General features: G+C 40.7%; 1 protein-coding gene across 2 annotated transcripts; it reads left to right on the top strand.

Moving 5' to 3' along the window:
• The first annotated feature begins 16,242 nt into the window (after nt 1-16,242).
• On the top strand, nt 16,243-32,235 carry LOC143025427 (uncharacterized). Of its 2 annotated transcripts, XM_076185086.1 has the most exons (4): nt 16,243-16,426; nt 29,175-29,908; nt 30,036-30,071; nt 31,026-32,235. In XM_076185086.1, exons 1-4 carry the CDS (start codon nt 16,354-16,356, stop codon nt 31,113-31,115), a joined length of 933 nt encoding a protein of 310 aa, XP_076041201.1. In that variant the 5' UTR covers nt 16,243-16,353; the 3' UTR covers nt 31,116-32,235. The 2 variants fall into 2 exon arrangements, with proteins under 2 accessions (XP_076041201.1, XP_076041202.1); XM_076185087.1 differs by lacking the exon at nt 30,036-30,071.
• The last annotated feature ends 30,016 nt before the right edge of the window (nt 32,236-62,251 follow it).

Genomic DNA, 62,251 nt, shown 5'->3' with positions numbered 1-62,251 from the left:
TTTATCTTCCACCAGAAAATGATCTGATATTCCCCCACTCTCTCCCCTTAGAACATGTCCATCCATAACTCTTCCTACCATACTCCTGGTCACCACTATATAGTCCATTAACACTCTATCTGCTACCCTTCCATCCACCACGCTCTCCCATGTGTACTTATGCTTGACTTTCTTCCTAAACACTGTATTTGCTATCACCAACTCTCTTTCAAGACACCTCTCCACCATCAATTCTCTACTACGATTTTTATCTGGAACTCCATACTTCCTAATCACTCCATCTATTGGTTCATTTCCTACCCTAGCATTAAGGTCTCCCGATACAACTACATTGACATTTCTCCCTAATCCCTCTATGCACTCATTTATATCTACCCAAAAAGCCTCCCTTTCCTCTACGCTCTTCTCATTACCAGGCCCATACGCACTTACAAAAACCCACATCTCCCTTCCCAGCTTCACCCTCATCCACATCAACCTTGATGAAACCTCCTTCCACTTCACCATCCGCTTACTTATCTCTTCACTTACTAGTATAGCCACCCCTTCTCTCCCTCGCCCCTTCTTCACTCCTGAGTACCTCCCAGCTACACTCCCAAACTCACAGTTGCCCTTTCCTTTCATTTTAGTTTCACTCAAAGCCAGCACATCCATCTTTCCTCTCACAAACATACTGCCTATCTTTTTCCTTTTACTCTCATCTGTACCACATCCTCGCACATTAAAAGACCCAAACCTTAGAGTACTGGTTGGAAAACTCCCAGACCCTCTTATGCCTTTACTTCTTTTTTTAGGAATTTGTATATATATATATATATATGTATATAAATATATATATATATATATATATACAGTATATATATATATTATATGTATATATGTATATATACAGTATATATATAATGTATATATGTATATATATATATTATATATATATACTGTATATATATAATGTATATATTATATATATACAATACATATATAAGTTTTGTATAAAAATCCAAGGCCAAAATCATCCCAATATAATCTAATGTGACACAGCGTACGAGGAGCACCAGCACGATACAATACTGTATACAGCCGAGACCACCGGAAGCTGACACCAAGGAGCGTGTCGTGTCGTGGCGTGGCGTGTGCAGGACCCGTCATGTGATCGAGTATAATCATGACGTCACTGATCTGGACCTGAGTGCACAAAAATTTTACAACCTGGAGGGAGGGAGGGAGGGAAGGGCGGGGGGGCAGGTATTGACTATAATGGTAATAACAAATTCTGTTATTGAAATTTTTAGAGGTTTTCCACAGACTCTAGGTAGTGAGATATTCTTTATTGATTATAAATATAGCTTTCAGGGCGTTATTGACAATAATGGTAATAATGAATGCTTGTTGTTGATGTTTCTAGATGTCTTTCAGAGATATTTGGTACTGAAATAAAAAACAATACAATAAATACTTCTTGTTTAGTCTAGCGAGCTTTTTTCAGATATTATTACCGAGCCCGAACGTCATGTTGGTGAAAGATTTTGTTCTTTATTTTCATTCAACAGTTGGCCTGTAGCACTTCAAATAACAGCAATTTATTGATTTATTAATCTGCTTATTTACTTATTCTATTCATTTCCCTAGTTATTTGTTTATTTAAGTTATCTATACATATAATTTACTTATTTATATATCTGTTTTCGTGGGCGTTCTTTATATATTTCTCTAAATATATATATATACATATATATATATATATATGTATATATATATATATACGAGTATATATATATATATATATTTATACATATATATATTAATTTAACTTTAATTTATTTATTTTACTTTATATATATTATATATACATTTATATAAATTGAGGCATTTCTTCCTTTATATTGAGATCTTCAAATTCAACTGAACAAGGCGTAACAGTGAACAAGCTATTTACGAGACAAATGGTTGGGCCCAAATTGGTGTCAGTTGTATGTTTGTATTCTGCCTTTCGTCTGACGATTTTATTCAGATGATGAGGAAAAAAGAGCAGGTCCTCCTCCTCCTCCTCCAAATGGAGCGGGCCAATATGGGTTCGGTGACCGCAAGAAAAAGGGAAAATAGTAAAGAAGTCACTCACAACAAAATTCACATCTGCATAAACCCGAAGACCACGTGAGATCCTTCAGGGAATAAAATCACCTGGCGACAACTGGAACATTTGTGCAGGTGAGCGAGCGTCAGTGAAGGGATTAACCCATTCAACTCCGATGACAAGATGTCTTGTCATTTGGTCAAATAAAACAAAAAATCATAAAACACCAAAATGTTTGATCAAACACCAGAAAAATATGACGTCAGTCCTCGCTTCGCTCGCAGCGAAGCGAGGACTGACGTCATATTTTTCTGGTGTTTGATCAAACATTTTGGTGTTTTATGATTTTTTGTTTTATTTGACCAAATGACAAGACATCTTGTCATCGGAGTTGAATGGGTTAAAAGGGAGCAACACTCTACACCAGTGTTTCTTAACCTGGGTTCGATCGAACCCCAGGGGTTCGGTGAGTCAGTTTCCGGGATTTGGTGGTTTGGTTCACCCTTAGGTTCACATTGATTTGCAGTAAATATTCATTATGATTTTGTTTTACGTAAAATTCATGTTTTGTTGGTTTTGTTCTTTGAACACAGTGTGCAAATGATCCATGGTACAGTTACTGCACTAACACAGTATATAGTCCCTATGTTTTGAATTTGAAGAAAAAAAAACACACATTTTATTTTTCCAACTACGAAGGGTTCGATGAATGCATGAATGAAACTTGCGGGGTTCAGTACCTCCACCAAGGTTAACCCATTAAACTCCGATGACAAGATTCTTGTCATTTGGTCAAATAAAACAAAAAATCATAAAACACCAAAATGTTTGATCAAACACCAGAAAAATATGACGTCAATCCTCGCTTCGCTGCGAGCGAAGCGAGGATTGACGTCATATTTTTCTGGTGTTTGATCAAACATTTTGGTGTTTTATGATTTTTTGTTTTATTTGACCAAATGACAAGACATCTTGTCATCGGAGTTGAATGGGTTAAGAACCACTGCTCTACACTCAAATACCCACGACGGAAGTTCTTATTTAGATCTCCCACCACTACTACCCCTTCCCAGCCTCCATCTTTTTTTTTTTAAATCGATGAGATCACTGTTGTCCCAGTCAGAACACTTCGGTGATAGTGATACACTGAGAGAGAGAGAGAGAGAGAGAGAGAGAGAGAGAGAGAGAGAGAGAGAGAGAGAGAGGGAGAGAGAGAGAGAGAGAGAGAGAGAGAGAGAGAGAGAGAGAGAGAGAGAGAGAGAGAGAGAGAGAGGGAGAGAGAGGGAGGGAGGGGGAGAGAGAGAGAGAGAGAGAGAGAGAGAGAGAGAGAGAGAGAGAGAGAGAGAGAGAGAGAGAGAGAGAGAGGGAGAGAGAGGGAGGGAGGGGGGGAGAGAGAGAGAGAGAGAAAGGGGAGAGAGAGAGAGAGAGCGGGAGGGAGAGAAAGAGAGAGAGAGAGAGAGAGAGAGAGAAAGGGAGAGAGCGGGAGGGAGAGGGAGCGGGAGAGAGAGAGAGAGAGAGAGAGAGAGAGAGAGAGAGCGGGAGGGAGGGAGAGAGAGGGAGAGAGAGAGAGAGACGGAGAAAGAGAGAGAGAGAGAGAGAGAGAGAGAGAGGGAGGGAGATAATAGTAATAATAATAACATTAACTCCGTATAATCAAGGGGGTTGTGGTTTTATACTGTACTGGCTACCACCGGGTGATTTTAATCGGCCAAAGGATCCCCTCCCCCTTCCACCCACCCTAACCCATGCGTAGAGATAAAAAAAATAAGACGGCGTGTAATTTTTGCGTCCGCCCGTAATCATCAATTTAGTTAAAATTTCGCGGTAACTAGCAACTCCTGTTCAATCACATGTTAATAAAGTTATCTAACCGTGTTATGACCCACAAGTCCTTTGCAGCTGAATGAAATCGCCAGACGGCAGTCATAACAAAATATCGGAGTTATATGGGGTCCCGGTCTGTGAGGGCCTTCATTTCAAAACACGTTTATATCCTTCAGTAAAGACAGGCTTTATAATAGGAAGAAGGGACACCGTCTAGCCACCGGATACAAGAATCCACGCCCCAGATTATCTTCCTGAAAAAAAAAATGTGGTATGTTTGGAAGTGGCTACCCACTTCAAAGGGGGAAAAGGCCTCGTTCGCGTGTGTATTTTTGTTCAACCGATCTTGGACTTCCATATGTAGTGCTGTTCAGTTTTAACTCACACACATACACACACTCGTGGCGCAGTGGTTAGAGTTCCTAGCTGCCACTACGGCGGTCCAGGTTCGAATCCCGCCCCGGGCTGAAATAATTTCAGTATCACTTCGCTACGAGTTGTTTCTCCAACTCTCGTGGGCGGGGAGTTGGATGTGTGTGTGTGCGTGTAAGATCACAGCATTACCCATAGATCGGTCACATGAACTCCGAGCTCTCTTTCGAGAGGGAAATAGCTGTCGATCACCAATCCAACACGTGAACCAAGACCTTGGTGAATCTTACATACATACACGAACGCACGCACACACACACACATATATATATATATATATATATATATATATATATATATTTATATATATTATATATATATATATATATATATATATATATATATATATACGCAGGCTACATTTTGCAGGAACGTATAAAAATTCCATCCTTGTGCTAAATCGGGCAAAAAACAACGATATTACTCTTTTCAATTCACATTTCTTCATAGACAACTTTCTGGAAGGTAGGCACAGTGTCGCCTCTATCCTCTTGTGTGTGTGTGTGTGGCCACAAACCAGTCTGGGAAAGGAGGAAGGGGAGGGGTCGAGAGGCCACAATGAGATTGAATAACATAATATCACTACTACCACTACTACTACTACCACTATTTTTACTACTACTACTACTATCATTATTATTATTACTATTATTACTATTGTTGTTGTTATTATTATTATCATTACTATTGTTATTGCTATTATCAATATTATACTCGTAATATGACCACAATTTCTGAGTTCTGCATTGAAGCCATGCTTGATTTACAATCAATAAAATTATGTTGTACAATGTATTATATGATCTATTTCGTGATAGTTTACGCGTATATTGCAATTCAAAATCATATTTCTACAATTGAGTATTTTTTCGATATTATGGAAGGGGTTTTAATCTTATCTAAATGGCCGTTCAGTAGTCATGGTACTCATATCCATATAGATAAGAGGCTCCATTTCGTGATGTGCCTACGTTGATACCCTAAAGCAGTACGCCGTAAAGGTAGAGAAGTTGTTTTCTAAACAGAGCTTACAAGAGATGCGTCCCAGGACGATAGAAGTTGACCACGTGACCGCTACGTGATTCGTCATTGGTCGGCCGATGCTACTTCTCCCACCCCGCCACCCGTTACATACGGCGTTAGTCACCACGACTTGTCTTTCTCCCATCGCTTTTTTCTAATCAGTGTACCGATTCACCCCTTCGCTCTTGACCAAATCTTTCACCATAATTATATTTGTCATACTATAGGTATGTTTATTTTCTTCTCTTTATTCCAGAATTTGTTGTCTGACATGCATTTCTTGTGATTGATGACTGATGAAAACATAAATTCGTTGCAATAGCGTTTGAATTACGGTTGCATGACTATTATGTCCCTTGACCCTTTTCTTCTTATTAGGTAAAAATCCTTGTATGTGGTGCGTTAGCGTGATGGATTTCACTTCAACGGCTACACGCACTGAGTATAGAAAGATAACTAAACATGTAAATAAATAAATGAACGAATAAAACATTTACAAATTGCACATACCATGGTGTCCGACAATGACAGGATTAGCATATCCCATTCAATAATATTTCATCTTTCATAACACTGATCCTTTCACTGGTTTGTATGCGCAAATATCAATATACATAAAAGTTACCTCGATTAGAGTTTAAAGATGAAAATATAACAAGCGATTCTGTCCAAGGGTGAGATTTAATGAGGGATATATGAAATTAATAAGTATCTGCATTCTATTTTGAATGGAGACTAGTCTCCTGTTAGGGGGTGGTGTTAGTACCAACTTTTATATATAACCCCTTTAAAATATGGAGTTGATCAGTATGAAGAAGAAAATACCAATCATAAACAGATTAATCAATCCTAATCCCCCTGTACATATCCCTTGATGTTTGCACTTCCCAAAAAAGCGTTTTTGACCCAAAATTGTCTCACAATATTGGTAAAGACCTGAAATACAGTACGGAAACTCAATAATATTGACAATAGATTTAATAGAGACAAACAATAATGTACATCAAGCACAGCAAGACCAGAATGTGTGTCCATAGTGTTCAATTTGGGTGTCCATAGTATGTTAGTGTTCACCAACACTGTCAACAGATAGTCAGTGACCTAGGATAATGTCTATAGTCACCTCTCCATTGGAGGTAATGTTCTTCAGGTTCACTGCATAGGTGTTGATTGGAAGCTTCTTGTGGTCTTTCATGAGGCGAAATAGGTCGCTTGATTTCGGCAGGGGAAATGACGTATCTCGAACATAGCGAACCTCCAGGTACATGCACTGGTTGTCGTCAGTGTCTACCATATACTCATCTACTGCAGAAGCCGAGGTGAATGGTCCACCCATTCTTGTGTTCCATGCCAGCATGATTTCTGGTAGCTTTCCTCCTTTCCTGACCACACTGCCATAGGCCCTGAATGACCCTGATTGCCTTCTGTCGATAAGATCCGTCGACTTGGCTTTGACCTGTGCTGCTGATGCACTGCCAAGCTGCTTGGCACCTCTTCTTGACAGCTCGAAGTTAACAAATCCAACACTGTGCTCTGCATTCAGGTTGTGAATTGGTGCCTTCAACTTCTCTGGGTCCATCTGAGTGACAGCATTCTGCCTTTGAAAGTCCGTTGCCAACTTGGGAAGGATCATCTTCAGGAGCTTAATGACCTGGGGTTGGAATGAGGTTGCTACTTTGAGTATGGCATCACAGACGTCCTCATCATACTTTGTATGCTGGAACCTTTCCTGGGACACAAACTTGAAGGCTGGTTCCTGAACCTGCAGCAAGGTGGCCACATCTACCTCCTCCAGTTCCTGGTACAGCTGCTGAAATGATCTTGCTGTAGGTTGTTTCAGCTGACATCGTCAAAGACAGGTATGGCTCGACTAGATGAAGTCCAAGAAGGGCACCTGCACAGTACATCACCTTCAGGAAGTCCAAGTCCAAGAAGCACCTCACAATGCAAGGTAACTGATTGGTAATATGTTCATATTTCTGCAGAAAGGATGGTAGAGACTGATGGCGCAGATCAGTGTCAGGCGATTGAAGCGCTCGTGCTTGAGGCTGACAGAGTTGTTTGGTCGAGGCACTATATGGATATCAAATTCATATGACTGGTTCCATGGTTTGTGATCAAAGTCACGGTTATGAGTCGAGTCATACAACCGACAACTTGTTCAATCACACATGTTGCGATTGTTGTTGCATTGACAAGAAAGTTTGAGTAGCTTTTGTCTCTACCCAACGTGTTCTCTATTTCAGCCCTATGTTTGGTGATGACTTGATTAAACATCAGAGTTGGGTGTACATTGGGTGTGTTCAGAGTCCAGACTTTTTGCCAATAGCTCATCCACTTTCAAAATACGAGCTGTGTGGTCTGTAATTACAAAGTCTATCTTCTCGAACAGAGTTTTAGATGCGACACCACTTGCCGTCTCCATGATTTCAAGAACTGCCACCCTGAGAGCAGCCAAGTTATTCCTGGACTCAGAAACAATGTTCATGGTTGGTAGGGTACGGTATGTTCCATTGACAGTGATACCTTGAACGGAAAAAGAGCCAGCGCCCTACTTCTTTGAAACCGTCATCAGAATAAGTCACAACTACTTGTTCAACAGAGTTCATGATCTCCTGGTCGATTTCATCCAGCGCCATGACTTCAATGTTCTTGCCTGCATCCCTGACACCTTTGGTATCTGGCAGGGTGTCCAGATCAATAATTTCTGGCTCATCAGTTTCGCCCAAACATCTTGTTGCCGACTATGGTCACAGCTGATTTTACCTGCCACTCAGACATGTGGTAGCAGCTCTTCAGTTTCTCAAGTCTCGTAGAATTCTGGTCGGACTTTTCGTATACTTCACGAATGTGCTGATATCGTCGTGGCAATTCATCATGCTGCTGAGTGACTGTCGCCGCCCGCCACTTCTCAACACTTGGACCCTCACCTTTTTCACCAGAAATATGACTTTCAACATCAGAATCGGTGTTGTGTGTGTCCATGCCAGCATCTTCAGAATCAGACTGTTCGCTGTCCTCAAAGGATGCAACTGACACAGAGATTTCTTCTTTTCACACTCAGCTCTCATTCTCTCAAGATTCTGCATATCCTTGCTCCGACGCTCCATTGTTTTCATCCTTTTCCTGCCCACGAAGTCTTCACAATACATTTTCTTCTGGGTTCTTTGACCCTCAAAGAAGTCCCATTCCATTTAATTCATTTTCACCCCATGTTTCAGTTCCATCTTGCGTATTTCAGAGTCCTGGCAGAACACGTCTATCAACTGTTTCATCCTTTTATTAAATCCTGCTGCTCTCGCTTGAAAACGGCCACTTTGTCGCTGTTTCTGTGTCTGGATCAGGATGACAAATTCACCGTACAGCTTCAGGATGTGTTCCTCTATGTGCCTGGTGTGGATGGTGTACAAACAGCAGAATAGCCAGTGTTGCTGAACCAGCTTTGCCATTGGAGCGCTGAGCTTGACCTGCCCGCTTTGGCCGCAGCAAGTAGAGCATATTCTGCATGACATCTTTGCCAGTTGGGAGCATCCCATGCGGTAATTCTGCTCTCTCTATATAGTCCACACCACACAGAGTCTTCCTGGAGTGAGATCTCGTGTCTACGCTATAGTCAGCGCAAGGAGAAATGACCGATAAGGCGGGGCTAGGAGATTTCCCGGTGTTGCCACATGTGGGCATCCATGGCGAGAACGTGCATGTGGATGCAATGTTTTCTGAATGCAGTGTGAGGGGGGCGGGGCCAGAGATTAGATGTAGCGGCAACGTCGCTCTCTCATGCACATATGCCATATCTAGACTTAAAGAAACGAAACCTTTGTATAGAAAACATTGCTTTGATTTTTACCTCAGTGGTGGTGTGTGACAAAAAATTATAATATAATCATATGAGGCAACATTATAAAATTATAAAATAGAATTATAAAATAAAATGAAATTATAGAATAATTATATGTGGCACCACAGGGGAACTCCCAGTGCTCCGCCCTAACGGCCAGATCTCAGTGCAACGGGTATAGCCATTTCGATTCAACCTGCAAAAAGAGAAATCGTATTATGTTCCTGTAAACAATACTCTGTTCCACTCATTAGTTCACCTGAAAGCACAAAAAATCGATTATCATGCAAAATCATACAAACGTCATATTTTTGGTCGATTTTGAGGGTGACAACTTTCAGACATGTCCAGGGGGGTTATGATGATCCCATGGACCAAATGTTGGTATTTCCAGATTCAGATAAGCCTAGATCATAATATCAGGGGGAGTACCGCATCGAAAGGATGACTTTTGCAAAATAATACCACCCCCTACTTACTGTAAATGATGGGAGGGGGGGTCCGTGAGGAAGATGGTATATCGATTGATCTGTACAAAGATACAAGGACTGAAAGTCATCATAGACTGGTCCAAGTGAATCATTGTGTGATGGTATAGTGAAAATCTTACCTGCCTTACCATCGGCATCTGGAGTCCTAACAGTACGTGAGGAGGATCCTGCTATATCAAAGCACTAAAACGAACCGCCAGAGACTAAATCATTCAGGCCTAGCAGTTTAAACAAGACTGGGCCTAAGTTCTTCAGCAGTCTTCCATCGTGTCTGAGAAACATTTCAGTCAGCAAGGTACAAGTTTTCAAGAAACACCTGGACAATTTCCAGCAGAAGAACGAAGACATTCTCCTCTGCCCACATACCAGACCTGGTCTCACTGCAATAAACAGGATCAGCTCATACTGCTATACTTGTGACAAAATGGAGGCAGTACCGCTTAGGACAATAGTCCAAAATCTTCTCAAGGACCCTCAGGGATCTAAATAAAAATCAACTAAGAAATTAACTACACAGTAGTCACCAGCCGCAAACTAAGGCTGTGGAACCGGTATGTCTACTGGCGGCGTCACCTTTTGGCCTTATAGACGACTTCTGCAATCGACAGTACATTTCAAAACACTGATACCTTTTCCTTAGTCTCCCGTTTTGAAACTCACTTCAAAATGACCATAGCTCCAATACTACCCGATTTTACTAAGTAAGAATACCTGATGAAATTATATTATTATTATTATTATTATTATTATCATTATCAATAATAATAATAATAATAATAATAATAATAATAATACATACATACATACATATCCCCAGGCTTTTTCCCCCTTACAAGGGAGGTAGCCAAAAAACAAAGGCGTAAAAACCATTCCCACCTATTCCATCCCCAATACACTCCACTCCCCTCCACTCTCTACCTTCCCTCTTATCTTAGCACCTCCTGGATGACGGGTCATCCCTGCATCTTGTCCCCTGCCCTGGGTCAGAAGCAGTATCGCAAGACACAGCACATCCACAGCAAGGTCGCTTCATTAAATCGGTGACACCCCCCCTCTCTCCGTCCCCCCATTCAGAAAAGGAGAAGATGGGGAGAAATCCCTTTGGGCTGCGTCAAATTTTCCTCACACATACTTCCTCACCCCCCATCTCCCTGCCCATTCCACCTCATGCATCACAACATCATCCATATACAACCATTCTCCATTCACCCCTGTCTTCTGTCCTCTCCCGTCCTTCCTCAACAGACATTCCCCTCTTCCCCAAAGCCCCTTTTAACCCATCCATCCATCTCATCCTAGGTCGCCCCCTCATGTTTACTCCTTCCACATCTGCATTCCATACCTCTTTTACTTGTCATTCTTCACTCATTTTTTTCCATGTGTCCAAACAATTCCAATACTCTTTCATCCACCCTATCTCCCAACTCCCTTACCATCCTCGTACTCCTCCTCACATCCTCATTTCTCACTCTATCCAGCTTAGTAACCTCTATCATACTTCTCAGACATTTCATCTCAAACACATTCAAACTCCTTCTCTCTTATGTTCCATGTTTCTAACCCATACAGTGCTGTTGGCACAATCACTCCTTCATACAACCTCCTCTTAGCACCCATTCCCAAATGTCTATTCCTCGTTACACTTTTTAATTCACCAAGGCATTTACTCACTTCTCTCAATCTACATTCTACCTCCACCTTCACTCCTCCCTTTCCTGCCACATTCGCACCCGAGTATCTAAAACTATCCACTTCCTCCCGTCATTCTCCCTTAATGCTCACTTCCAGTCTGCTGCCACTTTCACCCCTTGTACATTTCATCACCTTACTTTTACCCACATTTATCTTCAACTTCCTTCTTTCACACACTCTCCCAAACTCTGTCATCAACTTCCTCAATCCCTCCTCTGATCCTGCCACAAGTGCAGTGTCGTCCGCAAACAACAGCTGGCTTACCTCCCACTTTTCTCCATTTTCTTTAACCATCTCCAATCCCTTACCCACCACCCTTGCATTCGCCTCTTGCACCACCCCATCTATGTATAAGTTGAACAGCCAGGGCGACATAACACATCCCTGATGAAGTCCCACCTTTACCTCGAACCACTCATGCTCTCCATTTCTAACCCTGAATCACGCTCTACTACTCTCGTAAAAACTCTTGACAAATCCTAAAAGCGTTCCTCCTATCCCGTAATAATAATAATAATAATAATAATAATAACAATATGAATAATAATAATAATAGTGATGACAGTAATAGTAGTACTAATAACAATATTAATAATAATAATTACTATCATATCGTTAACATTACGTATAACTACCGCAATTATTGTCAGCAATATTATCATCCTTATCATTAAACGATGCTTCTCAAACATTACCTCGTCCGTATAGAAGCGCCCTTTCTCGCTACCGTCTTTAATTTTTCTTCTCTTCCTCATGTGTTAACATGTTTGCTGCTTGTTCTAATTATGAACCCCTTCACTCCCAAAGGACCCACGCCACACATTCACTAAATCCACAATTTAAGGTAGCAGCACACTAACCATTTCTTGCTAGCATGCTACTTCCTTTTGCTACTTCGTTTGAGTAGAAACGACTTCAGTTACGATTTTTTCTTCAACTTTCCAAATTTTGAATAACTCTTGCGTCATTCAGTTGGAAGCTGAATGACGAACTAAGAGAGATTAAACCTATAAGGAAGTTGAGATCTTACGGAAGTCTAGAATATTGCAACCGAAGTCGTTTAATACTCAAACGAAGTAGCAAAATCAAGTAGCATACTAGCCTATTATGCCGCCACATTGTGTATTATTTCCATCTGCTACCAAATCTCTCCCCAATGTTGTCATATCGACTTGTTATGTTTTATGCAGCCATTATTCTAGGTAGGTTGGGACGACTTTTAGTGAACCCCTACGGACCATAGGCACGCTTCTTTCACATCTATGGATAGAAGCAGAGTTGGGTCCCAGTACATGTACCTCTATTTTAGTACAGATTTTCATGTACTTGTACTTGGAGTTTGAAGGTTCAATAATACTTGTACTCAGACCCAAAGTACTTGAGAAATATCAATTACATTAAAGTATAAGCATGTACATTGAATTTAATCAAAAGTTACATACGGTACAGATTCTAGCGAACTTTGTGATGATACTATTGGGTAAATACGTTTACTGAATGTTACTATATTGCAGTGTAATATAGAATAATGGACCATAATCATATAGTATTTTCTCAAATGGTAACACACTTCAATAAGCAAGGCCAGTACAGCAACTTAGTACTCAAGAGTGGATGATTGTATTCCTGTCACGTTCCACTATTCACACTGCACTTATGTTATTTTTACTTATAAACCTATATCATTAATAAAGAACAACGGACAAATTTTAATATCCTGATACCTATCCTTACACTCTGCATAAGATTTAGTTTTATTACTGGTATGATAAATATACAGTATGTATAGTCTTTTCCCTTTGCAGCACAGGGAATATTACTTATTCAAATTATTCATAAAGTATATGTTCTAGTTTTGCAATTCTGAGATAAAAGTAGTGATGTGCTGATATAAAGGTAGAATTTCCACTTATCTTTCTATATCGAATCCCAATTTATAAGTGTACGCTGTGTGTATATACGAAAAGTACAAACTTTCGTGCTTCTATATCCGTGACAGGATTTTTTATCACATAAAGTACTTGTACTTATGTACAATGACACGTGGACTTAGGTACACAACAAAATTATTGTACTTGTACTTGAAAAATATACAGGTTCTTGGACTTGGACATTCGCCTGTCCCTGGGCTAACCCTTGTTTTGGCCAATCTTCCTGCCATTTACCTAATTATGTTTCATGTGAAAAAATTCTTGTCCTGGTACAATTTACCTTTTTTTTCTAAGGCCCCCGTGTTTATTTACTAATTTGTTGATCTATTAAAAATATGTGTTCCTGTAATAGTATTATAGTTTATTGGCGGGTCCTGTAATCATCACTCAACTTATTCTGTTTACATGCATTGGTAACAGTCGGGTCCTGTTCATTTTTTTTTTTTTTATCAATGTTCTTATTGCTCAAGATAACAGATATCAAGAATGACGCTTGGATATTTTTAATTACCGTTCCAGGACCCTAAAGGACATGGCGAATATCCCCTCAAATACTTTCGCTTGGCGGTGTTCACTTCACACAGAATAACCATAACCGACTTTCTTCTAACACAACTTTCTGTTCCTTCTCCGATTCTTACGATAACTTGACGTTGTGGTTATTAATACAATTAACATGCCGTGATGATTTGTAACACTATGCCGAAGAATAAAGTTAGGTTAATGCAGTAGCCCCAGAGTAGATGTAAAGACTCGTCAGGAAAGAATTCTATTCCTACAAATGCATAAGTTGGCGCGACATCCGTTGAGAAAAGCTTCCCCAGTAATAAATAAATGACAGCCATATGGCAATTCCACTTTGCACGATACGAAACATCTAAAAAAAATTCTTTTCTATCTTAAATAAACATGAAGTATTGGATGATTTTGACACATTGAAGGTGAGTGGGAATTATGATTAGCACATTGTGTGAGATTGTCTATGTCGGTACCGAGACAAACGGGAGGAGAGGTCGACATCCATATGTCGACTTTTATTCCATTACATTAATCCGGAACATTCAATTCAATTCCAATTAATTGACAGCTAAACAAGACAACCAAATTATTTAAACTAATTAAGTGTTAATGTATACAATGGTTATTTTCTAAATACGACTGTGCGCATGTATGTTTTCTTTCTTATTCCCGCCATTCAGCGCCACTAACATTCGCGCGAATCAAAATAAACTTTGACTGCCGTTATAGTCAAATATAAGATAACTTTGCTATGGCCTTCTATTGCGACCAAATCCACAGAAATTAAGATACATATTCATGGTACGCATCAGCAAAATACTTCACCATTTCGTTTATTATAATGTACCCAATGGTAATCAAATCAAATCAGCATCAGTTTATATTAAAAAAAGCACGCGAATCGACAGTACAGGAATACTAATGAATGGCGTGATTGGAAATCAGTCAGCCAGGTTACATGGTACGGTGGGTGCTGATTTTAGCTGTCTACGTGGCTACAGGTGTACAGGAATGATCGTGACAACATGGTGCAGGTGGGGGAGTGCACAAGGGAGGGGTTGGCAGTCGCCTTGCCGCCTCCCTACTCCCTGTGGTGCGAGAGAGATGTAAGGCTTCTTGTTGATGTCACTTCCACGAGACACTACTCTTTTATTCCTGTTTGGTATTCCCACACACACGTGACTTATAGCATTTGGTCATTGCCTACTTAGTTAATTTAACACCAAATGCTTTCAATATGTAAACACGATTTCTCTAGTTATTCGCTTGATTTACATGCTTTTCTCTGGCGGCTAAAAATAGCGAAATCACACTTGCTTAGAAATATAATCAAATTATCACTCCAGTCTATTTAGAATTATATGAAATGATGGCTACCCTCAATAACATGAATTGTGTTTTATATTTACTATCCCTTCTATGTTTTTCTAGTGTATTTCAATTTGTTTATCTATAGAAACTGAATATAAATGAATCTTTCTTTGAGATTAAATATAAACAATAACTGAAATCACAGTATATCCTGTCATTTTTTGTATGCAATGGTGATTTCTAATTAGTAAGCTTTGACTACGCTATATGTATAATATATTGCAAATGAATAATTTCCCATTTTGGTAAATATAAGAATATAACTATTCGTCATTCAAAATATAAAAATACTTTATAAAAATATATAATCTGCGCATATTGCTCCATCGCTACATTTCACATTCTTGATGGTGTTTTAGGATATGATTGGACGTTGCTATTCCTTGCGTGGTCTCTAAGGCAAAATCGATATCGCCAGGACAGCGCCCTCGTTTCGACTTATTCTCTTTTGGGTTATATCATTAACTAAACTTATTTTCTATTGTAATGCGTCACAATACTACAGATCCTTCCACGAAGGGAGTTCCCGCTAGCAAGCGTGGGAATCTGACGTATATGTTAGCAGAACCATGTTCACCGTTTCTTTCCGTTGAAATCAACATCGCAAATACATTTTCCAAGATATCTCGTTTATTAAACTGAATAAGATTCAATGAAACACTCCTTCATTACGCATTTGTATGGGTTGAATTGTTCTACGTAGAATTTGAACTTTGACGACTGATCTACTTTGTGAAAAATGCAGTTCTTACACCAACAACTATCATAGTTTCATTGAATAGTTATTTCTTGATGGTAGAACAAAATTCAAGCTCTGTAAACGTATGGTAAGTGTAAATCTGAATTGTTATCCTGTAGAAACTATAAAGCATTAAGAAACCTTGTAAGCAAGTAGTGGACCAATGAAAATTCATTTTTATGGTTACTCATATTTCAGACCAATGATATCCGTTCTAGTAGCATGGGATATATATCTATCCAACCAGAATGAGCCTTTCATCGCGCTTGGGTTTTAGCTGACCAATCAGCGTCGAGTCTGGCCAAGGTGTATTCAGAGCTGCCTCTTGCCATGTTGGCTGGAAGAGATAGAGCCGAAGAACGGAAACATCAGGGAAGGGGATAACACCCAAAAACCACCCATTTTCCACCTAAAACATCATGGCCGACCCGGAGACACAACCACAGCCTGAAGAACAACCAAAGGCTCCTCCTGCAGATAAAGAAGTCCTGGGTAGGTGGATTATATTGGCCAAAATAGTGTAAATAAGTGAACGACAACCAACGAGGCGGCAGGATGCGTACCGGTAGATATGGCGAGCGTGGCCTGCACGTGGCGTAAGGCGGCAAACAGTACATAACTCGGATGCGACCTGTTTTATGTTGAAGTCCGATTAAGAAAAAATGACAAGACGCAAGGACAAAGTGCGATGGCTGTGGGCTTCATGTAGGACTTGCAAGCCACGTACGCTCTCAGCTCAGCTGACTTTTGTTTTGGAAGCGAACGTGGTGTTGTGGCATGAGGGTTGCAAGGTGCGTAGCAGTTTGATTATGCCTCTAAATGCGTACATAGTCTTATACACAAGTGATCATCCCGACAAAATTATAACTTCAAGTTATGGGAACATAGTAGTGGTTGTACGTATTTAAATGATTGTTTAGGACTGGGTGGTTTGTTGAAGCAAGTTGATATACACGGAAATTCTTGATTGATCCAGGAATAAATGGCGTAGGATTGTACCGTTATGTAGGGACATCTTGGAAACGAAGTAATACGATATAAATTGCAATTGTATGTGCAACTTGCAAGCGGTAGATACAATGTGGCACCATGCACATGTGGGTGAGCACTAGTTCCCAATGCACATTTTCTAGGATGCCGCATCTTTCATCTTGGTGCATATTGCAATGTTATTTATCGTTCGAAAACCAGGACAAGTATAGATACCTTGAAATAACCAGACAAGGAGACTTGTACATAAACATGATCCATACATCCTTGATAAAATTCATAATTTCAAAATTTATGCAGAGGAAGATTTTAATTTTTGTGTATCAAAGGGCAGTTAATTAGAATTTGCTACAATAACCTAAGGAATGGGGGGGGGTTTAACATTGACAACCCAGAGTGATGAAGTCAGCATGTCGATACATTGAAGACTTTTTTTTTTTAAATTCATGATTACTGTTTTATGGCCACCATATTGTAATTATGGTTTGGCTTCTTGGCCAAGAATCGGATTAAGCCTTTTTTTCCTGACAAGAATTCTTGGGCAATGTGGTTACTAAATATTTGTATTGGAAGTTCATTTAACACAAATGCTAGTGTATGTTTTTCACAAAAGTAAGGTACTTCATTGGCCAAGCTGCTGTAAATTTTCCTTGAATTTAGAAGTTTTGAAACAAGGTAGCTAAAACTTTAGCTAGATAGCTAAGCTGTGGTATAACTTACTTTGTGAACTATGCATTAATCATCAGCATAGGAAGAGTCTATATAACTAGATTGCTGATACCCATCCTATCCACGTCTTGCCTAACCTAACCAAACCAAAACTGATGACACTGGAAATGTTTGTCTTGGTAGTTACTAGTTACATGCAAAGGTCGGGCAATCATTTGGCTCTGCAGTCATGTTTGCATAGCAATTGTCCATCTTGGAATTTCCACTTGAACTATCCAATCTAATTTACGAAGGATGGCTCTACATCACCTTTTACACATGAGGGCTGCCTAAGACGTGGATAAATGTTGGAATGTTGATTGTAATTCAGCACTTTGTAATTGCAATTAGCTTGACCCCATCAGTCAAAAAAATTAATACTTTAATTTGTGGGTTGATAATGGCACTAGACTACTGATGCAAAAGTTCTTCATTAAAGATTTTTCAAAATTGATTGAATTAGGTTAAGATGAGAGGGTTTTAAAAATTGATGGCATCTTGATAGCAATAACTTTATCTTTTCAAGTGCACACCTATGCACTATAGCATTAGAAGATTGAATATTAATTTTGTAAATTATAATACATCGGTGTAAGAAATATTCTTCTTGGCGGAAATCGATACAAGAAAACGTTGAGAGCCTGTGCAGAAATGAATAAAGTCTCAGTGACTCCTTTAGACACCATCTTTGTTTTGAGAAATTCGGAGGTTGGAGATGACCTAGAATTACAGGAACTGCAATATTAAATGCAGGTTATATAAGTATAGACAAATTTATCATACTTAAATTTCTTTGGCCTCCGCCTCCACCAAAACAAATATGGTGTCTCAAGCAAATGAAGCAGCTGCATTTGTTTGTTTATAGCTCTTAGCAACTTTATCAATTTCGGCCAAGAATAACATATTACATTGATGTATTATAATTTACAAAATTAGGTGTGCACTTCTAAACTTTTGCCCATTATTTTCTTTAATATTATTCATGATTGTGTAGTGCCAAAACAAAATCTTCTTTAACCCAGAGCCTATCTCTGTACAGTTTCTGGCTGAAGAGTTTATGCCTGTTAGTAGACCAAATACATGGTGTGCCCAACTGTCCTGCGAGCCACCATATTACCTGCTAGTCATTTTAATTCTAAAATTGGTGTGTAACAAGAACAAAATTGAAATAACCCCATTTAGTAACTTAGTTTGGTACTGGAAGTACATTATAAAACATTGAGTATTAATAAAACATGTTTGAGTTTCACTAATTGAAACCCCATTTTGGGGGGCCTTTGAAATTTCTATGAAAGAAGGAACTTGTGTTATACTACAAGTGGGAGAGATGTTATTTGTTGCAAACGAGTTGAATAGTAAGTGGTGTCTGGCCGTCCGTTCCTCGTGAGATGGTGGCTGTAAGGTCAAAGTCAGAAGTTTGACTATATGTCTAGCCAGGAGACCCTTTGGGTTTAAGCAAAAAAAAAAAATGTACAAGGGTGTTGTGTTTTGAAGACATGGCAGTATCGTTCTTGCAGATTAATAAGGATGTTTTAGAAATGCAATGGTTGCCTGCCATGTACTGTCACTGCTAGGAGTGGTATTGTTATTTTTAAAGGTTGGGGTAAAGGCATATGTAGTGCCACCAGTCCAGTTGCCTGCACAAAATTTTTGGGACTTTTAGATATAATAAATGTAAGGGTCATCAAAACTGACCGTCTTGCAGGAGGACCCCCTAGGTGATAGGCATCAGCCCACAAGTCAATTGGTTGTATAGAATGGTAAGACAGTGTGGCATGGTGGTTGTATCCGTCTTAGGGAATCTGTAACCAGGCTAATACATTTTTATCATTGGGTCATTGACTCAAATTAAGTCATGTTGGGGTTACATGAATTGCCACTCCAGATTTTGACAGGATGATGGGTTCTTAAGGTGGGCTACCTTGTGGTGACGATTCTTCAGATGTAGAAGTTGATGACAATAGCCTGGTTAGGTTACATTCTTGTCTTCTATTCACTGTGGTCTGGGGTGATTCAGGTGGTGCAAATTGCCATCCGACATGGCAGTATTTGTGGCAAATAGGTAAGACAGCAGTGCAAAAGATTGGTGAACATCTTGGGCAGAAAGCAACCATTTGCTTGGGGTCAGAAAGGTGTACAATAGTTGCCCCCCCTACTATAATAAATTTACTAAATACTTCCCTGCAACCATACAATGAAGACAGTAACAGTACAGCAGCTATGTGATAGCAAAAGGGAACTGGCTGAGAATACTTCTCAGTTGTCAGTGATGCACACACACCCCCTCCCCCCCAAACACTGGTACAAGGATCAGTGCATCTAACAGATGGAAACATCTGCTGGACAAAGTACCTAAAATAGTCTCATTTTTATACATAACCTTCAGCTCGCACATCGCTTACCTGACAGTCAAAAAACATAGCTGTGAACAATAGAAAGTACAGTACTTGGGCAGCAGAAAGAATTGTTAATCACTATAAATATGGTGCTTGGCAATTACGAATATGGACATCCCATATATAACAAAACTGTAATTGGTTGCACTAACCCTGTTAGAACATATACACCCATAGACCATTACTTGAATGCATGTACTTCTTTATAGTAGCAATCAAACCCTGCCACAAGTACAGACCTGTGAATAAAAGGGAGGTTGACCCCATTGTTCTACCATCTACAATAACGTGACACAATCCTATGTACATACATATACCAAAGTCTTTTCCCCCTTGCAATCACCCATTCCATCCACCCCTCCCACTTATCTTGGCACCTCCTGGATGACTGATCATCCCTGCATCTCGCCCACTGCCCTGGGTCAGGAGCAGTATCACAAGACACAACAAGGCCACTTCATTAAATCTGGGGGGGGGGGAAGTGCAGAAATAGAGAAATCACTTCAGGCTGTCTATTTTTCATACATTGTCCCCCACCCATTCATCCTCGTTCATCACAGCACAACCATTCTCCATTGACCCCTATCTAGTCCTCTCCTGTCCTTCAACCGACATTCTCCCTTTCCCATTGACCATTTTACCCCCATCCATCCATCTCATCCTTGGTTGCCCCTTCACTCCTTCCTGTCTTCCATGCCCCTTTTACTAATCTTTCTTCACTCATTCCTTCCATGTGTCCAAACTATCCCAATGTTCTTTCATCAACATCTCCCCACTCCTTTTCCAACCTCATTCTCCTCGCCTCTTTTCTTCAGCCTAGTAACCCCTATCAAACTTTTCGGGCATCTCGTTTCAAACACCTAATTCTTACTGTATTCCATTTTTCTGCCCCATACAGTGCTGTCGGCACAATCGCTCATTCATACAATCTCCTCTTTATATCCATTCCCAAATGTCTATTTCTTGTTACAATTTTTAGTCTCCCAAGGCATTTGCTTTCTTTTCAATCTACATTCTACCTCCACCACTCCTCCCTTTCCCGCCACATTCGCACCCAAGTATCTAAAACTATCCGCTTCCTCTTGTCCCTCTCTCCCTTAATACTCCCAGTCTGCTGCCACTTTCTCCTCATGTACATCTCGTCACCTTACTTTTACCCATGTTTATCTTCAACTTCCTTCTTTCGCACACCTTCCCAAATTCAGACAAATCAAATATTCATGTGCAAATTGGCTGTCTGATACACAATTATCACAATACTCGCATTATAAAATATACAAGTTACAGCTATTAGGCTTGTTCTTTCACCCAGAATGTTTGTAACCATAGGAAACTCGATCAAGCCCATTCCCATAATACGGGGTGTCACTCAGCTACAAGTACAATAAATATCAAGAAGCCAATGGTGGCATCTTTGTATACATACTCTTGCCTCATGAGGCCCACATACGTATCGTCATATTCAAGGGGTGACAAAAGACCAAATTATGACTTGCTCAGCTCCCCACCCTGACATATACACAAGTTGCTCCCAAGACAAGGAAGAACCATAATTGCATTAGTTACAAACTATTCCTAAAAGATAATCTTTATCACCCACTGGAGTGGTTTTGACCCCCCATTCCTTCCATCCTCAGGGAGATGGGAATGCTTGGCCAGTCTAGGGAACAGCAACAACTAATAGTCTGGCAAGATTTGAATAGTGATGTCGATCAACTACAGTGCCTTGTTCCAGAATGCCTTATTCAACATACAATGAAATGTAGACTTGTGTGCCAAAATTGTGCCTGTATCTTGTGGTTTGAGAGGTAGTAATACTAATGGTATGACCTTGCACCATTGATGCTGCATGCTTTACCGTGAATTAATGCACCGACATGATCAGCCTATCCCATCAGACAAAAACAAAATAGTCTCATCCGTAACCTTCCCCCACATATTAAAGCCCCCAAGATGAAGGTAAATTAGAAATGGAATGTAAGACCAGTAGCAGCAGAATCTGGATGGCATAAAGAAATTCTTATCATTATAAACGACTCCCAACCTCTCACTGCATTCACAATGATGAAAATGTTGAGTAACTGGCTACACAAGAACATCAATAAAATATTTTAATTTCATTGCTGAAGGACATAGAACCCTCTAACCCACCCATATTGTGCATACACATCCATACAAATAAATGTATAAAGTTGTTGCCCTTCACAAAAATCACTCCCAAGATGAGCAAGATTTTCACGTACATTTAGGTTCAGGCAACAAAGAATCTGACAATGTAGATGTTACTACAGTTGTCCATTCCTTTTTTTCTACTGCAAGACAAGTAGAACAAATATTGATCAACCTAATTGCTGTATTTTAGGCTAAGGGTTGTGGGAACAAGAAAATCCTGGCTCCTGTACCAGTTTACTAATGTATTCATATTTTGCCTGTCGCTGTTGTACAAAACTGTTCTTACACAAAATCAGTTACTCTGACACCATAAAAGTACTATCCTGTGTAGACAAATTTACCTTAGGTCTAACAATTGTTTGAGCACAAAGCCCCACATCAATGGAAACAAGAACAGGAAAATCAAAAAATATCTTTAGAGAAATAGTACAAAAGCAGATGGAGGAAAATACAAAAACAGTTCTGAAAGTAATTAAAGAAAATTGGGTGAGATACAGTTGACAAGGTAAATGCATTGTGGTCCATGGTATCCAAGAAAAACATGCGTAAATACCAGAGAGAGAAGGTGATCTCTGGAATTAACTAAATGACTGTTTAGCAATAGAGAAACCTGACATGGGAATTGTGGAGACAAAACTGAAAGGACCTCTATCAACAAGTACAGTGGGACGAGGTCTATACAACCACTGGGCAAAAAATAGAACAGACAAGCATGGAGTGTCATGATATTGACCAAAATGGGTTTAAATGTGACTAAAAGTATGAAAAGCAGAAATTTTGTAGCAGTGTGTGCCACCAAAAACACTGGCTTGGTCTGATAGTGATCATTCTAAACTACTGGAAGACACAATGAATGTGCTAAACAAGTTACTGAAAGAGGGTGGTAACATAGTAATTATGGGTGATTTTAATGCAAAGTATATAACCTGGGTAGAAATTATAGTAAAAGGGGGAGAAGAACTTTGGAGCAACATCCTACTGAATACGACCATCGAATACACCTTAACACGGTGTTTCCCAAACTATCTTGCCTGACTCCCCCTTTTGGCTTCCAGTACACCCACACGCCCCCACTCCCTCTTTTGTTCATGTGAAATGATTCTTGCATTTATTTCTTAGCATTGTTCAGGAAAACATTTCTGTTTGTATTAAAATTTAATCATGAAAGCCACTCGAACAAATAATAGTACATTCCAGAGACATTTTTAAATAACGAAAAACGAAACATTGGTTCAAAGGGAGCGAAAAAAAAAGTTTGAACATTAGCAAATTGTGATTGGTATCGGTAAAGTGTCCAAAACATGTAAGGAGAACTAGATTCATAGAAAACGGGTTGGAGTGACTGCTATTATTATACTTTGCATGTATGTAATGGCAGATATTTGTTCTTTGAATGATTTTATTATTCTAATTAAACAAATATTTTGGAGCAGATGACTTCATGCCCCCCTAGGGGGTGGGGGGCACCCCCTAGTTTGGGAACCACTGCCTTAACACAATGGGTTAAGAAAAGTACTAGATATAGAAACAATGAGGAACTGTCGAAACTAGACGATATTAACTTCTGAACCAGATATTATGAATAAAATGGGGGTATAAAACACCAATTGGACCATATACTAATATTTTGAATGAAAAGAACAAAACTATGTAGAAAGGAATGATAAACATAGAGAAGGAAGATTAATGTACAACTAAATGGGTTTTGTAAAACTAAGATTTTCAAAACAAACTGGTAAAATTCTCCAGAGGAAACAGATGGAAGACAAATTAAGCATATTAAAAAAATAGCACATGGAAGGAATTGATAAATATGTAACAAAAGGTGCAGAGGCTAAAGACCAAAGAGACAAAGCCTGGAAGACCCCCCCCCCCCTAAAAAAAAGGGGGGGGGGCAAACATATGTAAAACTTAGGAAAGAATATGTGAATATAGGTAGGAAAGAAAAAAAAACTATGAAAAAGATATTGGACAAATGTAAGGAACCTAAACTCTATTGATATGTAATGATAAAGGATAAACACAAAATTTAAACTGCATGAAGGATATAAAGAATATATAGACAACAAATGGCAGAAGTTATGATCAGACATTTCAGGTCTGTTTTTACAATTGAGAGTTCACAAATTTGGGAAGATGGACAACAAGAAATACCCCCTAAAATGAAAGAAATAAAGGTAACGGAAAAAAGATAAGAAAAAAAAAACCTAGGTCAGAAACTACAGAAATCAGGTTTTAAGAAAAATGGTAGTCGTAGCATGCATGTATTCAACCAATCCATATCCACGCTTGTCTGAAAACCCCTTTGTTCATGTGAGAGCACTTCATGGATGAAGGGTCATTCCTGTCCCAAGTCGCATTGAAATGTCGGTCAATTCAACTAGAAAACTTCCACAGATGGGCCAGTCAGTTAGTTTATTCCCCACCCTGGATCCACTTAATGTAGCAGACAGGTCCATTCATACCATGTACGTCCACTTGCAATCTCCACTAGCATCTTTTGCATATTCATTAAAAAAAAAAAAATCCTTCTCATTGGTTTTTGCCTCAAGCTAGTTCTCCACTTACTGCTTTCCACACACCTTGGAAGTCCATCAAAATCCTCTTGTAATAAGGACAGTCTAGAGTTTTTACAAGAGTGGAAGAGCTTGTTAAAATTAGAAATGGATAGTGGTTTGAGGTAAAGGTGGGACTTCTTCACGGATGTCAAGTTGCCATGGCTGATTAACATGTACATGGATGGGGTGGTGTGGGAGGTAATGGGCAAGGGATTAGAGATGGTTAAAGAAAATGGAGAAAGGTGTGAGGTAAGCCAGTTGTTGTTTGCTAATGCCAGGAATAGAGGGGGGATTAAGGAAGTTAGTGACAGTTTGGGAAGGTGTGTGAGAGGAAAAAGTTGAAAGTTAATGTGGATAAAAGTAAGGTGATTGTACATGGAGAGGATGGCAGCAATTTGGAAGTGAGTATTAGGCTGGAGAATGTGGATTACTTGGGACTGCATGTGGCAGGAAAGAGAGTGGAGGTAAATTGAGAGAAGCAAGGAAGCCTTGGAGGATTAAAAAGTGCAACGAGATGCATTTGGGAATGGATGCTAAGAGATGGTATGAAGGGGTGATTGTGATGACAGTACTGTATGGGGCAGACATAGAACATGGAGATTAAATGTTAAAGATGAAATGTCGAGTATGGTAGGGATTACAAGGTTGGATACTGAGAAATGAGGAAAATGGAGGTGGAAAAGGAAGTAAGAGAAGGTTGAAGTTATTGGGATGGTTTGGACACATGGAAAGACAAAGTGAAGAAAGATTAGTAAGTGTGGAAGGCACAGGGGGATGGAGTGAATATGAGGGGACACCCACGGATGGGGTGAAAGGGGTGTTGAGGAAGAGAGAAAGCAGATGGGTGACTGGAGAATGGCTGTGTGTGATATTGTTATGCATGGACAGGGGTGGGAAAAGGAGTGGTTATGCATGTATGTTATGATGCAGCCTAAATGGGTTTCTCCTGTGGCTGGAGTGCACGAGGACAACCAAGGATGTGGTATAAGGGGTGTTAGCAAGAGAGGGATGTCTGTTGAGAAAGGTAGAAGGGCGAGTGGAGAATGGCTGTGTATATATGATGCTGTGAGACATCATGTTGTGTGTGAATGATACTGACACAGCTCAAATGGATTTCTCCCAGTCTTCAGTGTTACTGCACAAGGAGACAGAGGGTGGTCCCCAATTAAATGAAGTGGCTTTGCTGAATTGCATCTGACCTAGGACAATGGACAATTTGCAGGGATGACCCCTCATCCAGGAGGAACCAAGATGAGAGGGAGGGAGAGGTGGTGAATGGGAATGAAATTGCCTTTTGACTTTGGCTACCTCCCTTATGGGGGTTGGTATATTTGTATTGTGGAACTCTACATGCACTCCGTTAGTCCACTGGCACACCTCCCAGCCTGAAGTACATAAAACAATCTGATTAACCATTCTATGACAATGCCATCCTTTGCACACTCCCTGTGACATCTGACCCAGGTGCCCCATCTTATCTTTGATCTCTTGGTGCTCTTGCTCTTCTATACATTGTCATTTTCATGAATTCTGACACATCCAAAGACATGCTCTCCACTATATCCAGTAAATCCCCATACTCTGGTGCTCTTCCCTTTACCCCCTACTCTTAATCAATACATCTGCATCCTCGCCCCTTTTCACTTAACTTTCCTTCTTGACTACCCCCTACCCCCTGATCTTTTGGGAACATAATGGAAGAGACTGCAAGAAACAAAGGCCTACACTAGGCAGTTCATGACCACTTCCAAAATTTTAAATTCATTGGACACCTATCTTCTCCCTATATCTGCTTGCTTCTTGACTTTCCTCACATTTTACCCTTATGTAATTTCATGTCTCCCCATTCCTTTGCAATTGTTCATGTGCTCGCATCTTTTCTGCCATCCTCTCTCATTTCTTCAGCCCATATAGTCTAAGAGAGCTTGGAGGAAATGGATAGTTATAAGTATTTGGGGTTGCATGTAGCAGGAAATGGCGTAGAGAATGGTGTTCTCGTTGGGTTTTTCACTTGTCTTCACAAATAAGGGTAAGATGGTGTGATGAGCTGAACGATGCATACCTGATGACTGGTCCATTATTATTATTATTATTATTATTTAAAAAAAAATCCTAACAGTATATACCGTATTTTTCGGACCATAAGGCGCGGGCAAAATCCTTAAAATCGGCCAAAATTGGGTGGTGCGCCTTGTGTGGCTTCAGTGCAATAAAATGCCTCGGACAGTGACGTACTATTTTGACACGTTTCATAGCTAGCCTGCCAACGGCGACAGTGCATAGGCCTAGCAAAAGTTACAACCAAGTTATAACCAAGATGCATGTATCTTGACAAGAAAATTGCGAAAACTTTGACAGTTTTCGAGTCTATGCCACCGCTTTCATTCGCGCTATCATGGCTGGAGGAAGTTGATAGTTTTAAGTATTTGGATTCGCATGTGGCAGTAAATGAAGGAATGCAGATGGAGATGAACTACATGTTGAGAGAAGTGAGAATGTTTTGGGTGATTGAAAAGTGTCGTGAAAAATAGGCGATAAGGGTAATTGTGCTGATGACACTGTATGGGGCAGAAAGAAGTTTAAATGTATTTGAGATGAAGTGAAAAGTACAGCAGGGTTACAAGGTTAGAGTGGGGGTGGACAGGAAGCCAGCAGATGGTGCTGATGAAAGAGTTAGGATGGTTTGGCCAAAGGAAAAGGCATGAAGAAAGATTAGCAAGATGAGTGGAAAGCAGAGGTGGATGGAGTGAACTTCAGGGGAAGATCAAGGATGAGATGGATTGGTGTTGAGCAGGGAAGGGAAGTCTGGGGATGGGTGAGTGGAGAATGGTTATGCATGGATATCCTCTTGAGGGTTTCCTCTGCCTTCCTCGTTTCCCGTACGAGTGTACAAGGAGAGAGAGTTGCCATGCAAAAGAAGTAGCCCTGTCGTGGGTGATGCGCATTGCTTCTGACATTGGGAGTGGGAGCAAAAGGGGTGGCGGATGGGAGTGGAGTGGGTGTGTGGAACATAGATGAGGAAGAGTTTAAATGTGTTCGAGATGAAATGTCCAAGAAGGTTGGGTAGTGAGAAACGAAGCAGTGAGGAGAAGAGTGGGGGTGGAAAAGGAGTTGGGAGATGGAGTTGATGAGAGCATTGGGATGGTTTGGACACATGGAAGGAATGAGTGAAGAGAAATTAGTGGAAGACAGGTGTATGGAGTGAATATGAAGGGCCATTGGGGAAGAGGGTGATGTCTGCTGAGGAAGGAAGGGAGAAGACAAGATAGGGGTGAGTGGAGAATGGTTGTGTATGGATGATGTGATGTAAGGAAGGGATTTGGGGGAGTGTTAGGGAGGATGTAGTTCTTAGTTATCCTTCATATTATAATTCTGAGGCACTTAACCTTTTCAATATAAGTTGAATTCTTGTGCGTAGCATCAGATGCCTGGTGTACAATGATCCATCACAATACTTTCATTTTAATATGAAGTCACTGCTGTATTACTCGCTTTCAATGAGTAATAATAAACACAAAATGCAATCAAGCCAGTTCAGAATTCAGGGGTTACATAGCTACTACAAAACATAAATAAAGATGCTGACTCCATCATCCTTGTATACCTACTCATATTCATGATGCCTATGTAGGCATCATCGTATGGAAGAGGTTAACCTGGCATAATTGAAGGGTTTCTTCTGATTCTTTCATTCAATCTTGTAACGTATCAAGTGGCATTATGGTCATCTTCTTCCAGTGTATAGATATTCTTATAGTGTATCCCCATAACCTGTCACTTGCTGCCTCCTGTCTTGTTCTTGTTTTTTATTAATTTGTGCCCTCTACACTTATTATACTTGCTTTATTCCCATCATTGATGTCTCCCACAATTTTCACTCCCGTTTAGAAGTACTGCAACCACCACCACCTGGCTTTAACTTCATTTACCCGTTTCCCGAAAATATTCTTTTCAAAGTTCCAGGTATTATCTTACTGGCTTTGTGCCACCTATTTATTTAGACATTGTACCTCTACCCTCTCTTCCATTGACTTCTTCAGTCAGCACCCCATATTTTCCCGCTATATGTTTTTCTTTTCTTCAATTGGACACTTGATTCCACAATTTTCCATTCCGCAAATCTTGAAAATGGAGAAGTGCTGTAGTTTTTAATTTGATAATTTTAATGTTCTTGGGAATTTGATATTAATTCTGTCCATTGATAGGGTTAAGGGCTTTTGGTAACACTGATACAAAGAGGCACCATCCCCTCTCAGAGGGTTGTGAAATCAAATGAAGGACATGTATTGCTGTTACCATACAGCCAGGATAATTATGCTAGTGTGACTCGACAGAGGAACAGATCATTAGTGAGACTGAATTTTGTCAGGTATGCAATCACTGAATTTTATTCTAAGATGATGATTTCTTTTTCAGCCACGAAGGTAACCGGTACTGTGAAATGGTTCAACGTAAAGAGTGGCTATGGCTTCATCAATCGGCACGACACAAAGGAGGATGTGTTTGTACACCAGTCGGCAATTGCCAAGAACAACCCACGCAAGTATGTGCGTTCGGTTGGTGACGGGGAAGAGGTAGAGTTTGACGTCGTCGTTGGGGAGAAGGGCAATGAAGCAGCAAATGTGACTGGACCCAATGGTGGCGCTGTACAAGGATCTCCCTATGCAGCAGACCGCAGAAGGGGGTTCCGCCGTAGATACTATCGTCGCGGCCCATCCCAGGAGGGTATGGAGGGCGAAGGAATGATTGAAGGAGGCCCTCCAAGGGGCCGTGGCCGCGGACGTGGAAGAGGCTTTAGGGCACATGCACCACGCAGGTTCTACCAAGGGCGCTTCTTTGGCGGTGCCCGTGGAAGAGGAGGCCGCGGCGGTGGACCCATTGGGTACGAGGGAAACGATGGATATGATGCCTATGACCTACCTGGAGATATGCCCATAAGGGGACGAGGACGTGGACGCGGCAGAGGGCGTGGCAGGGGCCGTGGCACCAGGGGCCCTCGTGGATACTATCGCCGTGTGTACAGTGGACCACGCCCTCACAATGAAGAAATGATGGGCGGGGAGGAGTTTGAGCAACCACGCCGCAGATTCAGGCGTGGGGGACGAGGACGTGGTCGGGGACGGCCTGAAGGCAGCACACCTGAGACTAAGGTAAGGTCTTCAGCATTTGAGGTTGATGTTGTGTGTAGGCATTCTTGTAGACATTAACCACGGCATGTGATACCTGTCCCTATCCCTAGACTAGAGCATGACCTCATCATGCATGTTTGCCTTGCAGACCACGGAGACCCAGACAGGAGCTGAGGGACACAAGGCAAGTTGATGTAGTTTCTTTCCTTTCAGTGAAAGCTACTATTGTACCAACATTCTTTAGCTCGCTATGCACTTGTGTTCAAAGCTTGTATGGGTTTTGTTTTGCTTATCCTTGCCTGTAGCATGTGTGCCAAAGTGCATGTACTGTATGTGCCATACATCCTGCCTTGCATGTTCTGTAACTGGGACTTTTCACCTGTTGGTCCATTTTGTGTAGTGTTTTTGCTTATGTGTGACTGCATGTTGTTACAGCATGAACAGACTGTGTGTGAAGAAAATACTGATGCTGAAGTGAGTGTGATGTCCAAGGCCGACCCTGAGGCTGAGACACTGTCTGAGCCCCAGGACTTGGTAAGGAAATTCTGCACTATTCTTGGTTAAACAAAGTATTTTGGTATAGTTTGGCATGTTGGTAGGGACCCATTTCGAAGATATACCCTAATGCACAATTAAAATACTATCAAAGTCCTTTTGATCGAACTTGCAAATATGAATTCATGCCAAGATGAACCTTCTTGGTCATGATTGTTTTAAGATGTTAAAAACTATTTTAGACTGGCTAATGTTTTCACAACAGTGTTGGGGCCATTTTCGATCGAGCAGCAATAGATTCAAACCTATCCTTGTCATTTGTGGAATTGTTTGTGCTGGCTTTCTGCAAGTTAATACTCAGTGTCCAGTTATTTTAACTTTGATATTTGATGCATTCATGCTTTACCAGAGGCATGATTTAGAAGAAATGCTGCAATGCTAACTGCATGATTTGAACATGGAAAGAAAAGGTTCCAAGCTTGCCTTGAAGTTAGTCCCGGAGGTTTGCCTCTTGGTGCACCTCAGTTATGTGTTCTGCCCCACGTGACTTGTTTCTCTGTCACGAAAGCCCCCAGTGCATTAGATTGTTGTAGAACTTTTAACCTTTCATTGCTGCAGGATTAATTGTATTTTGTGTGTGCAGGGCGAGGGCCAGGGTGCAGACAGCCAAGCCGCTCCCGTTGCCCAGCAACCCCAACCTGTGGAGAACACCACTGCAGAAAGCTCGGCCTAAACACCTCCTCCCAGTCACATGACCAAAGTGAAGCAACGTATTGTTAGCGTCGGGCTTGTGGGACGTCACTCCCACATGGGCTCAGAGACTGGAGTGGTGTTCTGACTGAGCCTTGTGGGAGCGGTGTCCTCCCTGCTCGTCGACGTTGTCGTCGGGACCTGGCAGTGGCAATCACACACCAAGACGGAAGAAAGGGACATAATGTAATGAAGAGCAGTCTATCACCTGCTCCCGGTTACCAGAAAGTCGGCTCTGACCACCTGCTGCAGCATTAAGTACGGACATGTACCCTCACTCCGGGTCACAGAAGAACAAGTGAATGAGGGTGCTCCAGATAGTCAGTTCGGCCAAGGGTTAGAGTCCACGTAAAGCTGGCCCTTTCTTTGTCATGCAACACCTAGACAAATGACTATGTGTAACTTTAGACACTATGGGTGGGGAAGACACAGTATACGTGATTAGTTAAAGTAATGGGTGGAATAACAAAACAAACAAAAAAAATAAGACACTCAGTCGGTTGACAACAGATTTTTCTCCCTAGCTAAGGATTTTTTTACTACACTGTCCTTGGTGCTGAGGTGTGCTTGCTGCTTAGCCAGGGTTCCACCAAAAAAAGTGTAAAATCACAAGTACGAAAAGAAGCAACCTCTGCACATGTTTAGTCAAAAGCATTCACAGGGTCAAAACCTGGCACCTGCCAAAGCTCAACAGTTCTGCCGTTGTCATTTCTCCACTGTCTTTTGTAGCATTGGTATCCTTGGAATGTGCTGCTTATCACTAGGGCTGTCATAAGCCTGTGCACTTCGGAGCTGAGGGCAGTCGAGGATGGGTAGCACAGGTGGAGGAAGGCTGCAATGGCAGCGGTGTACTGCAAAGCTTTCCAGGTGTTGATTTTTCAAGCCTTTAATTTGAGTACAGACTACCTGTCTCCTTGGGTCAGGTACCTGCATCAGTGATACTCTTTCGTTTCATTTTTAATTTGTCAAATGTTTATATTGGCATTATTTTTGGAAGTCCTATTTTGACACCTTTTCTACGAAAACTTTTGTAGAAATTAATTGTGCCACAAAACATGTGCATTTGCAATAAACCAATAAAACCCATAAAAATGTGAAAAATATATAGTCGTTTCTAACCTCCCTTATGTACACATTTCAAATTCTGACAGGAGATACCTGTCTGGAATGAAAAGTTTGGTAAAGTTGTACAAAATCCCAATGATAAGTTTTCAGTTTAGCAAAGGATGTATGATCTCCAAAGGAGCCACAATACTAGCAAGTGCCCATTTTCATAAGACCTTATGCTTCCAATGTATACTGCTGGCATAACTGGAAGTGTTCAGGCTTTGCATCATTTTAGTTGTGGTTCCCCTTCCAATGATGCCTATGTAGGCATCGTGAGGTGCGAGTAGGTATATGAGGATGCTAACGTTGGTGTCTTGATTAAATTTATTTTGCAGTTCTCCGAGTGAATCCCATATTCTGTGAACTGGTTTGATCATATTTTGTGGTTATTAATATTCAGTGAAAGAAGAAATATAGCTGTAACTTTATATTGTATAATGCTAGTATTGTGATATCGTCATACATCAGGCAGCTAATGCTGCCCACAAGAATTTGACTTGAAGAGGTTAAAAGTCCCACATTTCCCTGATTCATAATCACAACATTTGAAGCACATTTGGGCTCAACAGCTGGAACTGGTTTACTCCCACTGCTTAGTTTGTGACTATTTAGATAGATGATCTTAATACAAAAGCCCAAAAATAACCAAAACAAATGTACTCCAATAAGCTACTATGGCTGACACAAAATATCTTTACAAACTTGGGTTTTTTGTGACATTTCTTACCTGATTACCATGAATCTGAAAAATACCCAAGTCGCCTAAAATACTTGGCCTCCTGTGTGATACACGACCATCTCGTGTAAGATTTCCTAGTGAAGTCAAACAAGATAAAAGAACAATATAAGGTAGATTTAGACACCAGAAATCCACCTATGTATCCACAGCATTGTCCAGCAATTAAGACAGAAATTAAAACCTAAATAATAACTGGCTTAATTAAAATGGCACGAATATATACTTGCGAGTATACTCCCCATACAGACAATCTATCTATACACCTACAGCTTTCCCCCCCCCCTTATACAGAAGTACAAGAGAAGTTTTATGTATCGAGCTCCCAAACCCACCCATCCCACACATTTCCCCACAAAATTAGTCCATTAAATGAAACATGAACAATTCCTGCAGGCCAGATAACTTAAAGTATGATGAATGCAAGCTGCACAACCATTTTGTTGTTTACCCACTGAATATTCTACTAAACTGATTATTAGGAGGGGGAACATGCTGTAGTGGGCTGGATGAACTGGCCTCCCTGACTGTAGTTTGGGGACCCCTAGTCTACAATAATACTACCCTTTCCCTCTTCAATACATCCATCCAATAGCACATGCAGTTCACAAAACTAATGCTCCACAACAGACTACCAAGTTCTATACTTCAAACTTTTCTACTAAACCCATCAGAAAATCACTACCAAGACTAGCAAAATCTGCACTGGCATGCCTACATTCAGGTCATCATCCCACATTAAAATAGGATTGGTGCCAACAGAGAATTGGCCTGGCAACTCTCCAATCATTCCAGGTACAACCACCACACAAGACATACAATGCAATGCCTAATGCTCACTCCTTCCAGACATTAAAGGCCTCTTCCCCTTGTTTGTTTTATATCTTATCATAGATCCTTGTGGACTACAGCAGGAACATCAGAAGTGTTTGGTAAGGGAGTGGATGTACATCAAAGCTGTCTGAAGTCCACTATCATTCATTACAGTAATGGATGAGGTAACAATATAACTGAAATAAAGTTCCATGGGAGTTAGTATGTGTGAGAATTCAGTATTGATAGCCAAATCAGATCAGGAAGTACTGAAACAATAAGTGATGGAGAGGAGGGAGATGGAATGTCCGTGTAAATGAGTACATACATACATACATATACCAAGGCTTTTTCCCCCTTTCAAGGGAGGTAGCCAAAAAGGGAAATGCATAAAAACACTCCCACCCATTTCATCCCTAAATACACTCCACACCCCTCCCACCCTCCCTCTCATCTGAGCACCTCCTGGATGACGGGTCATCCCTGCACCTTGCCCACCGCCCTGGGTCAGAAGCAGTGTCGCAAGACACAGCACATCCACAGCAAGGCCGCTTCATTCAATTGGCGACCCCCCCCCCTCTCCAGCCCCCCCATGCATATAAGGAGAGGACGGGGAGAAATCCCTTCGGGCTGCGTCAAAATTTACTCACACATATTACCCCACCCCCGCCCATTCCTCCTCATGCAATCACATCATCCATATACAACCATTCTCCACTCACCTATGTCTTCCGTCCTCTCCCTTCCTTCCTCAACAGACATTCCCCTCTTCCCCAAAGCCTCCTTCAACCCATCCATCCACCTCACCCCAGGACGTCCCCCCACGTTCACTCCCTCCACATCCGCCCCCCACACCCCTCCTACCAGTCTTTCTTCACTCATTCTCTCCATGTGTCCAAACCATCCCAATATTCCTTCATCAACCCCACCTCCCAGCCCCCCCGCTCCCCCCACCCCCTCATTTCTCACTCTATCCAGCCTAGTAACCCCCACCATACTTCTCAGACACCTCATCTCAAACACATTCAAACTCCTCTCTTCTTCTCTTATGTTCCACGTTTCCGCCCCATACAGCGCTGTCGGCACAATCGCTCCTTCATACAGTCTCCTCTTCGCATCCATTCCTAAATGTCTATTCCTCATTACACTCTTTAATCCACCAAGGCATTTACTCGCTTCTCTCAATCTACATTCTACCTCCACCTTCACTCCACCTTTTCCTGCTACACTTGCACCCAAGTATCTAAAACCATCCACCTCCTCCAATCGCTCCCCCCCAACGTTCACTTCCAGTCCACTGCCACTCTCACCCCCTGCACATCTCATCACCCCACCCCCACTTATCTCCAGCTTTCTTCTATCACACACTCTCCCAAACTCTGCCACCAGCTTCCTCAATCCCTCCTCCGACCCTGCCACAAGCGCAGTAAGATGAGTAATGATGTAAAATGAGTAAGATGAGTAAAATCTATATTGTGGGTTGTACAAGAAGTGGTGTCACTTGAGATGTTCAGGACAGAAAACTGTAAGTATGATACACAACTTTTCAATGTCCAGCTTTCAGGAGAAGAGGAAATGAATGACAGGACTGGTAATTTAGGAAAGAAGAATTTTTTTTGTTACATGGGTGATATCTTGGATTGTGAAAATGGAGTGGCGAGAACAAGAGTACCATCAGCAAGGAAAAAATGGAGAGAGGACGAGCTTGGTAGTGAACAAAAAGTATTTAATTAAAGAATAGAGGCAGTGTTTCATTAATGTGTATCAAATTTGTTATGGTGCTAAGCATGGGCAAAACAATGGCAAGAGGATATACAGAGATCTGATTAATGGATGCTGATGTATGACTGGAGTCATGTAGCAGGACAGGATATTCAGGGGGAAAGGAGATGTGGTCTGAAGAGAGGAGAGGTAGAGAAAATACAAAAGGGGGGAAGACTAAGATTAAGAAGGTTACAATAGTTTCAATATATGATAAGATAGTGTATGTGTGTGTGCTGATAATAACTGACACAGCTAATATATCCCCTTATGAAATTTCTATCATGAGAATAGATTGGGAATCCCATGTTTAACCCATTGTGTAATATTTGCACATAACATGTTTGGAGAACTGTAGGAATATGTAGTTCTGAGTAAAAATTCTCCATCTGGTTGTGCCCCTGCTAAGGATGGTGTTAGAAATAGATACCAGGAGGTCGGTTGAAAAACCAAGGACAATATGGAGAGGAAAACTGCAGGAGAACATGGAACTGTTTAAAACAGGAAGGATTGGCACTGGACCAAGCAAGCTGGAGGATCATTGTACATCCAATAGAGAGACACTGTTCAATGGTGCAGCAGTGTGTGTAATGTCATCCATTAAAGGAAACAGCTTTTGATCACTAGTCCAACATAGGATCCATGACATCTATTGCCTCCATATCTCTTTTGCAAGAGAACTGCAGCTCCCAGGAAACCAGAAACAGTTCGTACATCACTCAAGGATAAAATATTGTTTCATCTGGTATAGCTAAGGTAGGGCAGTGTAAGATGAATTGTTTGATGTCCTCTGTGATGGCTGAGACTGGAGTAGTTTGTTTTTGCAGCCAAGCCTATTCTATGCTGGTAGAGTCTTGGTGCTGGATGGTGACCTTAACACAAGCATGCTAGTGTGGTCCTTGCATCTCGGGAGGGATTTTGCTGAGTCTAAGGTTGATGGAGTGGGTAATCTGGTGGTAAGTCCTGAAGATCTTGTTTTGCAATATGAGTATGAATGTGTTTTTATGTGGATTTATAATATAGGTGGTAGATTGTTGATGTTTGAGTAGTATGCGACTTTTATGTTACATTCAGTCGGTTGTACTTGTGACAGCGAGATGATGACTAGGGTTGAGGTGGTACTCTATGGGGAAGATTCTAGTTTCCCTGTGTAGGTGTTCTATTGGGGTGGTTTTGGTGCATCCTGTTATTATTCTTAATGCTTTGTTTTGTATAGTTCATAAGGTGTCGTATGTTTTCCAAGTTGTTGGGAACCATGCTGTGGAACCATAGTTCAAGTGTGGTTCTCAAGAATGGTTTGTAGAGTGATTATAATTTCCTTCTGCTGTCCAAAGCACATACTAGCAATTGATTTTAGTTAGTCTATTTTCCAGAGCTGGGCGCATTACCGCCGGAGTGATAGTGCATTACCATCAATGCATTACCAAAAAATCTGGGGTGCATTACTGTCAATGCATTACCAATTTTAATTTCCTTTAGACTGATTTTGATGGAAAAAAAAATCAAATGGAGAAGTATTTACTTCTTACAAATATTCTCCATAAAATAATACCTATACTACAACATTAATATTCCCTATTCTAAAACAAAATAAACTGAGCTGGACATTTTATTACTGGTAGTGTTACTGCATTACTAGTGCACTACCTGGTAATGCACCCAGCTCTGCTATTTTCTGGTCAATTTTCATTGTTAGATCTTTGCTATGTGGGTTGAAATTCATGCATCAAAAGTAAGGCCTAGAATTTTTTGTTTCTTTCCCAATGGGATTTGGCCATTTAGTTTCAGTATTAGGAAGTAGTTACTATGAGGTAGGTCTGGCATTTAAAGTTTAAAGAGGAGGTCAGAAGTGCATGCATAGAGTATCTTGCCAGCAATAATAAGTGTTTCTATCTATGTTCCAAGGATCTATATATCAAGTCAAGGCACATACCCACTCCCACCCACTATCCCTGTCTTCTGCCCACTGCCCTAGGTCAGAAGCAATGTAGCAAGACACAGTGCAGCCTTGTTGTGGATGTACTGTGTCTTGCTGCAATGGTTCTGACCCAGGGCAGTGGGCAAGAGACAGGGATGATCCTTCATCCACAAGGAGCTAAGATGAGAAGGAGAAAAGGATGGTGGATAGGAGTGGGTTGCCTTTTGATTTGGCTACATCCCTTGTATAAGGGGGAAAAGTCCTTGGTATATAGATAGATCCTTGGGACAATATTGCAATGAGGAGATAGTCATAGTGGTAGTAATGGAGAGTTAAGGAGGGTAGCAGACCATAACGCACAGACAGTAGAAGTTACACCCAAAGACTTGATGAATTATAAGCTGCATAGCATTCCAACCATATATTGACCCTGCTTACAGGCTAACTTCTAGAAAATAAGACTGAGACAAGATGGCCAAGAGATTATCCAAGTGTAATGCTGCTGCATCAAGATAAGCTGCTTAGAACTGGAATCTTGTCAAACATGAATTCTGGGGCTAGAAGCAGTGGTGAGTAGTTTATTTTCAAAAGATCTGTTGTCTTTTTTCTCCAATTATCATCCCTAGTTTTTAATTTACTTGTGATTTTAGCTCAGGCTATATCATCTAAGCTATTACAGGAGTTGATATACCTGTTTGAAATACTGTATTTTTCGACAGCCATTGAATATGTGGTCTTTTTCAGTTTATTCCCATGACCTCATGACTCTCCTATCCCAAGTTAAGATGCCTTTTCTCTGTTTCATCTACTTCCTTAAATGACATGAACACCATCAAGTCCTCTTTCTTTTCTTTCTTTTAATGATACTTGCGAGATTGTCTCCGCAAGAGGCATCCCTCGATAGAGGGGATGAAGGGGATGCCCACAGAATTCATGGGTGGGGCAAGTTGATTGAACCTGGTAGTGACTGCATATAGGATCTTGTTCACAGACACTGTGGGGACTGGCACCTGTGTGTATTTATTTACCTGGTTGTATTTTATGGGACGAGAGCTATGCTCATAGTGACCCGTTTTCGTATCTCCGCATCCAGTTTATTCTTAAAATGTTGTATAGTTTTGGAACTCACTGTTTCTCCATTTAGTTTGTTCCAGACATCAACACTATGTGAGAAGCTATTCTTTTTCAGGTCTCTTCTATAAGTCTCCTTCTTTAATTTCTTTTCGTGTCTTCTTGTTTCTCTTCTATCCCACTTTATAAGTCATCTCTATCAAGGATTTCCATCCCTTTCATAATTCTGTAAATGGTCAATAAATCACCTCTTTCTCTTCTCTGTTCCAGTATTAATAGATGTAATTTCTCCAATCTTTGTTCATATGTCCATTTTGACACTGGAGGTGCCATTTTTGTCGCTGCTCTTTGGATTCTTTCTAATTTTCTTATGTTCTTCTTTGTGCTTGGTGCCCACAATGTTGCTGCATATTCTAATTTAGGTCTTATCAGTGTAACCACTATTTTTTTAACCATCTCCTCATCTATGTAGTTGAAGGCCACTCATTGATCTTAGTAGGTTAAAAGTCTCTCCAAATAATTTGTTGACATGTTTATCTGGTGTCAAGTAGCTTGAGATGATTACTCCCATGTCCCTTTCTGAATTGACTTTTTTGACTTCTTTGTTTCCAATTTTATATTGACCTGATACTTTATTTTTGCTTTTTCCAAATTCCATTATGCTACATTTCTTGATGTTGAAGTTCATCTCACATTTCTGACTCCATTCCCATATTTTGTCTAGGTCTTGTAGCGATTTACAATATTTTTCTGTTTTTTCTCTTGAGTAATTTGGCATTGTCAGCAAACAAGTTCATGTAACAATTTACTCCCTCATCCATATCATTTATGTATATGGCAAACATTAAAGGAGCCAATACAGAGCCCTGTGGGATGCCACTTTTCACATCCTCCCAGTTTGAATTCTTGTCTTAAAGTATCACTCTCATTTTTCTTCCAATTAAGAAATCCTTCACCCATTCCAGCAGCTTACCTTGTAGTCCTATTATTTCAATTTTACTTATTAATTTTTTGTGATATCTTACTGAATGCCTTCTGCAAATCCAAGAAGGTGCAATCTGCCCAGCCATCTTTCTTGTATTATCTCAATTAATCTCGAGTAAAAGCAAATTAAGTTTGTGGTACACGATCTTCCACTTCTAAAACCAAATTGTTTAAGGTTTACTATTTTATTTTCTTCCAAGCGTTTGGTCCATTTATTTCTGATGACTTTTTCACATATTTTTGCTACTGTGCTTGTAAGGGATACCAGTCTGAAATTTGTAGGATCTTCCCTATTTCCTCTTTTATATATTGGTACTATGTTTGCATCTTTCCAATCCTGCGGTACCTTTCCTTCTTTGAGTGAGGAGTTTATTATCTTGTATAGAATTGTCTGTCAGTTCATTTATACACTCTTTCAGTATCCAATTTGCAATTCCGTCTGGTCCATGCGATTTTCTGACATCTAGGTTTTTCATTTGATTGAAGTGTGAGTGAAGCAATGTGCTCCCTGGTGTATGCCCCCAATTGATGATGATTGAGGGTCAAATTTTTTAATATATCTTCATACATTTTATCTGCAAGGCTGGGAACCAGTTTAATCATTGCTCTCTCTATTCTCTCAATCTTATTTATATCCTTCACTTTGTATAGAAACCACATCATCATTACATATTCTAACCTAGAACAGATCAAACTTTTTTTTATTATTATTATTATCTCATCCACGAAGTGAAAAGTTACTTTTATATTTCTCAACAGTCTGCATATTTCACAATGACTTTGCTACTATATTTGTCGGGTGATGAGATATCCATGACCAACATTCCCAAATTTTTGCTCCTGTAATATTTCCCATTGAATAATTCATTGATGGTCTTTTTAAGTTTTTATCTATTTCAAGTAATTTGTGTGTGTATTTACCTAGTTGTATTTTACAGGAAGAGAGCTATGCTCGTAGTGACCCACTTTTGTATCTTTCTGTATCCAATTTGTTCTTAGTCATGTATAATTCTAGCACTCACTGTTTCCTCATTCAATTTGTTCCAGATATCTATCACTCTGTGTGGGAAGCTATTCTTTTTCAAATCTCTCCTGTAATTGTCCTTCTTAAATTTCTTCTCGTGACCTGTTTTTCTTCTGTTCCACTTTAGTAAGTAATCTCTGTCAAGAATTTCCTTCACTTTCATAATTGTATAGATGGTTAGCAAATCACCTTTCTCTTCTTTGTTCCAGGGTTGGTAGATTTAGTTTATCCAGTCTTTGTTCGTATGTCAAATTGGAGAGTGTTGGTGCCATCTTTGTTGTTGCTCTTTTAATGCTTACTAGTTTCTTTATATATATATTTTTAGATAGGTGACCATAGTGTCGCAGCATATTCCAATTTTGGTCTTATCAGTGTAACTAGTATTTTCTTAACCATTTCTTCATCCATGTAGTCAAAGGCTACTTTCATTGATATTTATAGTTTGAGAGTTTCTCCGACTAATTTGTTGACGTGTTTGTCTGTTGTCATGTCATTTGAGATAGTTACTCCTAGGTCCCTTTCCAGGTTACTTTTTTTACTTCCTGTGTACCAATTTTATATTGACCCAAGATTCTATTTTTGCTTTTTCCAAATTCCATTATCCTACATTTCTTAATGTTGAAGTTCACTTTGCAATTCTGACTCCATTTCCAGACTTTGTCTAGGTCTTCTTGAAAAGATTTGCAGTCTTCTTCTGTACTTATTCTCTTGAGTAGTTTTGCATCATCTGCAAAGAAGTTCATATAAGAGTAACATTCCACACCTTCATCCATATCATTTATATAAATAGCAAACATTATCAAAGCCAAAACAGAGCCTTGTGGGACTCCACTTATCATATCTTCCCAATTTGAGTTCTTGTCTCTAAGTACCACCTTCATTTTTCTTCTGTTCAAATCTTTCATCCATTCCAATAACTTTTCTTGTATTCCACCTATTATTTCAATTTTTCTTAGTAGTTTTTTGTGTGGTACTTTGTCAAAAGCCTTTTGTAAATCCTAGGAAAGCACAACCTGCCCATCCATCTCTTTCTTGTATTGTTTCAATTAATCTTGAGTAAAAGCATATTAAGTTTGTAGTACATGATCTTCCACTTCTAAAACCAAATTGTTTAGGATTTAGTATTTTGTTCTCTTCTAAGTGTTTCATCCATTTATTCCTAAACTTTTTTGCAAATTTTTGCTACTGTGCTTTAAAGGATACCAACCTGTTTGTTGGGTTTTGTCTCCTTTGTATATTGGTACAATATTTGCATTTTTCCAGTCTTGTGGTACTTTTCCTTCTTTGAGTGAGAAGTCCATAATCTTGTGACTTTCTGATGTCAAGGTTTTTTTATTTGGTCCCTTATTTCTTTCTATGTCACCGTTATTTCTTTCATTTCAGGGGATCTTCCTCATTGGCCTTCAACCCAAATTTGTGAGCTTTCAATTGTAAATACAGGCCTAAAATGCCTGATCATAACTTCAGCCATTTCTACATCATTTATATATTCTTTATTTCCTTCACGCAGTTTCACTATTTCGTGTTTATCTTTTAGTTTATCATTTACATATCTGTAAAATGTTTTGTTTCTCCTTCTTTAGTTCTTCCAGTTTATCAACTCTTTGTATAACTAGTGTTAATAAGTTAAACCTAACCTCCCATACTTCATTCATTTTTTTAGTTTCTCCTCTAGACTTACTAGTCAGGGGAGGTTGTCATCTCCTCCTTCATTAAATCCATAAAAATTATTATCTTCTCTTTCCATTGAGCTGCTATTATCTATATTTCTACTTTTAATACCTCTGCTCATCTGTTCGACCTCGTCTGTGTGATCTGCACACCTTTTGTTGACACCCCTTCTGCTTCCGGGGCCCATTCGTCCCCCATCCTCATTTTCTTCCATTTTCCTTAATGTCTCCCCTTCTCCTTTTTCTTCACCTGTCCATTACACCACGAGCTTTCCCCTTCCCTACTAATACAACACAGGTACTCCCTCATTGCTGTAATCCATGAAAATTGCGTTTTTTCCTGGAGTTCCAATCTTCGCTGTCAGTCTGACGTGTGTGTGTGTGTGTGTTTTCACTGAAATTCATTTTCCATGATTGGAAAGACTGGCAAAGTGTGGACAATTGAAACAGATGGAAGTAGCTTGAGACAAAGACTTAGAATGAGCTTGGCGGATAGGGTACAGGGGGCCTTGCGTGCACAAGGAATGTCTGTTGAGCATGGAAGAGAGTGAAAAACAGGAGTAAATGGAGGAAGACTGAATGGATGGAAGGATGAAGCAGCATCCAGGAATGTACTTTACAGTTGCTTAGTAAATTATGTTGGGTGGATGATTAGATGAAAGGAGGGGGCATAAAATGAAGCACTAGGGACTGCTGTGAAGGCATTGTCTCACTGCATTACCTTTAATCCAAGCAGTATGGTGGGGGGACAATGACAGCCCTACATCTACAAGGTGCTGAGGTGGCAAAGCCATTAATCAAGTTTTAATGTGTGTGAAAGCTCCAGGCATATTTACTGTCTAGACCAGCGTTTCTCAACCTTTTTACCCTTGCGTAACCTTTAAAATAAATTGCATGTCTCAAGGAACCCCTGCTCAAAAAATACAAAACACATTTACCATATCTTTCTCATTTTATTTTCATCGTAATAATAGGTTAGATAGGATGATGTCTATATTACATTATTACAATAACCAAGAATATGTCGTGCGTGTTTAATTACATTACGTATATGAAATTAAATAAAAAATCAAAAGTGCATTAGCTTATCTCACTTGTTCTTGGGGACCCTTAGGGACCTTTAGTGGAACCTTAGGGTTACGGGGAACCCTGGTTGAGAAACGCTGGTCTAGACCTTGTATCAGTTATCTTCCTCATATTTTATTCTCATGATCCAAACATCATCTGCAAACATGTTAATACACCTTCTTGTATCTTCCATTATGTCATTTATGTATAATACATCAAGAACAATACAGGTATCAGAACCAACCCACATACATTGCTTGCACCTTTGCAACTACCTATGCCCAAACACAGTCAAATGTGCAAATTGTGGAAAGAGCCATGTTGTATCCGCGAGTGTCTCTGGACGAGAAAACTCCTGCCTCCAGAACTTGGAGAACCTTGTTGTATCTTCCATCATGTCATTTATTTACAATACATCAAGAACAATACAGGTATCAGAACCAACCCACATACATTGCTTGCACCTCTGCAACTACCCATGCCCTAACACAGCCAAATGTACAAATTGTGGAAAGAGCCATGTTGTATCCTCTTAAGAGTGTCTCTGGATGAGAAAACTCCTGCCTTCAGAACTTGGAGAACATCAGCTTTCAAAAGGCCTAAATCCAAGTCTGATCCATGTTGATCCATCCAAGGGACAACAATGGGTATGCATGAGGTGGTCCTGCAATGACATGACAGAGTCATCTCCCTGCCACTATCTTCAAACCCCATAATGCGTATCATGCAATCCTGAGGAGCAATATTATCAACTTCAACTACATTTCCTCCACCCAAGCAGGACAACTTGGCCAGACAGTCTAGGGTACAACAACCAACAAAAGCTCCCCTGGAAGCAAATGGGATGGTGACCCAAAGTTTGGGAATTGTTGTTTGAAATGGTCCATAATACTATACCAAGTCTATCACAGCAACCACTCCACACACTTTTCATAAGACCCCCTCTGCCCTCACCAACTTCATGGTTCCTCTTTCACACAAACTAGAGAACCTTCCAGTTAGTATGTGTTCCCATAACAGAAGAAAACTTCTTAAAAGTCCACTCAACACTTACATATCTTATACTGTCACTACCCAAAATTTCCAAAGATTTGAATATTCCACCCAGACTAGTAGTGGTACAAACTTCTGCCGATAGATATCACTAGGTGTGTATTCAGTAAATTGGAAGTGAGTATTAAGGGAGAGAGACTGGAGGAAGTGGATAGCTTTAGATACTTGGGTGCAAATGTGGTGGGAAAGGGAGGAGTGGAGGTGGAGGTAGAATGTAGAATGAGTGAGAAAAGTAAATGCCTTGAGGAATTCAGGTGTAATAAGAAATAGACATTTGAGAATGGATACTAAGAGGAGATTGTATGAAGGAGTGATTGTGCCAACAGCACTGTATGGGGTAGAAACATGGAATGTAAGAGAGAAAAAGAGAGAGTTTACCCACTTCAGTATGATGATGCCTACGTATGCATCATGAGGCGCGATTGGGTGCATGAGGATGCCAACGTCAGCATCTTGGTTATATATAATTTTTGTAGTTGTACATGAGTTATCCCCAGATTCTGTGAACTGGTTTGTTCATGTTTTCTGCATGAGGGGATGGAGAGGGGGGGGGGGCTCGCCGATTAAGTGAAGCAGCCTTGCTGTGGATGTGCTGTGTCTTGCTGTATTGCTTCTGACCCAGGGCAGTGGGCAAGATGCAGGGATGACCTGTCCTCCAGGAGTAGCCCAGAAAAGAGGGAGGGATGAGTGATGAATGGAAGTGGTGTATGTGGGGATGAAATGGGTAGGAGTGGATTTATGCCTTTGACTTTGGCTACCTCCCTTGTAAGGGGGAAAAAGCTGTTGGTATATTTACCTATTTGTATCTACAGGAAGGGGAGCTATGCTCATGTTGTCCCATCTCTGTATCTCGCTATGTCTAATTTGCTCTTAAATTCGTGTACTGTTTTTGCACACACCATTGTTTTGTCTAGTATGTTCCATACATCTACCACTCTGTGGGGAAAGCTATTCTTTTTTCAGGTATCTTCTGTAACTGTTCTTTTTGAGCTTCCTCCCATGTCCTCTTGTGTTTATCTTATCCAATTTAGTAAGTCTTCTCTATTAAGGACATCTATCCCTCTCATAATTCTGTAGATGGTCAAGAAGTCACCTCTTTCTCTCCTTTGTTCCTGAGTCAGTAATTCTTCATATGACAGTTTTAATAGTGTTGAGGTCATCTTCATAGTTGCTCTCTGGATTCTCTCTCTTTTTTTTTATATTAATATTCTTTTTAGTACTGGGTGACCATAGTGTTGCTGTGTACTCCAGTTTTGGCCCTATCAGTGTGACTAGTATTTTCTTTACCCTTTCTTCATCCAAGTAAGCAAAAGCCACTTTTATTGATCTTAGCAAGTTATAGGTTTCACCAACAATTTTGTTTATGTTTTTCAGATCCCACTTTCTTTTATTTCCTTTGCACCAATTTTATATTGTCCTGATATCCTTTTTTTTTTCCAAATTCCATTATGCTACATTTCCTAATATTGAAATCCACTTCCCACTTCTGACTTCATTTCCAAACACTGTTCAGATCTCTCTGCAGTGAGTCACAGTCCATTTCAGTACTCACTTTTTTTAACAGTTTTGTGTCATCTGCAAAGAAGTTATATGTAACATTCAACACCTTCATATGTATGTATGTGTATTTCAGCTGCCAGTCTGCTGAGCATCATCTTCATAAGTGCACATTTGCTAATTTTTTTTGTTTACATTACATCATGTTCTTCTCTGTGAATTCTTTTGAATGCTGATCAATGAGACCATCAGGTTGAGGTGTGCACTGAGCTGCAAACAACAGCTTGGGATAACCCAAACTTCCTGTATAGTCATGACTGCCAATGAACCATGGGTGTACAATTACGACCCTAATACAAAACAGCAAGGCATGGCCTGAGATATTAACCCATTAAACTCCGATGACAAGATTCTTGTCATTTGGTCAAATATAACAAAAAATCATAAAACACCAAAATGTTTGATCAAACACCAGAAAAATATGACGTCAGTCCTTGCTTACTGCATGAGGACTGACGTCATTTTTCTGGTGTTTGATCAAACATTTTGGTGTTTTATTATTATTATTTTTATTTTTTTTTTTTTTTTTACCAAATGACAAGAATCTTGCTTATTGGTAAGGACTTCCTTAGGATAGGGAGAAGGGAAAAAAAAAAAAAAAAAAAAAAAAAAAAAAAAAAAAAAAAAAAAAAAAAAAAAAAAAAATCCACTATTCCCCACCTAGCCCCTTGCACTTTCTACCTTTTCCCTAAAATTAAAATCCCTTTGAAAGGGGGCAGCCTTTTAACATCATTAAAGAGATCCAAGCCCTGCTCATTTGCTTATGATAATTCAAATCCACCCTGCTTACATCAAATCTCTTTAATAGGTCCTGGTGTGACAGCATCTGCATTGTAGAACCATCCCCCAACCCAAAGAGTTGGGGGCCTACCAACCACAGCACATCCCTGCCACCTGTTCTTACATAGGTAGACTGATCCCTGGGAGCAGCTAAGTTACCCAGGTGAGTACCACAAATTTTTTTTTTTTTTTTTTTTTTTTTTTTTTACAAAAATGCAACTTCACACTTTACTGCACTGAGGGGGTGATCCTCTGGTGATCATCCCTCTTCTCCTACTATTAGCCAGAGATGTAGCTAGCAATCCTGGGCCCACCAGAAAATACACATGTCCAACATGCACCAAACCCATCACTTTGAACTCACAAAGGGCTCAGTTCAGAGCAACTCGCACAACACTTCCTGGCATAAAACAATACTCAAACACTTGGACTTGTTCTATTTGCCCACCCATAACTTCACTCCCACTATCACACTCCCAGCCTGCATCCTTGCCCACACCCCCCACCCTTGCCATCCCCTTTCCTCCCACCCTCCTCAGTCACTCCTCTTCCTCCTTCTGACCCTGATCCTAATCCTCCTCCATCAGTATGCCAACCCCATACAGCAACCTACAACACATACAGAACATACATCAACATATTACAATTTAAAACTGATGATGGCATCAACACAAAAGAACATGAAATCAAACACTTCCTCAAACAACACAATATACACATTGCCATCATACAAGAAACAAAACTATGACACTCCCAAAAAACATTCAATTTCATAATTTCACCACCATCAGACAAGACTGGACTGATGACAATGACGGTGGACTCATCACCCTGATGGACCAGTCCATCTGCTTCATAGACACAAGTACATACATACATACATATACCAAGGCTTCTTCCCCCTTACAAGGGGGGTAGCCAAAAAGAAAAAGGCATAAAATCATTCCCACCTATTCCATCCCTGAATACACTCCACACCCCTCCACCCTCCCTCTTATCTGAGCACCTCCTGAATGACGGGTCATCCCTGCACCTTGTCCACTGCCCTGGGTCAGAAGCAGTGTGGCAAGACACAGCACCTCCACAGCAAGGCCGCTTCATTAAATCGGCAACCCCCCCTCTCTGTCCCCCCATTGCATAAAATGAGAGGACGGGGAGAAATCCCTTCGGGCTGCATCAAATTTTGCTCACACATACTACCTCACCCCCCATCCCCCCGCCCATTCCACCTCATGCAATTACAACATCATCCATATACAACCATTCTCCATTCACCCGTCTTCTGTCCTCTCCCGTCCTTCCTCAACTGACATTCCCCTCTTCCCCAAAGCCCCCTTCACCCCATCCATCCACCTCATCCTAGGACGTCCCCTCATGTTCACTCCCTCCACATCTGCCTTCCACACCTCTTTTACTAGACACAAGTGCCATCACTAAAACCATCCTCCCTACCAAAGACTACACCAATGAAACCCAATCAATCCAAATCCGAACAGGTAACAAATCCACAATTACTGTAGTTAACATGTACACCCCACCCTAATCATCCGCCATGGTTCCAAACCTTAGGCCTAACCTCAACCAATTTGCCACCATCCCCACCTTATCCTAGGTGTCGACTTTAATGCCAAGTCATCAAACTGGTATAACAACCCGAACATGGACAGAGGGTTTGATCTTTAAACACAACTTGACTCATTCACCATCATGAACAATATCCATATTCACACGCATATGAAGCTCTTTACACCCCCTCCCCTCCTGACATCACTTTCTGTTCCCCCTGCCTAACCCCAAAAACTTCTTGGAAAGTGGTCACTTCCCTCAAATCTGCCCACCTTCCAATCATCATCAGCACCAATACATGATACACCCCAGTTGCCCACAGATACACATACACCAATTACAAGAGAGCAAACTGGGAAGCTTTCACTGAAGAGACAGAACAACAATTTGAGACACAAAACTACACCAATCACAGACATAGATGCAGCTGTGCACACCTTTAATTCAATCATACAAAATGCAGACAAGAAATATATCCTGTAGATTTGTAGTTGGTGATCTACATTGACTGGTTTGGTGAGATAAACTATGAGTAAGTCCATTTGTTTTATTGGTCTTGGTTTTCTCTCTCTACAGACATGAAGCAAATTCTAAGGAAAACTCAGAGGGTTGCCAGATCCTAATTTACACAGGTACGAGTAGGCTTTTGCCATAATCATACATTATTTTCTTATGCTTATTATGTATAATGCATGGACTGAGTCTGGACTCTCAGTATCCATGCATGGGATATATTTACATAAGAATTTACAAATAATAGAGATATATGAAAAAAATGTGATACATACCAAAGGCTTCCCTTACAAGGGAGGTAGCCAAAAAACAAAGGCATAAAAACCATTCCCACCCATTCCATCCCTGATACACTCCACTCCCCTCCACCCTCTACCCTCCCTCTTATCTTGGCACCTACTGGATGACAGGTTCCCTGCATCTTGTCCACTGTGCCTGGGTCAGAAGCAGTGTCACAAGACACAGCACATCCACAGCAAGGCCGCTTCATTAAATCAGTGATCCCCCCCTCTCCATCCCCTCATGCAGAAAAGGAGATGGGGAGAAATCCCTTCGGGCTGTGTCAAAGTTTTCTCATACATACTACCTCACCCCCCCATTCCCCCACCATTTCACCTCATGTATCACAACATCATCCATGTACAACTATTTTCCATTCACCCCTGTCTTCTGTCCTCTCCCATCCTTCCTCAACAGACATTCCCTTCTTCCCCAAAGCCCCTTTCACCCCATTCATCCTACTCATCCTAGGTCGCCCCCTCATGTTCACTCCCTTCACATTTGCCTTCCATACCTCTTTTACTAGTCTTTCTTCACTCATTCTTTCCATGAGTCCAAATCATTCCAATACTCTTTCATCCACCCTATCTCCCAACTCCCTTACCATCACCGTTCTCCTCCTTACCTCCTCATTTCTCACTCTATCCAGCCAAGTAACCCCCATCATACTTCTCAGACACCTCATCTCAAACACATTCAAACTCCTCTCTTCCTCTCTTATGTTCCATGTTTCTGCCCCATACAGTGCTGTTGGCACAATCACTCCATCATACAATCTCCTCTTAACATCCATTCCCAAATGTCTATTTCTCATTACACTTTTTAATCCACCAAGGCATTTACTCGCTTCTCTCAATCTACATTCTACCTCCACCTCCACTCCTCCCTTTCCTGCCACATTCGCACCCAAGTATCTAAAACTATCCACTTCCTCCGGTCACTCTCCCTTAATGCTCACTTCCAGTCTGCTGCCACTTTCACCCCTTGTACATCTCATCACCTTACTTTTACCCACATTTATCTTCAACTTTCTTCTTTCACACACTCTCCCAAACTCTTGTCACCAACTTCCTCAATCCCTCCTCTGATCCTGTTACAAGCACAGTCTCATCTGCAAACAACAGCTGGCTCACCTCCCACTTTTCTCCATTTTCTTTAACCATCTCCAATCCCTGACCCACCACCCTTGCATTTACCTCATGCACTTCCATTCATGTATAAGTTGAACAGCCAGGGCGACATAACACATCCCTGACAAAGTCCCACCTTTACCTCAAACCACTCACTCTCTCCATTTCTAATCCTGACACATGCTCTACCACTCTCATAAAAACTTTTGACAGCTCCTAAAAGCTTTCCTCCTATCAAAATATGTGATAAGGAAAAGAAATGTTGATGCAAGTTGATCTGGAAAGGTTGGCAATGACAAAAGAAGTATCTATTGTTCTCACAGGTGCTGGGCATAGTATGACATGCCTGGTTCTCTAGTCACTGTTCAGATCCAGTAACAATGGCGTGTCCCTAGAGAGGAAAATCCGCACACAATAGCAGATCCCCTAAGAGTTGTCTGGAGACATTGGAGTTCCTTCTCACTATACATGCATGCTTGCATGTGTGTGCATGCTAGACATTTAAAGGATTAACTCTTCCTTTCGATTATCTTGCAACAATCCCCAGAGGCAACAGAAAATTACACAACCACAACTTCACCCCAGAAATCCAAGGTCTCATCAGACAATGTGATGCACTTAATGCAATACCCCCATAACAGACCAAATACAAGCACTAAACATGAAATCAACAACAAAATACATGAACAAAAAACATAAAACTGGCAAACATTTGTCAACAATCAAGAAACAAACATCTGAAAACTGTACAAGACACTCAACAGCATTACACAATCCAAAAGTAACACAACACGCTCTCACACAACAATAACCACAAGAACAGTCAATTTACCCTCAGATAACAAGCAAACATACTCATAAATAATTTTGTACAGACAAGCCATCTCACCCAACACCCTGACATCTGATGCATAATTTGACATAAGACTTCCCCACAGATCTAGATTACATACCCTTCATAAATAGCCAGACAAAGCATACAATCCATAACCTCAAAACACTCATCTGCCTGTGGCCCTGACAGCATAAGCATCAACCTAAAATACCTTGGACCACAAGGCATACATGCATTCACCAACATTACAAACTACAGCTTTTCACACAACACTATACAGGATATCTAGACACATGGGAAAATCATCACCATCCCCAAATTCAACAAAGTCCCAACCATTCCAACATCACATCGCCCAATCACACTTCTCTGCACCCACTCCAAAGTCATAGAATGCCTCATACTACAACTCATCACACCATAACCCCCTTTGTTGAATCACAACATGGTTTTAGACCACTACACTCCACACTCTTCAGATAAACCTCACATTGTTAGGCTGGTAGTCTGCCCCAGGTTGGGCAGCCAGTTAAGCTGGTTGAAGGCAAAATCTGATGGAGAGTTCGTTTTATTTAAAAATAAATGTTGGGTGCCAGTGTGTGTGTGTGTGGGGGGGGGGGGGGGGGGGGGCAAGATGGGGAGAGAGGTGACGACTGTGATTCAAGTAGTGTCCCCAGGCAAACTGCTTGCAAGGGAGTAAAATGTGGGGATGGAGGAGGTGAGAAAGCTGGAGCCATGAGCCAGGCTCACATATGCTGCTCCAAGGCTATCTGAATCTTCGGATGATGGTTTATCCTTTATATACACTGGCAGGTCATGACCCATGCTCCTAATTGGCAAGAGGTCATGTGTGCTGCATGGGAAGTCATAGGTAAAACGTTTTATGCCGGTGACTCATGAAGACAGGGATCAATAGATCCAGTGTTCCTGTGTCACATGGGTGGCCAAGGTGCAGATCAGCCATGGCTGGCCAACACTGGCATTGCATGTGTGTTCCTCAAGGAAGCTTTGTCCCACCTGTTGGTCTCAAGGAAGCTTTGGGTCATGTTTCAGCTGAGTAGATGCAAGCATGTCCCATGGGGCCACTTGCGGGTGAGTAAGACGCCAAGAGGTGAGACAAGGGAGTGAGGACCGGTGAGTGAGGACTACTGACACACACCCACAGAAGTTGAGGCTGGAAGTGAAGTCATGTGGAGCCTTGACAAGGAATCTTGTCAAGGGAGTTGTCCTCATGACCGGGCCAGAACTTGAAAGCAGGGTGGAGCTGGCCAACTGTAGGAGTAGCAGTAGGTGGCAGTCTGTTTGCCACAAGAATGACATGGAAGAGGTTGATGCATCTCGGGAGGCTGCTAAGGGGATTTCATTCCTGGAACGTGTCCTGGGATCATGTTGTACATGACACTTGAAATGGTTGTGGTTGATAGGACATTAGGCTACCCAGGGTGTTGTGGACTTGACATTCAATGTCGCTAGTCATTAGCTTTACCAGAGTCGAGGTGCAGGACCTTGTGATCTCTGTTGAGTGTGTGAGAGGACTGAGTTGGGGATACTCACAGCTCTAGTACGCAAAATGACCTAGCGGTGGTGGCAGTAGGCAGTTGGCAGAACTGGCAGGCAGCGACGGCAGTCAAGCTGGTGGGCAGGTGAGCTGGCAGATGGTAGACTTGGTAGGCAAACTGACAGACAAATGGCAGCAGTCAATCTGGCAGACAAGTGGCGGCAGACAATCTGGCAAATAGCTGTGGTAGGCGAGAGTGTGGAGAGTCAAATTGGCAGTTGGCAGATGACCTGGCAGACAGCAGACCTGGATGGCAAACTGGCAGACGATAGACCTGGTAGATGAAGTGGCAGTCATGGTGGCAGGTGATTGGGCAGACAAGGATTGGTTGATACCTGTGGTAGGCGAGAGTGTGGGGAGTCAAATTGGCAGTCGGTAGACCTGGCAGGCAGCAATGGCAGTTGAGCTGGAAGACGGCAGACCTGGTAGGTGAACTGGCAGGCATTAGACAACCTGGCAGGCAGTGGCAGCAGTGGCAGACAATGGTGGTAGAGCTGGGGAACAGGGCCCCAAATGTTGGGCAGCCAAATGTTGGGCTGGTAGTCTGCCCCAGGTTGGGCAGCCAGTTAGGCTGGTTGAAGGCAAACTCTGATGGAGAGAGAGTTGGTTTTATTTAACAATGAATGTTGGGCCCCAGTGTAGGGGGGGTGGGGGGGAACAAGATGGCAAGGGAGGTGATGACTGTGTTTCAAGTCTTGTCCCCAGGCAATCTGCTTGCGAGGAAGCAAAAGGGGAGGAGGTGAAAAAGCAAGAGCCACGAACCAGGCTTATATATGCTGCTCCAAGGCTATCTGAATCTTCAGGCAATGGTCCATCCTTTATATACACAGGCAGGTTATGACCTGTGCTAATGGGACCTTTCGCAGTGAGCAATTTGATACCAGACACCGCCAGATTTTGTAATTCTTGCCGGAAAATGAATACTTTTTTGGGGAAGTTTTATAAGCTTACAGAGGTGTATCATTGTACATTATTGTGTCTGAAATTTTAGTCAATTAATTTCATGATTGCAAACAGCATATAGCATTGTTTGAGCCTCTATTTATAATTACAGATGATATTCGTAAAACAGCCTATAATTGTATAAAGCCAAGCAATTTGTCATTTTCTACCGACTTCAATGGATGTATACGGATATATACTTTCATTTGAATGCACCAAGCAATAGGCAAATCCATGTACTGTATAGAAAATATAATTTTGCATCGAAGACTCAATTTTTCCGGTACAATTACGGTTTATTTTTCTCTTGAATCTGACGTGCAATCTGCCACGGCACACGTAAAATTAGTCATATTTGTTTGAAAATAGCTCCCAGCAGATCTAAGAGGCTATTCTTTACACAAACATTGCTCACCTCGTACGTCTGCCACCACTGTTGTTATATTTTATCTCACTGATTATCTTCATATACAGGACGTGACAGTGATATCCATTATTTTTCAACATTCTCAGATAAAATGCACAAACCGAAATCAACATCCTCTTATTTTTACTGCTCATACTTCAGTAAAAATAATTACCTATTTTTAGTTTTATCTTATAATTAAATTTACAAAGCCTTATCACACACCAGTAAGTAAAAATTATAACATTAAGAGTCATGTTTCTAATTTTGAATACACTTATGCAGCAATTTATGTCATATTTCTTGTTAAATATTGGTTTCCAAATTAGCTAAGTCACCCCTTTGCCTCGTGAAATCCAAGACAATTGAAAATTCTAGCGCTAATAGGAATCTACGAGCCTGACTGCGAAAGGTTCCATTGGTGTGAGGTCATGTGATGTGTGGGAAGTCAGAGGCAAAATGTTTTATGCCAGTGATTCACATAGAGAGAGGGTATGCATTCCTCAATATATACAGTGTTCCTGTGTCACATGGGTGGCCAAGGTGCAGGCCAGCCATGGCTGGCCAATGCTGGCATTGCACATGTGTTCCTCAAGGAAGCTTTGTCCTACCTGTGGGCCTCAAGGAAGCTCTGGGTCACATCACAGCTGGGTAGATGTGAGTGTGTCCCTAGGGGCCACTTGTGGGTCAGTAAGTTCATGAGATACCAATAAGAGGTGAGACAAATGAGTGAGGACCACTAATACACACAAAGAGTTTTTAATAACATCAATTCAGATTAGTCCCCCCACAGAACACTTCTCATAACACTAAACATTAGTAGTTTTTTATGCCATCCCCTGTCACAATCTCACAAACAAAATATATAACACAAACATGCACAATAACACCAAAAGATGGCTGGCCAATTATCTGGCAGGTTTAAATGCCTATGTGCCATATAATGGCCAATCGTTACACACCAAAAACTTTAAAAATGAAGTACCACAGGGCTCAGTTCTATCCCCCCACACTCTTAAATCTAAACATGCATGATATACCCACACCAAACACTTCCGAAATACAAATCTCTTCTTATGCAGATGACAACAATTAAATGCACACACCATAACACATGCAAAGCTGCAGAAATACTACAACCATACCTCAACACATTCAACACCTGGTTCACTATAAATACTCAAAATAACCTCAACCAAATCTACAGCCACACTTTTTACCATCTGGACAGAATACAAATACATACTACACCTCTATATCAATAACACACTCATACCACACATACATATGCCCAAAATTCTTGGCTTAACATATAATACACCCATGTCATTCAAACATAACATAAAAAATATAAGAACTAAATGCACACCTAGAATTAATGCACTTAAATCAATTGCAGGAACATTTGGATGAAATTAAGAAATAATTACTACAGTAAAATCCATGCGAACAAGTTGTATAGACACGGTAAAGGAAACATGGATTGGAGGTGAAGCTTTTATTCCTGACGTTTTGTCTATCGACTTTCTCAAAGGAATGAGCATACTAGATACATACAGAGTTTATATACACGCCTTATGGCTCAAGGGGGTGTGCGAGCGTATAACGCTGGGTTCTGATTGGCCCGCTGAGACCGCCAATCACAAAGCACTATATTTGCTGAGGATTTGGCCCAGGTGAAGCTCCCAGCCTTATTGTTGATATTCGGACGAGTGGTGATGTAAGCAGCTTCTATAGATTTTCTGGTCTTCTTATCCATACCTTCGTGTAGAATCTCCTTATTTTCCTGAAGGGAATCCTTTTCTTTATTGCCAGTAGATATTATTTCAACTACTTTAGTTTTCAGTGGGGATTTTATTAAATTGACTTCTTCTGGGGTGAAGGGGGCTTTGGGGAAGGACGGGAGAGCAGAAGACAGGGGTGAATGGAGAATGGTTGTATATGGATGATGTTGTGATGCATGAGGTGGAATGGGTGGGGGGATGGGGGGTGAGGTAGTATGTGTGAGCAAAATTTGACGCAGCCTGAAGGGATTTCTTCCCGTCTTCTCCTTTTATGAATGGGGGAACGGAGAGGGGGGGGTCGCCGATTTAATGAAGCGGCCTTGCTGTGGATGTGCTGTGTCTTGCAACACTGCTTCTGACCCAGGGAAGTGGACAAGGTGCAGGGATGACCTGTCATCCGGGAGGTTCTAAGATGAGAGGGAGGGTGGAGGGGTGTGGAGTGTATTCAGGGATGGAATGGGTGGGAATGATTTTATGCCTTTTCCTTTTTGGCTACCTCCCTTGTAAGGGGGAAAAAGCCTTGGTATATGCATGACTTCTTCTGGTCCATCTTAAAGCATGGATCTAGGAGTGAAGCCAGCTGAAACATCTCCATGTCTTCACAGATCTTCAATCTTTTCTCGATTGAGCTTTAGAGAGTGATGATCATGTCTGACTTGTATGTCTGTGACAGTAGTTCAAGCTCAGTTCTCAGTCTGCAAATGCATGGTATTACTTTACTTGAAGTTACATTTTCTCCCTGACACTGTAGAGTTGCTACTTCAAATGGTGTCAAGATATCTGTTATTTCCTTGATGAGATTAAGTTCATGTTTGGATAGCTTTACTGGACAGTCTAACTGATCAAGCTTGGTTGGATCAATATTCAGAAGGGAGCGAAGCATCTTGTTACTGCTGGAAATTACAAATAATCACAATAATCACATTTTAATTAATGCTTATTATCAAGAAAAATTTGATTATGATTTGATTATGATTACACAAATTCTATATACTTTTTTATTATGATTTGATTATAATTACATAATCACAGCCACGGATTATGATTTTTGATTAGTAATCATAATCATGCCCATGTCTGCTTGGGATGTGAAAAATCCTACATTGGGGAAACACCACACAATCTAAAAACCCAGATACAAGAAAACCAATACGATGTCTGCCATGATGTCACCACCATTGTGTGCTGCACACAGGAACAGCAGCAACCACTTGATGGACTGGGAAAATGCACAACTTCTAGTACATGAACCAAACAAGATCCGTAGGAAATGTTTGGAAGCAGTCATCATACAAGGAACCACCACAAATGAACAAAACGGGCATCTTCAATATCTCGCCCCACCTAATTTATTTAATACTCATTGCCCACAAAATTTTAAGCTGTCCCTAGTTACCCTCCAGAATCCCCTCCCAGTTGACATTTGCCCACCCTTCTTCTTTTCTTTTTCCTTTTCTCTCAGTTGTGAGCTAATGTCCTTCACCCAGACATTTGGTCCACGTTCTCCTTAACCTTTACTGTTCCCAGACATTTGGTCCACGTTCTCCTTAACCTTTCCTAATATTCAGTGACCCCCTCCCCCCTCCCTCCTTTCCTCCCTCCTTCCCTCTGTTCTCCAAGTTCTTATTTAATCTGTCATGTATATTATGACTATATACTTGAAAAAGCTGGAACAAGCAAAACATCATGCTAAGAAAGGCTCCTTCCCCACGTGGTGTTTATTTCAATAGACTTGTCGGCAACTGCCACTTTCACCTAAACAATATACATCTGCATGGAGTGAAATGTGGAAAATTAACTTTATTGGAAGAAAAAATTATCAATAATGTAGAAGGGTAAAAGTTCAAGAAGATTATTTAATTATACGCTCTTCATCAACATGTACAGGTACTTCTTAAAATACATGCTTTTAAATTACCCATTTTTGGAATAACAAACTGTAAAAAAAATGGAGTATTTATCTTGTGCAGTTTATTTGGAATATTGCTTGGACAGCATAAGGTATCACCAGGTGTTTCAGCACAGTGAGTCTTTATCTTAATTACTGCCAATGTCTGAATCTTTTTGTCATGTATTTTTTAATTTATATAATCAGAATGGGTAGCATTCAGTTGACTCCAGAGTACCTCCTATTTTACTTATTTATTTATTTATTATTATTATTTTTTTTTTAAGTATTGGCATTCTAAGGTTTAGAAATATTAATAATATATAAATACATAACTGAATCTTTTATCATTGTTTCTTTCATTAACCTTAGATAACTACAAATTAAGGATACATTTGTGATGCGTAGGCTATACAATGCAAATAACATAGCATAGCTTTTATTAAAACAAAAATATTTTTATTATAGAAAAAATATTTATTCTTTTGATTCAGAGACTCAAGTCCCTTAATTTACAAAGTTTCAATATCAAAATCCCCTCATTTTTCTTATCTTGTGTGAAAATTAACCTCACATTGTGCTAAAATATCATTATATGATGACACTAGTAATCCATCTATCTCATAACTCAAGAAGTAACTAGCTTTTCACTACATGGGTGGTGAGGAGCCTATGCCAGGAGGTGCTGAGTAGCTGTGACTGAAGCTGTCACATTTGATCTATGCACTTGGACTGCTCGGGCAGGTAACAGTTACTGCTGGGCATTGGAATGAAGTGCATGAGTCAAACTCACAACTGGGCAAATGTCAGACCAGCATGGTTCCAATTATGCCATTAGTGCACATTACAGGGTGAAAAACGAAAATGTGTAGAATGCCTGATACATAGATTTGGAATGTGTTTCATTGGTGTGGTATCAGCACAAAGTGAAGGATATAACCATGATACAAAGGGCAAGAACCAAACTGGTTCCCATCCTTGTTGATAAAATGTATGAAGATAGATTACACTGAACCTACCATCATTTCAAGAAAGAAGAGAATGGTGACTTGATGATCATGTTCTGGTCATTAAATCTAAATACCAAGAGTTTCTTCCACCTAATAAGGGAGCTATCCAGTCAAGGCATGCACCCACTCCCATCTCCACCTTGTTTCCTTCTTATTTGAGCTCCTCGTGGCTAGGGTAGTGACTGCATGTTATTGTGCAGTATCTAATTGCACAGTAGCATGCAGCCAATGCTTTAGGGACTGCTCTACGGATTAGAGCCACACGCCATTTTGTCTATGTTAGAGTAAAATCTCTACTCCTAGAGTAATGTTACTTTTATACTGCAATTGTTCTTCCATGATGCTGTTCCTTTGAAGCTGCCCTCTATCTTTTATAGTTCTTTTACCCTGTGTCCCCTGTGGTAGGGGGAGGAAAGGATTCTGCCACCATGTTTCCCATGGGAGTCATAAAAGGCAGCAAAGTGGGGCAGAGGTATCCTTCTCTCTGTAGAATTATCTAAGAGAAGTCAAGGTCATTAATGGGAATAAATAAAACTGTTGCTCTATAACAAAAAAGTCATGAGATCTTGGGAACAAATTGAAAAAACTCTAAAGTATATCAACTCTTTTCCATTTAGCTTCAACAACTGGAATAGCTTAGAAGTTGAAATAGCCTAAGTTATAAGCAAATTCAAATTTTGGTATTTCAATCAGAAAAAAGAGACAGGATGCCACAAATCAGCTCTCTTCCTGTATATTCTAATAAGGTAAACCCAACAAATCACAAAAACACAGCCTACTAAATCAAACATGAAATGAACTGCAGCATTCTATTCAAACATCTACAATCTACCCTTAGTATCCAAGAATAATTCTACACAAACACATTATATATATCACAAAATAAACACTCCTTAATAGACCACTAATAATTATACTTCACTAACCTTCCCCAGAAACCAGGCAGATATATCATTCCTAAGACAAGTAAGAATTATATTGGCATGCCACTATTTTGGCCAGTACCCTGCACTGAAACAGCACTAGCATAGAATCAGCCTTGCAAATGAGATGCTCTAGATACAGCTAACACAAAGAAGACTTGAGTTCAATATATATAATACTTGTTCTCATTTGTCTCCTTCCACCATAACCCACTCATATATATAAATATATATACATACACTGTCCAACACTCACTTTCTCCAGAGAGCTCCACAAAGTCTCTGAGTAACTTATGGGCTGAACTGACCATGGCCATGGCCATCTTCCTAAGGGTTGTGGGCACAGCAGATTGATGTGATGACATCCACCCACCTTTTCCTCTGTCTATCTCTTGTTAACAGTTTTCAATTTGTTGCCCCTAGTCTCTTACAAAAAACCATCATCTTTTAGGTAACCGACAATAGCCTCCAGGTGGGGACATAATTCACCCAAGTAAGATACATTGTGTTGTTGTGAAGGGATTATTAGTGCAGGGCATTGTAGTGCGAGGTGTTCTGTATCCCATGTGTGGCCCAGGCCTATTCTGTGTTGGTAGTGTTTCAATGCTGGATGATGTCCTGAGTGCAGACATGCTAGTGTGGTTCTTATCAGGCATGGGAGGTTCTTTTTCTGTTGGCCTCATGTCCATGAGTTGCTTTTAGAGTACTGAGTATGATGGTCTGTCTTGAAGGGCTTGTTTCGTGATCCGAGTTTTTTTTGTGTCGGGTCATGTCTTGTTCTCACTACAGACAAATATATCTTCTTCCATCCTTTCTCATGACAAGACCTTCACTTCTGGTTGGTTTGTTGCATTCTTCCTCATAATCCATATGTCATATCTTTAACTCCATAAATACCTTTCAAGCACCTCAATTCCACTGCCTCCATAAGACATCTTTTGAATTCATCATCCACATCTCACTCTGTCATGGTCATAGTTCATGTTCACGATACCTCGACCATGTCATGGTCATAGTTCATGTTCACGATACCTCGACCATGACAGTATCGTGCTACGTATGTGGCTACGCACCTCCCTGCCGTGCCCCACATACCACAGGCCCATACTTGGAGCGACGCAACCCTAGGACGCAACATAAACAACGAACCGTTGTGCAAGTGTGACCCTCCTACGGTGATTAATGAGCATAAGGGTACTCACGGACCTGTAGCGAAGGAGCCCGGATCCAAAAGAAACAATAGTCCCCTTGTGCGCAAAGACGTTAGCAACTAGAAGTGCGCGCGAAGGTGCCAATGGACCTGCAGCGGAGGAATACGAGAAACCGGTGCCCCCACCGACCGAGGTTAAGGGGCACGCTCGCCAAAACCAGACGGCAACGTAAAGCCAATATATATCTGCTCACAGTGTAGTGTAGAATTAAGATTTTAGGTAGAAACTTTGTGAGCCCTCTCCACACAGAAAATAAAGAAAGATGATGATAGATGTGAAGTTGGGCAAAGTAGAAATAAGATAAGTTAATTAAATTTACATGTCGGCACCTGTGCCATGGCACCGGTGTCATGCGGCCTGTGTATATAAGAAAGGGAGCGGTGGTCCTTAGGCCCACTCCCGTTCCAGCGCCGCTCCCTGTACTCATTCTCCATTTTGGTAAGAGATATTTTTATACTTGTACTGTGCTCAAATAGTATTCTTTTGTTCCATCGTCGTCTTTACTTATCCCCGTGTAGAGAAGGAACATCCAAAAACGAGGCTGTGCTCGAATCTAAAATTCTGGATTGTAGGAACTACTCGAATCATAGTCTCGATTCGACGTATCAACTCAAACACGGAGCCTAGATTCGTGACACACTCCTATATGTAACTCTCAGCACACCTACTGGTTTATACATTTCTTTCATTGTGTCCACAGACAACCTTCAATACCCCCATAGTCCCCCCCAGGACACCTAACTTCTAACCCCACCCCCCATGCAGCCCTTGACAGTTTATATCTCTTCCTCCAATCTTCCAATTGCATGTACACCTGGAGTGTACATGAGTCCCCAAGCTCAGACAAAGGCAAATGCCTACTAACATTGCACAGTGGATAACAGCTGGGATGGTGTTTTACCAACCTTTTGCCCTCTAGTCTTGGATATCACCATGACCAAACATATTGCTACATTACTTTTCATTTTCTCCTCCAGGAAACATTACAAAATAAAATAAACTCACCATCCACTTCAAGCCCTCCTCTGTTTCTGCCAGTGGAACAATGTCATCCTCATACTAAACAGCATAGATGCATCTTTTACCATTTCCAGCCTCTTCAAACCCCCACCCCACCCCCCAGAAACAAGAGAACAGAAATACAAAAGGATATTTGTAGTATAAAACCAGACATGGAAGCCTACTCATCCTTCTCCAGCAGATATAAAGACTGTTATCCAGAGTTATGGCCATGCTAGGGGCATATCAAATTATTGTCTGAATCATTGTGGGCCAACCCAGTTGTTGCTACCACCTGAGAACCTCGGGTCTCCTGCAAGATAAGTGAGGCAATGGACTGGTTGATTGCTGGGAGGTAGATTTAACCTAAATGTAAGTAAAAACAATTTTGCAACTGTTTTGATAATGGAGTAAAACTTCCAGTTGAGGCATTTGAATGTAATACTGTTCAAAATTACACAATTCAATTCAGTTAAACATGTAAGTGAAATGTTTATTTATATATATATATATATATATATATATATATATAT

Source organism: Oratosquilla oratoria, chromosome 5, assembly GCF_046742065.1.
Source record: "Oratosquilla oratoria isolate Oo_2021 chromosome 5, ASM4674206v1, whole genome shotgun sequence".
NCBI lineage: Eukaryota > Metazoa > Arthropoda > Malacostraca > Stomatopoda > Squillidae > Oratosquilla > Oratosquilla oratoria.
The sequence above is the reverse complement of the archived record's forward strand: the minus strand, read 5'-3'. Positions and strand labels throughout refer to the sequence as shown.

What these genes read in the sequence shown, in the direction of transcription:
- LOC143025427 (XM_076185086.1), top strand. Translation starts at nt 16,354, where the DNA reads ATGGCCGACCCGGAGACACAACCACAGCCTGAAGAACAACCAAAGGCT. An exon ending in TGCAGATAAAGAAGTCCTGG is followed by an intron (nt 16,427 to 29,174) that starts GTAGGTGGATTA and finishes TTTCTTTTTCAG; the next exon opens with CCACGAAGGTAACCGGTACT. An exon ending in GCAGCACACCTGAGACTAAG is followed by an intron (nt 29,909 to 30,035) that starts GTAAGGTCTTCA and finishes TTTGCCTTGCAG; the next exon opens with ACCACGGAGACCCAGACAGG.